Below are 60,948 nucleotides of genomic sequence, written 5' to 3' on the forward strand. Positions count from 1 at the left end.
TACTTTGTATGGTGTGAATTCACCATTTGTAAGACAGATATTAAATCCATAGATGAATCAAAATTACATAATCCCCAAGACTGGGAAAATATGACAAAAGGCAATATTAGAACCTGGACCTCATTTACAATGGAGATCATGGTGGACAGTAGAAGCTAGTGAAATAAAACAGAAAAATGGAGCCAGAGGCATCAATATTCCCCAAGATCAGTTGCTAGGTAAAGGTCTATATGCTGAGATACAGATGCAAGGATGTATATGATGAAAGAACCTTGGCAATATGTCACATAGCACCTTTAAGTGCTTAGGACAAGGTTGAAGAAACAAGAAAAAGACTTGAACAGTTCACTCAGATTATGCAAAGGGCCAAAAGAAACATTCATTGACCTTTTACAAAGATTTACCTCAGCTGTAAATAGAAGGGTATCAGAAGATAGGAAAGCACTGATTGGATCTTTGGCTTTCAAACATGCTAATGCTGAATGCAAAAAGGTGATCACGCCCTTAAAGGAAAGATCAGCACTGATAGATGAATGGATTAAAAATATGGCTGATAATTGGTCTCATTCATATGACGTAACTTTAATAGGAGAAGTAATCTCTAAATGTTTTGAGAAAATCCAAACTGTCAAATTCCTTAATTGTAATTGTGGTAAACAGGGTCATTTAAAAAGGAATTGTAGGCAGATCCAAGCTAACTCTGAAAGAAGTCCTAAGCTTTCTGGAGTATGCAAAAGATGTGGCAAAGGACAGCATTGGACTAATGAATGTAGATGAACAAGAAACAAGCAGGGTAACACCTTGTTGGATATGCCCAGTGGGACTTCTTGCAGGCCCCAATATCAAATTCAAATCAGCCATCTCAGGTCAGGGATGGAGAAACTCATCCACAGGACAACTAGCAACACTGCTCTGGAGATAGTCATTAAAAACCCAAATGTCGGCTGGGTGTGGTGGTGCACACACCTTTAATCCCAGCACTCAGGAGGCAGAGGGAGGTGGATCTCTGTGAGTTCGAGACCAGCCTGGTCTATAAGACGAGTCCAGGTCAGCAAGGGCTATTACACAGAGAAACCCTGTCTTGAAAGGAAAAATTAAAAATAACAACAACAAAACAAATATCAAAGTCAGAGCAACTTCAATAGATAAAACAAAAAACCCAGAAGGGACCAGAAAACAAGTATTTTGGCAAACTTCTATAGATGATCAGAGACCTAAACTAAAGGTCTTTATAAATAATGTTGGAACTGAAGGACCAATAGACAGTGGAGCAAATATAACAATTTCACCAAAACCTTAACCTCCAGATTCGCCTCTTCAGGAGGTACATATTCTATTTCAAGGGGATGTAACTTCATTCCAGGTAAAACAAAGTATGAAATGGTTTAGATATATACAAGGCCAGAAGGTCAAACAGGTAAATTAAGGCCATATGTGGCTGACATAACCTTAAATTTGTGGGGAAGAGATCTATTTCAACAATGGGAAGCACAGATTAGCATCCTTCCAACTTCAGGGACAAGCCATAAAATAGGAGTTGTTCCTGATGAAGGTAGGAAAATATGTTATTATTATGCCCAAGTTTTGAGAGACTCCCTGAACAGGCCACCCAAGAGCCAAGTCCAAATGCAATGGCAAGGAAGTCTATTGCAAATGCAGAGGAGTGGTCTCAAGTCTCAATTGAGAGGGCTTTTTATAAGTTTTTTAAAAAGAAATGGGTTTTACCGTGTATGATTAGATGACATTTTTGGAGGAAAGCTGCAAGCAGGGAGTTAAAAACCTTGGCCTTTCATGGTTGGGTAATAGGTGTAGGAGCAAGTTGGCCTATAGAAAAGATTGGTTGAAGCAGTCATGGGGGCGTTAGGAACTTAGTCCTGGCTTCTCCTAATTGGTTGTTGCTATGTGCCAGACCACCTGCTGGTCAGCTTGACCAGAAGAGAGTGTATTTGGACTTTCCCAAGGTGAGTTGATTGTGTTGCTAGGGAATATTTTTTTATTTAGACTAGTTTGTGGTTTTTCTGGAATCTGGGCTCAGCCCTTGGCTAGGTTTAATGGAGTTTCTTTTTCAAAATGGAGTTTATCTGGTCCTTTCAGTTATAAAAGAACAGTTGCAGACTGTACAAGTTGTCCATAAGCAGGACACAACAGAGGCTGACCCTCCAACTTTATATGATGGAGCCACTGCTGGCAGAACAGCAAAGGCCCTACCACTAAGGTTGTTGACTGACCACCCTGTTTGGGTAGGACAATGAATGGCCTATGACAAAAGAAAAATTGCAGACAGTAGAACAGCTAGTCTAAGAGCAGCTGGAGGCTCAGCATATAGAAGAGTCCACCAGCCCTTGGAGTTCTTCTATATTTGTCATTTTTTAAAAAGTATGTCAAATGGAGGATGTTGACGCCACTGAGAACACTTAATAAAATCATTCAGCTAATGGGTTTTTTACAGCCTGAAATCCCATCGCCTTAATTGTTACCTAAGGCATGGCCTATTACAGTGATTGATTTAAAAGATTGCCTTTTCACAATCCCTTTACATAAGCATGATAAGGAAAGCTTTGCTTTTTCTCAGTATCTACTTATAATAATAGTTGTCCAATAAAAAGTTATCACTGTAAGTTTTGACTTTTATGGGCATATCTGTACAAATTAAAGCTGACAATGCTCCATCATGTGTCTCTAGCAAAATGAAACATTTTTTTTTGCATATTACAAGTATGCCACACAATCCTACCAGACAAGCAATTATAGAGTGATTTAATCATACTTTAAAGGAAATGCAGAAAGTGGTAACAAAGACCTCCAGAGATAAATTACATTATTTGTTAACTTTAAATTTTTAAATGCTAATTAGCAAACAATGATAACTGTTGAGGGACATTGGATTGTATTGGAGGGGGGAGAGACTGCTAAACTAAGCCAGCCTGTTTATTTTAAATATATAACTTCAAAGCAAAAGGACCAGACACCAAGGAAGACAGACAAGTAGCCCAGATAATCCAACCTCAAAAATTGCCTCAGTAACTGTTTCCTTAAAAATCTGCATACAGAACAGCTTTTAAGTGACTAGCTAATATGGTCCAGCCTCAAAGACTGTTCTAGCCAGGACTTCAGTTAAGCCCTGCATTTTCTCCTCACACAAGAGCCTGGACAACAAATAATACAGCTAGCTTCCCTAGGACTTGGCCATTATCCAATATTTCTTATGTCCCCAAAAGAGAATATCACACCCAGACACAGGGAGAGAATGATGCCCCATTCCCCAAAAGCAGTGTGGGTGGTTTTTGGTCGTTCAGTGGGTGATGGGTATTTGTTGTTGATTAAGGGGTATTGTTTGCATGTTGTTAATGGTCTTGGTCAGGGAAAGGTTAGATTCAAGGATCTCTTATTCTCTTTCTTTTTCTTGCTTCCATCGTTCTTTCTCTCTTTTCTAGAGTTAAGGGGAAAGGGGGAAGAAAGGATGAAAAAGGGAGGATATAAGAATGATAGGATAAAAGGGTAGATTATTCAATCTACTTTTAGACTAGAGAGCATCTGCAAGTCAAAAATTTTACATAGGTATGGATCATTGTGTATTGATACAAATTTAAGGTTATTTTTGTTACAACATACTGTTTATATGTTTCAACACTTATATAAGGTATTATACCTATGCAATTTATTTTAAAGTGTAGTGTGAAGTTCTAGTCATTGAAAGGTACTATTATAAACTGTTTAGGATGATTAATAAATGCAAGTTAGTAGTCAACCAAATTTATGGTCATGTTAGGTACTAGTTTAATCACAGAAATAAGCTTTATTTAGCTTCATGCAGATGTTTTCAAAGTTAATCAGATAATAAATAGCTAGAAACAAGCAATAATATTTGCCTATTCAGATATACTATAGATAGATGGTCTTCAAAAACCTCAGATTGCCTACAGGATATGAAATTTAAAGATGTTTTTAGTAATAAAAGGCTTTTTTGACTGTGAGACAATGTCAGGTCCTGGCAGCATCCCCATTGTACTTCAAAGAAGACAAGGGACATTGAAGAACCTCTGTATGGAGTTTGCCTCAAATGTAGCAAGCTAGACACTGGTCAAGAAACTGCTATGGATTGAACCAGAAGTGATCATAATGAGTGAGTTAACCCAGAAGCAGAAAGAGTCAAATGGTGTATACTCACTTACATCTGCACACTAGCCCAAGGGGCATGCCCCATGAAAGTCTTCACTTAATAGGAAAGTGGGACAGAGGGGAGGACATTCTATTGGGACTCTAGATGAGAGAAGCATGGGAGAATGGGGAAATAGAAGGATCCAGAGGGTCCTGGAAAGTACAAGAAGAGCATTATGACAGGCAGATCTGGGCCCAGGGGTCCTGCTCAAACTATGGCACCAGCCAAGGACAATACATGCAGTAAACTTCGAACCCCTACCCAGATCTAGCCAATGGACAGGACATTCTCCACAGTTGAGTGGAGAGTGGGGACTGACTTTCACACGTACTCTGGGGTGCCCTATATTTGACCATGTCCCCTGGATGGGGAGCCCTGGTGGCACTCAGAGGAAGGATAGCAGGCTACCAAGAAGAGACTTGATACCCTATGAGCGTATAAAGGGGGAGGAGATCCCCCTCAGTCACAGTCATAGGGGAGGGGAGTAGGGGGGAAGCGGGAGGGAGGGAGGAATGGGAGGATACAAGGAATGGGCTAACAATTTAGATGTAATATGAATAAATTAATAAAATATTTTTTAAAAAGAAACTGCTATGGTCTCAACTGCTGACAGCATGCTGTCCAAGCTGTAGACAAGCAGGAGATGGAAGAAATCAACTGGAGAACTTTGCAGTGGCAAGGTAGGAAGGAAAATCCTTCAAAATTCCCTGCCCCAGAGAAAAGTCTGTCAGATATTCTGGGTCAGAAGGCCAAAGATGATGCTTCCGTGTTACAGAGAAAGCTTCAGTGACTGTCCAGGAAGCCAACTGTCTCATCTTTTCTATAGTTTTGGAAGATGCTTGGTCTGCATTTTCTGTCTACTCAGGTAATATTTATCCTTTTCAGGTCTCTGATGGGGTTGAAGACTAGATAGTTATGGTCTCACACTTAAGCTTACATTGTTTAGGATTTAATAAAAATGTTTTAAGATCTAAGAAGATAGTTATAGGTTGACAAATGCAAGTTATGATCGGAAATGATTTAAATACAAAACTCTGAACTCACCAAGATAGGATAGATAGTAGAATACTTCCTCGGAGGTTGCCAAATACATTGTGAATGTAATTCTTACCTGATAGTTTTTATGGTTGTTCTTGTTGTACATAGTTTATTAATATAAGAGAAATAGCCCTTTGTTGGAGTAAAAGGGAGAGATGCTGTAGGATGTTTTGTGCATTATATATTCAAACACTGATTTCTATACCCAGAGATCAGGTTGCAGTCTGAGCATTGACATTGGCATTATAATTGAAGCATCTCTGGTCTCAATGTTGTATAAATATTGTTCCTCATCATCGCTGGTTGCTAATAAAGATCTAAAAAGCCTATAGCTAATCAGGAGAGTTAAAAACAGGACTTTTGATCCCAGTGAGGGAGTCACTATGGAAGGTCACCATGAGGGAGTCACCGTGACAACACAGATGGAGCAGGACCAACCAGGAAGATGGGATGGCAGGTGATGGGACAGGTGGATGGAGAGTAGTCCAGACCAGTGTACATGAGCTAGAATAGCTCAATATCTGCCCTGCTATATAGTGCTTGAAGTTATTAATAAATATAATAGGTCTCCATATCATTATTTGGGAGCTAGAGCAGATATTAGAATAATCCCCTACTTTTAATTTTACAGAATTACTTATATGATTACTTACATGGTTTAAATATTGACTTTAGAACTCCTACACATGTCACATACATGTTTCCTCCATTTGAGTTTATCCTTTCACTTCATATATAGCATTTTGCTGTAACATTGTAATGTACTATAATCAGAATTTTCCTTTAAAGTTTCTGCCTTTGATAATATACTTACCAAAAATGTCATCCTTTTCACATATGTTCATATACACTTATTCTGGCATTTTTATAGAATTACTTGAATTTTTGAAATAATTACAAAAAGTTCAAGAATTGGTTTCAGAATATGATGCAATCCTCTGTCATAATTAACTAATTGGGATTATTAGATACTGCAATATCAGAAAACAGCTAAGAATGATGCTAACAGAAATACAATATGAGCCACAGGTATGATTTAAAAGTTTGTTATACTCACATTAAAAAAATAAAATGATGGGCTGGACAGCTGGCTCAGAGGTTAAGAGCAGTTGTTCTTCCAAAGTACCTGGTTTCAAGTACTACCATCTACATGGCAGCGCATATCTGTCTATAACTCCAGTTGCAGGGGATCTGACCATCTGGACACCAAGAGTGTATGTGGTGCACATACATGCATAAAGGCAAATTACTCATAAGCATAAAAATAACAAAATAGATAAATCTTATCAAAAAAGTAAAAAGATGCAAATGAAAGGATCACTTCAATATGTGACTGACATCAAATGTTAGTAATAAGTTCCATATCCTGCTTTTTGTTTCAAATCTTCAAAGTTTAAAACATGTTTTTGAAGTATACAAAGCCAATTATTTGATAATTTTTTATTATTTGGGAATTTCGTATATGCATAATATCTTGTTTTATTTTATAAATAGTTTTATTAAGACAAAAATTGGCGGTATGGTATAAAGTTTACATTTCAACAAAATTTTCACATATGTCTAACACATGCTTTAAAATTTTTACAAGGCAGCTCTAGATGTTGGTCTAGACAATATTAAAACCAGTGGCCCTTATGATTCAAGATAGTATTTTAGATATCAGGTAATTTGAAGAATTTGTAATCTTAAATGTACCATTACCCAAAAATGAAAGTTAATCTCCTGAGACCAGGGGTTATGATGTCATTCAACCTTTGAAATGACTCTGGAATTTGTGTTGTCAGTAACTGAACCCACCACGAGCAATTTCAGGGTTCAAACCTGAAGATGAAAAACAGAGTCTCCAAGAATTTCCACCCTATGAGCACAGGCCATCCTTTCCCATCTCCATATGCCCTCCCACAATACTTGGGCCAGTGACTTGAATGGACCAACTGATTTGTAATCTCATAATTAGAAAAAGGTCTTTTTCTCCTGTTTCAGGAATTAGCACCTCTAATGCAGAATGGTCTGCCTGTATATACTCTCCAATAAAATGTTCTCTCTTCATCCAGTTTCCATCTTCCAATGGCAGCTCTAGTAACTCAGGGAACTGAATTTGTCCTCTGTCGGCCACACTGAGCTAGACAGGGAAAGTTTTTGGCTGTAGGTTTCAGTATTCATCATTTTTTTTTAACAGTCGCTTGTAGTCCTTATTCATGGTGTCAATAAAAATTTTTGAAAGGACAGAATATTGTGGATATAAACCCAATTCTTTATTTAGCTGTTCTTTTTACTGTTTCATCATTTCCCCAATCAGGCCCCAAATTTTAACCAAAATTATTCTACCCATTTCCCTTCCTCCCTGCCCCAGCCCACCCACCCTCAATTAATATACTAGTAATAGCTAAAAACTACACCCATGCTAGGCTGTAAAACTGCAGTTAATACTTTTGGGAAGAAGGCTGTGGGTTGTGGAGATGTTTTCCTTTCCCTTATCTTTAGACTCAGAATCACCTTTGCGCTTGCCTCCCTCTGATTTGTCTGTCTCATGAGCTGTTTTCTGTCACTGGAGAAACTCAGCAATGAGGTCAGGGCAATCGAGGTTCTATTTTGGCTGCCGTGTGCCATCCTCATCTGAGAAACATTAGAAGATGTTCCACTTTGCCCATGACAACTTGACAACCAAGATCTTTTTCTACCACATATATCTCTTTCTCTCTTCTTCTAGTATCTTCTCTACTTTCATCTTTTTTCCCCATAGTATCTCTCAGCTTCCTGGTGTGTAGGGTGATGATGCTGGTATTAGTGCCCCCACTGCCAACCCACTCCAAAATATAAAGCCACATCAGGACTGAGCACATCCTCTTCCCCTGTGGCCTGGTGAGGCAGCCCTGTTAGGGGAAGTGATCAAATAGCAGATAACAGAGTCCATGTCAAAGACAGTCCCCCGCTCCCCTTATTAAGGGACTCACATGAAGCCTGAGCTGCCCATCAGCTACATCTGTGTAGGAGGCCTAGGTCCAGGCTAAGTATGGTCCTTGACTGGTGCTTCAGTCTCCACAAGCTCCTCTGGGCCCTGGTGAGTTGACTCTGTTGGTCTTCTTGTTGAGCTCCTGTTATCTCCAGGTCCTTCTGTCTTTCCTCCCACTTTTCCATAAGACTCCCTACACTTTGCCCAGTTTTGCTGTGAATCTCAGCATCTATTTCTATCTGCTGATGTGTGGAGCCTCCCAGAGGAAAGCTGTCTCCTGTCTGTAAGCATAACAGAATGTCATCAATAGTGTCAGGGGTTGGCTTGCTCCCATGGGGTGGGTCTCAGGTTGGGCCATGCATTGGTTGGACATTCCTTAAATCTCTATCTTTATCACTGCACATTTATCCCTGCACATCTTTGGAGGACCCAAAGGGGGATGCTTAATCCTCACTCAGAAGGGGAAATAGAATAGACAGTGGAAGAGGTTGAAAAGAGGGAACAAGGTAAGAGGAAGGGGCGCACAGAGAGAAATGAGGGTGGAGATCAGACCTGGGGAGAATGGGGATGGGAGAACAGAAGGCCTGCAGAGAAGAGAAACCAAGGATAGGGGGTTATATCTCTGTGAGCTACAACAGGGTGCCTTCTGTGAGAATATGGGGTAAATCTAGCTGAGACTCCTAATAGCAGGGGCCATGGAGACTGAAGAGGACACCCTCTAACTGACAGGACTCCTAGTGGAGGGAGGGAAACACCAACCCGCCCACAAAAACTTCAACCCAAAATTTACCCTGCCTACAAAATGTGCAGGCTTATTTTTCTTGATGTTCTTTTTTTTTTTTTTTTAGTTCTTTTATATTCTCGATAGTAACCCTCTGTCAGATGTATAATTGGTAAAGTTTTCCCCATTTTCAGGCTGCCATTTTGCTGAAATGAGGGTGTTCTTTGCTATACAGGAGCTTTTTAGTTTTATGAGGGCCTATTTAATTATTGGTTTTAATGACTGTGCTATCAGGATGCTGTTAGAAAGTAATTTCCTGCGTTATAAGTTCAAATGTTTTTCCTGTTTTCTCCTCTATCAGATTCAGTGTATCTGGTTTTATGTTGAGATATTTGATCCATTTAGAGGGGGAGTTTTTACAAGGTGATATGTATGAATCTGTTTGGATTCTTCTGCAGGCAGCCATTAAGTTTGACCAACACCATGTGTTGAAGATGCTGTCTCTTAGCCTCTTTGTCAAAAATCATGTGGGTGTAGTAGTATGGGCTCACATGTAAGTCCTCAATTTTTTTCTACTGATAGATGTGCCTTATGTATACACCCATACTGATGTTTCTATATTTTTATTGTATCTTGGAATCATTGATACATCCAGAAGAGTTTTTTTAACAACATATTTAAATTCTGAGTATCAGTAACCAGCTATGGCTCCCACTCACTAGCTATCAGTAGCACCCTCCCCCCAACTGTTGCAATAGATGTCACTAGATGTTGCCAAATGTACCCAGGGGAAGTGAGTAGACTATCCTCACATGAGAACCAAAGGCCTAGAAAAACTGAAAAAAATTAGAATGAATTTTAGGAACTTAGGAAAGAAATTTTTCATTTAGCTAGTATTCCTATGGTGACCAACCTGTGACAATAGTACTTACAATAATGAAAAAAAATCTATGGAGATTTGAGGTTCTAATGTTACAAGATAGACTGGGAAGGGAAGGGGGACACACAGGAGGAGAGAAAAAAGAGGAGGAAGGGAGGGGGATTATTTCAAGACATTGAAAATGTACCAGTGTTGTGTTATGTTATGGCACTAGGCAGACAGTGCCTGTGAGATCAGGTTACAGGGAGACCAATGTTGCTCCATCCTAGAGCTGCTTACGTTTAGTATCAGAAATGATGAGCAATAGATCTCAACCTTTGGATGAACTAGTGTCTTCAAATATCTCTCTTATTCACCAACAGTGAAGTCAGCCGAAGCCCGATTTATTTTTTTATATTTCCAAAGTATTTAGTTTTTTTTTTGTTGTTGTTGTTGTGGTGGTGGTGGTGGTTTGGTTTATTTGTTTGTTTTTCAAGTCAGGGTTTCTCTGCATAGGTCTGGCTGCCCTAGAACTCACTTAGTAAACCAGTCTGGCTTCAGTCTCATAGAGATCTGACTACCTCTGCCTCGTGAGTGATTAAATTAAAGGTGTGCGCCACTGAGCCCGGACTTAATTGGTTTTTAAAGAGTCATTTATTGTTATTTTTATGTTAGCAGGTGTTTTGCCTACTTGTATGTCATACAGTGCCTGTGGCGGCCAGAAGAGGGCATCAGATCCTCTGGAACTGGAATCACATATGATTGTGAGCTGCAATGTGAATTCTGGAAACCAAACCATGTCTTCAAGAAGAGCAGCAACTGCGCTTAACTCCTGAGCCATCTCTCTAGCCATATGTATATATTTTTTTATTAGGAAAAATTGTCAGGCACGGTGGTGCATGCCTTTAATCCCAGCATTCATGGAGGCAGAGGCCAGCCTGGTCTACGGAGTGAGTTCTACTACAGCCAAGGCTACTCATAGAAACCCTGTCTCAAAAAACAAAAACAAAAACTTAAAAATTAAGAGAAATCAAAATCATTGCAGAAATTTATTTTTGGAAGATAACAAACTTACAAAGTATATTAGAGAAGAACTCAATCAAGAGCATTTCTTAAGGTGTTAACTTAATCTCATCTACCTGTGTCTATACAGCATTGAGAATGCTGACCCAAGTCCCAGGCACTAGAGAATGCCAAATTATCCAAAAATACCCTATTAATTTCCCCCCTCTATTTCAGTTTCATTTTAAGTCGATTAACAAGAGTTAAGAACTGAAAGGTTTCTGGTTACCTCTTGGCAACCATTAAACTAACCAGGAGTTTGCTCACCCTGAGTGTTTGGATTTATGGAAGATTTATTCTAATTGGGTGAGCTGACTTTAGGATGGACAGTGAGTCAAGCCACTCACTATGTATACTAAGTACCCTACCGCAGGCAACAACCTCCATGTTTCCATCTATTGGTATAAGAGGAATTTTTCCAGGGGCTCTGGCAGACCTAGCTTGTAGATGGCTTGATGACATGCACGGCCCAAGCACTTCCGGACACACAGGCGGCAAAGCTGAGAAAGAGAAGGCGGACCTGAGAGAGAAAATGAAAACGGCATGAGCCTCACAGTGCAGTGGAAAAGGAGAGCTGGTTGCTGGAAGCTTAGTTCAATGGGATAGGCATTATCAAATGATGCTAAGTGCTACAAGCAGAGGATTCTGAGTTGCCCTTTTGTAGAGAAGGTCCCTTAAGTTGATCCTCCAAGAGTAACTGTATTATTGACCCATGAACTATCCACAGGCTAGGAAAGAAGTGTGGCTCCGTAGGGTGTGCATCTCCCTCATTATTGCTTGTGCTAATGGAGGTGATAGGCTGGAAGAAGTGAAAAGCACTGGGGTCTAGGACCGAGCTTCAGGACAGAGGGGCAACTGCAGAGGGGGTGTGAGTAGGAGGTGTGGCTTCTGTGGTCACACCGTTAGTGCTAGGAGCTGGACCAAGGGCCAAATAGTCCTCAGAGTTAACAACTATCTGCCTATATGGTAGTCCTGGCCCCACCTACCACCTGAAAGGGGGGCCCTCTGTTCTTGCAAGGGGTCCACCTCAATGGATATGTAAAGAAAGAACTATAATCGCTTTGATCTAGTTGTCCCCTGAATTTCAGTCTCATGGAATCTACTTATAAATGGACGTTTACATTATCCCATTATTTCCTTGCCTGCCCTTCAGCAAAGACTTCCTCAAGTGGATCTAATTAATTACTGGCTCACACAAACACTCATTGTACATAAAGCCTACTGTAACGGCATTATAAAAAGTATGAAAAAAAGCAGATTACATATGCAAGTAGCCAAATGACACTCAAAATTGATGTGGATAAGGAACATGTGATGGAGAGAGAGTCAGAGGGCCATTCACTCACCTTTAGTTAAAATGCTGGGAATTAAGAACAGAAAAGAGCCCCACCCGGGGCTCCTTAAATCTAGGGAAAGACTTACAACCGGGAACTAAGGAGCTAAGTTTCTGCAGAACATAGCAATGTGAATTGGCCAGTTTTCTTGGAGAAGCTCAAAAGCACTGCTTGTGTTTATGAAGCCTGAGGACAGAGGACCTTGCTAACAAGGAATGTAAGTAAACCCTAGGCCTGAAAACACTCCCAACTTGGGGTGGGGAGAGAAAAAGCCAAGAAAATGTACAAACTGTCACCAGCTTTGTTCTCAGCTAACAGTTGCAAAATGGACTTTCCAAACTAGTGTCTGGTAAGGAAGGCCACTATCCTTCCAGTGGTAATTCAAATTAAAGAGCATGTATCAATGCCCTAGACATCAGGACTAATACAGAGTAGTGCTAGTTAGAGTGTGAGAGCCGGCTAAAGAGACAGCATTTAGGACCCCGCTCAGACCACCTTGATCACAATCTCTAGTCTAGTAAGGTCCCCAGGTGATTTATTGGCACAGTAGGTTTTTTTAAAGCACTAATAGAAAATGTTTGCAAAACAATAAACTGAACATTTCATCGGGCCAGACTTGGGAGTCTTTCATGAAACACAAAAAGACCCCTTGCTGTGCACATTGTTTCAGGAGATTTGGATTCTAGTCTTGGAGCTTTAAGTAGTCTTGCTCTGGGGCCAAGCCACTTGCTTACCATCCTAGTGCTTCTTCTTAGTAGGTGCGCCACCCTCAGGAAGCCAGTTCCTCTGCGCTTCACTTTTCACATTCATAGCTGGCATGGCCTGAGTTTCTATAAACTTCTCAGTGCTTTTAAGAATTCACTGAGGTTAACCCTTGTTTCAAAGGAATCTCCATGGAAGCACTTGTAAAATGGAATCACGACAATTATCTTCACTACTCTTCAAAGGCTCAGAAAAGGGAATCTAGCACAGCCAAGACTACACAGGGAAACCCTGTCTCAAAAAACCAAAAATAAATAAATAAATAAAAATTCTCTCAATGTTTGGATGCAAAGGGTTCTCTTTTGACCATAGACAATGAAACACTGCAGCTCACTCTCCATCTCCAGCATCTATAGTTGCCTATAGTGGAAATTAGAGTGAGGGGATGAGGAATGCTAACCCCCTATTCCCTGATCTGGAGAAGAAGCAAACATTACCATTTGACCAGCTTTCTGAAATTTATCCTGTCCTCCCAACAGTCCCAACTCAAATACAATCAGATGTTACTTACCCAAACTAGGTAAGTTCTGATGAACAATGCATCATCAACATTGTGTGTGAACACCATAGACTGTATTTACACACACTAAGATGGCCACCATGCTACTTGGTGATTTGATCTTGTGGGACCAAAAGCTGTATACTTGGCCATTATTGATGGCCCATATGCAACACATGGCTGTATGTCCAATTTGCCCACAGACTGCCTCACAATGTTACAAAGATGAATTTTGATTGATTCAAGCATGTGCTTTTTCTATGATAAACATGGCTGTTGAATTGTTTCTGGGTGAAAACAAAATTCTCTGATTATTTTCTTGTCATGGAAAATAAAGTGCAACAATAAATACAGTGTGTAAAAAATAATCTAAGGAGACACTACAATGAATTCAGGACTTGACCCTTGCCACAAAACCATGCCCAATTAAAAGGAAAAAGCAGGGGTAGGAATAGTCTAGAGGTGAGACGGTAGTATGTTTAGGGAACAAAATACCCGGCCCTTCTTACCTTCATGGAGCAAGAGTGCCTGCTCCACACTACTTTTGGGAGCAGCAAGATCAAGGGCACTTTTGCCCTGAAAGTTTCTGAGTTTCAGGTTAGCCCCGTACTCAGTGAGCAGATTGATGACCTCCACGCTGGACTGCCTCGCTGCAGCATGCAGTGGAGTGTCCAGCCACCGGCCATGGTCAACACTGGCTCCTTAATAAAGCAGATGGTCACAATAAACACTGAGTGTGAATGTAGGACTCAGTGAGCTGTGTATATAAAGTCATCTTTAACACCCTGGTGTATTTAACCAGTCTTTGAGAGTGTGTGAATAAATAAATAAATAAATAAATAAAAATTCTCTCAATGTTTGGATGCAAAGGGTTCTCTTTTGACCATAGACAATGAAACACTGCAGCTCACTCTCCATCTCCAGCCTTGAACTTCAGCAAAGCCTTTGTGTGAAGACTAATCCAAGATAATTCAGTGAGAAAGTGAAGTTAGGTGCTTTCACACACACACACACACACGCACGCACGCACACACACACACACACACACACACACACACACACACACACACACACACACACCACAAAGATATTGTAACACACAAAACAAAATATTTGAAGTTCCTGTTACATGATTATTTGGGGGCTTTGGGCCAACTACAGGGAGAAATTTATTTAGCATTTATATTATTGGCGACTCAAAAAAGATTTCCAAAATCAACATAAAATAGCAAATTATAGAGTAAAATAAATAATAAATAACATCTTGGAGGTTGAATTTCTCAATGAAAGGTTCTTAGTATAGTTTAATTATTTACATCAGTAGCTAAGTGTCTTAAATCATGAAGCAAATGATAGTTTTGAAGTGTTTTACTTTTCCCTGGAATGGTAGTTTCTGTATTTGACACTCTCAAGTGGAAAATGGCTGCCTTAACAGGAGACAGGTAAAGCAGTCTGCTGCAAATGGCCACCACATTCCATACTTAGCTTTCCCTTTGGAGAAGCTTTTTGTGTGTGTGATTTTCAGCTCATGTATCCTGAGTGAAACCTAATGACTGCAAAGGAAACTGAAATCTAGCCCTCAGACCATCAGTAGCCTGTATTCCCTTGGCCTTGCATGTGACTCAAAGAGAACCTATATTTCTTCCTGTTACAAGCTGAAGTATTTGTGGCAGACATATTGCCACCACCAAAGACAAACATATTAGCTACAAAAGAACATCAACGGAAGCAGAACAGAGAGATAAAGATTTGCTTCTCTAGATGAGTTCTGCATCTAGCTTTCAAGCATCCAATACAATTATAATGTTTTCTAACCTGATAAGAATGCTATCTTTGGGCTGGAAAGATGGCTCAGAAGTTAAGGGCACTGACTGCTCCTCTAAAGGTCCGGAGTTCAATTCCCAGCAACCACATGATGGCTCACAACCATCTATAATGTGATCTGATGCCCTCTTCTGGCATGGAGGTATATGTGCAGCCAGAGCACTGTATAAGTAATACTAAATAAATAAAGAGAGAGAGAGAGAGAGAGAGAGAGAGAGAGAGAGAGAGAGAGAGAGAGAGAGAGAAAGAGAAAGAATGCTATCTTTAGAGCTATTTTTTAAAAAGTGGGGCAGTGCTGATGCACATCTTTAAGCCCAGACTTGGGAGGCAGAGGCAGGCAGATCTCTGTGAGTTCAAAGTCAACCCGGTCTATAGAGTGAGTTTCAACACAGCCAGGGCTACACAGAGAAACCCTGTCTAGAATAAAAACCAAAAGCCAAGCCAAGCCAAACAAGAACAAAAACAAAAAGCCTAGCAGGTTCATCTTATTAAAAATGTTTTAATAATTACCTAGTTCCAGAAGCTTCTTCACACAGTCAACTCTTTGGTAGGTACAGGCCACATACAGGGGAGTCCCCAGCTGAGGAACCTCTTGCTCAATGTTAACGTTATTCGCCAGTAGAATCTCCATGCACTCTCTGTGACCTGGTGGAATATAAGATAACCTCACTCACAGAGGAACATGCTGAATATGCACAGAATTACATGACTGCTTTCAAGAATGGGCTTTTGAAATAACAGAGATTGGTGGGCTGAAGAGATGGCTCACGGATTAAAACTCTTGCTGCTGCTCTTCCAGAGGACCTGGATTCAATTCCCAGCACTGCATGGTGCTCACAACGGTTTGTAACTCTAATCTCAGAGACTTGATGCCTTCTTCCAGCCTCTAACGGCATCACATGCGTGTGGCACACAGACACACACAGGCAAAATACCCATATGCACAAAATAAATCGCTAAATAATTTTTAAAAGAAGTAATAGATTTTTCCCTGTATTAGAAGAAAAACACTTTGTTTTGGAAATCATAAATAGAAATCTGCAAAAATAAAACCATGAAAATGCTTCCGCCAGGGAAACTTTTTTTTTTCAGTCCCGGAGACAACTACAGTGAAACTCAGGTTCTATGAAGCTTGAGCTCAGTTTCTCGCATCAAATGGTGGCTACAAGAAACAGAGGGATAAATGACCCCTAGTATTACCAGTGCTCCAACCAAAGCTCAGTCTTAGTCCCGCCCCGTTACTAATCACCAATTCTCTTCTTCACCCACACCTATAAAAGAGAACCGGACACTTTATCTGCTTACACTGGAAGACACACATGAGAATGAATCCAAAGCTTCAAGTACAGAATATATCCAAAATTACTTAGAAATTTCACTAGCTAGAGAGAACTCCATAAGCAGTCATTCTCTCTGGACACTTTGCTCAATGACTAGGTAAACATAAATTTGCAGTTTATCAATGAACTCTTCATGAAGGAATTCTTCTGCGGTACTGATAAAAGTTTGATAATAGTTTTAAATGTTTTCTCAAAAGTTTTGTCAGTGGCCGGCCATGGTGGTGCATGCCTGTAATCCCAGCACTCGGGGAGGCAGAGGCAGGCAGATCTCTGTAAGTTTGAGGCCAGTCTGGTCTACAAAGCGAGTCCAGGACGGCCAATTCTACACAGAGAAACCCTCTCTCGAAACTGCCCCCCAGAAATGTTATCAGTGAGGTTGGAAGGATGGCTCAGTGGTTAAGTTCACCAGCTAATCTTGTAGAGGGGGAAGGTTCTGTTCCCAGCACCCATATGATAGGTCACAACAGCTTATAACTCCAGTGCCAGGGGATCTGGTACTGCTGAGACCACTGCATGCACATAATGCACATATATACATGCAGGCAAAAACACAAACATGCATGCACACACGCACACACACACAAGCTGTTATCACTAATTTAACTAGCCTTTTCTTTAGAGATAACATAATCAGAGACAACTTTATTTCTGAATAATTCTTATCTCTTTAATTTTTTGGCAGAACAGAAACTGAGCCTAGTTTGAGTTAAACTTAAATAGCTTCAAGAAGTTTCAATCATAAGTATACAAACCCAGATGTGGTGGCACATGCCTGGAGGTGAAAACATCTGGACCAACAAGAGACCATTCTTTCATGCAAACTGCAATCCACTCAGCACTGTTTTGCATACCCTGGAGTGATGTACTTACCTCTCTTCACTGCTTCGTGGATAGGTGAAGCCAGGTAGACCTCAAGCTGGGCTTTGGCTCCAAATTCCAACAGCACATTGACACATGCAGCACTGCCACTGCAGCAAGCATTGAAGAGGGGTGTGGCCCCATGAACTGTCACTCCATTGACCTAATGTTGGGCAAAGCAAAACTCACAAGATTTACTCACTCATTGTAACCAAGTGCATGTTCCCGTGTGTATGTCTGGATAAATTCCTTCATGCTGGTGAAGGACTAAGGGCCTTGCATACCTTTATGAAATTTTAAAAACTCATGACATCATTGATAGATAAAGTGAGTTATTGTATATGAAATACTTTTAAAAATTGCCTTCTTACTGGATTTCCTAGCATTCTTCCTCAGTTCATGTCAGCAAACATTTACTTAGTGCTTTACTAGATGCCAGTGTTGGTGGGAGTGAGATATATATGTGTTGATGGGGATTAGAAAATGGAATCAGATTCTCTAGAACTGGAGTTACACAGATGGTGGTAAACCACCATGTGGGTGCTAAGAATCAAACCCAGGTCCTCTGGAAGAGCAGCCAGTGCTCTTAAATGCTTTCCAGCCCCCAGTTGCCAATGCTTTGAAAGCAAAGGTAAGACAATTGCCTCTGCTTAAGTAAGTGAATTTTTATCAAAAAAGAAAAATACATACATAAAGCTACTTTGGATGAAATCATAAATTCGTCAGATCAGTATGGTAGAAAGACAAAAGCAAACATAGATCCAAGACGTTGGAAATGAAAGTCAGTTGGATTTTATGATGAGTTGGATAGGGTTTTGGCAGACTAAAAGTGATTCCCAGGCTGGGCCTAGGAGACAAGAAAGAAACTTTATCCAGTTTCTAAAAGTGGAACTCAAAATAAGAAGCCAGTGTAGAAGGAAGGATATGACACACACATTTCATGTATACTGAGTTTGAGGTACTGAAGGGCCAGCCAGTTATGAGGGCTATCTTCTGGCTGGCCTGCTTTCTCCTACTGCTTTCCCCCTCCTAACAGAAATGTGAAGTGATTTGATGGAGCACTTATCAGCTATTTGTAAAAACCATCAAAAACAAGAGACCTTTCTCCCCCACAAACATAGTTATAAAAAGGAGAAATATATACCTTTTCCTATAAACCATCAGCTTAGAGTTTGAAAGAAAATGGTTTACATAGTCTCACCAGCATCATTCATTACCCATGGCACTAAAGCGGTACCCTAAAGATGCACCACCTGGCCAAAATGTGGGAAGGACCATGGAGGCACTGGAAAACTGTGTTACTAAGAAGACTTTCATACTCAGTTCTACACATAGAAATTCAACTTAGATGTTTAAAAAAAAAAAAAAAACATTACTGGGGGATGGAGAGATGGCTCAATGGTTAAGAGCTCTGACTGTTCTAAAGGAACCAGGTTCCATTCCCAGCATCCACATGGCACCTCACAACTCTCTGTAACTCCAAGATCCAACAACCTCACACAGACATACATGCAGACGAAACACCACTGCACATAAGATAAAATAAATAAGTTATTCAAAAAACCATTACTAAGCACCGAATGATCTTATAGCTCATAAAACAAAAGGTACAAGGAGGAGGTCAGACAAAAGAATTGGTAACAAAACATTATCTCGGAACTAAATACAGTGTCACTGAGATGTTCAGAAGCTATGATATTCTGAATATTCTCTACAAAGTTAAAGTGTATGCTAAAAATAAAGTTTAAGCTATGATTTGTGTGGTAAGTGCTGTCAACTTGGCAGAAGTTAATCTCATCTAGAAGATGGACCTCCAGACACACCTGTGGAGGATTTTTAAATGTATTTTATTTTTATTTATTTGATTTTCTTTTTTAATATATTTTATTAATTTATTCATATTACATCTCAATTGTTATCCCATCCCTTGTATCCTCCCATTCCTCCCTCCCTCCCATTTTCCCCTTATTCCCCTCCTCTATGACTGTGACTGAGGGGGACCTCCTCCCCCTGTATATGCTCATAGGGTATCAAGTCTCTTCTTGGTAGCCTGCTATCCTTCCTCTGAGTGGCACCAGGCCTCCCCGTCCAGGGGATGTTGTCAAATATGGGGCACCAGAGTTCGTGTGAAAGTCAAACCCCACTCTCCACTCATCTGTGAAGAATGTCCTGTCTGGGGACCAAATATGGATGCAGGCATCCACAGTGGCCGGTAAGGGGTATCAAACCCCTGGAGTTGGAAGTTCCAGGTAGCAATAAGCTGTTCAGTGTGGGCACTGAGAATCAAACTCAGGTCTTCTGGTTAACCACTGAACCATCTCTATAGCCACAGAATTATCTTGATTACATTCTTTGAAGTGGAAAGACTTGTCCACCATGGGTGGAACCATTCCCTTGATAGAGGATCCTCGGCTGCAAAGAGTGGAGAAAGTAATCTAAGCACTAATATGCAATGCATTCATTGCTCTCTTCTTCCGCCTTCAGCAGTGGCGAGCTGCTTCAAACTCCTGACACTGCAACTTCCCTGCCAGCCATTATGGACTGTAACCTGGAACTGTGAGAAAAATAAACCCTTTCTCTTTTATTAGGTTGCTATATCATGGTGTTTTATCATAACAATAGGCAAGAAGCTAAAACACTTCATAATGTGTCTTATACTCAAAACTCATTTACAGCCAGGTGTCATGGCACACCTTTAATCCCAGCACTCTGGAGGCAGAGGCAAATGGATCTCTGTGAGTTCAAGGCCAGCCTGCTCTACAAATGGAGGCTAGGACAGCTAGGACTGTTACACAGAGAAATTCTGTCTTGAAAAACCAAGAACAAAACCAAAACTCATTTACTTTGAAAATGTACAACTAAAATGATGGTTGACTTACAGTAGGGAATTTAGTGCCTTTTGTTGTTCTTATTTATGTTTTACAACAAAATGGTTTCTTAATGAATATCTCTGAATCACATACAGTTTACATAGGCAGAAAAGAGAAGAATAATCAAAATGGGGGAATACAGATATGAATAGAACCAGACTTTCCCATTGCTCAATAAGTAAACACTCTGGAAGGTAATGTCTCCTTAGCCAATGGGGCAGACAAAGCCAACTGGGTGGAGGCAGTACTCACATGTGCACCATTTTCCAGCAAGGCCTTAGCACAGGCCACATGACCCCCAAGGCATGCCTCATGGAGAGAAGAGACCCGATTAATCGTCACAAGATTCACATTGATACCCTGCAGTTTGGAGAAAAGAAAGCTAAATGCTGCGTCCATCATGGCAAAACAAGCAACACTGTTTAACCTGTTTCTGTTTTAGACATCCTAGTGGAGGCAGTGATATTAGCACTGTAGAGAATAGAGCAGAAGCCATGGCCATGGGATTCTAAACACAGCACTAGGGGCGGGAGAGATGGTCGAGCATTTAAGAATGAGCACGTGGTTGGCGCACGCCTTTAATCCCTGCACTCGGGAGGTAGAAGCAGGAGGATCTCTGTGAGTTTGAAGCCAGCCTGGTCTACAATGTGAATCCAGGACAGATAAGGCTACATAGAGAAACCCTGTCTCAAACCCCCTTCCCCCAAAAAGGAAAGAAAAAATAAAAAAGAAAGAGTGAGCACAGGTCTTGCAGAGAACCCAACTGTGGTTCCCAACACGGAGATCAGGCTGATTACAACTGTCTGTAACTCCAGCTCCTGGGAGAGCTGATATCTTTGCTCTCCTAGGACACCATACATACACACTGAGAGAAAGGGGGAGGGGAGAGAGGGGAAGAGAGGGAGAGATAGAGAGAATAAATAAATATTTAGACACAGCAAGGAGCCTCAGAGTCAGTTGTTCTGCACCAGGCAATGTGCTAGGACATGGGTCTTTGAAATGTATGGCCTGAGCCTCTCTTCTCTAAGAGTCTACTCAGGAGGAAGAAACGTTTAAAGAAAAAAAAAAAAAAAAAAAGCAGGAGAGAGGATAATGTTATGTTACAGGAACCATGTTGAAATTTAATCTGGAAACATGGAGTATCCAAAAGTCTGCTTTAGGGAATGCCTTTAATTCCAGCACTTGGGAAGCAGAGGTAGGCTTGATATCTTGGCCTACAGAGTGAGTTCCAGAAGATCCAGGATTACCTAGAAAAACCCTGTCTAAAAATATTAAATAAGCCAGGCAGTGGTGGTGCATACCTTTAATCCCAGTACTTGGGAGGCAGAGACAGGCAGATATCTGTGAGTTCAAGCCTGGTCTACAAAGTGAGTTCCAGGACAGCCAAGGCTACACAGAGAAACTGTGTCTCCAAACAATAAACAAGTAAAGAAGTATTTATTAAGGTAGTATTAAGAAAAATTTTGACCCACCCCACCAGAGAGGTCTGACCAGTCACTATTCCCTGACCAGTCACTGCTCTGCTGTGCTTGCAGACAGGATCCTAGCGTAACTGTCTTCTGAAAGGCTTCATTCAGCAGTTGATGGAAACAGAGGCAGAGACCCACAGCCAAACATTAGGCAGGGCTCTGGGAGCCTTGTGGAAGAAGGGAAAAGGATTGAGGGAGCTGGAAGGGATCAAGGACACTACAAGAATACCTATAGAATCAGCTAACCTGGGCTCATGGGGACTCACAGAGACTGAGCCACCAACCAAAGAGCTTGCATGGATGAGAACTAGGCCCCCTGCACATATGTAGCAGATGTGCAGCATGGTCATCATGTGGGTCCCCTAACAATAGGAGTAGGGGCTGTCTCTGACTCTGTTGCTTGCCTCTGGGTCATTTTCCCCTAGCTGGGCTGCCTCGTCACTCCCTGGTGGGGGAGGATTGCTGCTATGACTTGAGATGCCAGAGTGGATTGGTACCAATTGGGGGCCTCTCCTTCTCTAGTAGAAAGGAAAAGGGGGAATGGGAGAGGGAGGGGACTGAGTCGGGATGTAACATGATTAAATAAATAAATAGAGGGGAAAAGAAAAGGAAGTTTAAGAACAGGGCTTCAAAAGCCCTACATATCTCCCAATTAGAAATTGTCTTCTTTTTTCTTTATCTTCTCCATATATGATTTCCTTTTAAGAAATGAATACTTGATATTCAGTGATGGTAGAAAAGTGGAAAGGAAAAGCAAATGAAGAAACGGGAACAAAAATGGAAAAGATAACAACTTTAAATAGCCAGTCCACGAGGTGGCAGCATTGTACCAGAAAAACACCTACAGTTCAAAACTCAGGGTCGCGGCAGTGAAGCGACACTGAGCAGGCCTGAAAGACCATAATGCTGCTGCAGGCTTGGCCCTTTAATACAGTTCCTCATGTTGTGGTGACCTCCATTAATAAAATTATTTCTGTTGTTACTTCATAATTCTAATTTTGCTGCTGTTATGAATTCAAAATAATCTGATATGCAGAACATCTGATATGCAACCCTTGTGAAAGGGTCATTCGACGTTCCCAAAGGGGTCATTACCCAAACAAAGGTTGAGAACCACTGACCTAAATTGGACTCTCCAAATTGTGCATGAGAGAATGGACATGAAGAAAATTCAAATCATATATAAGGCTTAAAAGTATCCAGCTGTCAGTGGCAGTACGAAAACCAAGAAGGTCCTGAATTAATGCTGTATTTGCATTTCCTTAGGGTGAGTTAATGTTTACTCATATTTCACTCATGACCTAAATGTAAACAAGCATTTTAAAAGTAGAATATATGGGCCAGTAAGATAGCTCAGTGGGTAAAAATGACTTTCCACACACACTATAAATAAATACATATATGAATAAATAAATTTTTCTTTTAAAAAGTAGAGTATACGTGGCTGGAGAAATGGCTCAGTGGTTAAAACACGTGCTGCTCTTCTAGAGGACCAGAGTTCGGTTCCCAGCACCCACATCAGGTGGCACACAGGTGCCTGGTAACTCCAGCTTCAAGGCTTCCAATGCATCCTTCTGCATTCCAAGGGCACTAGTACATACGTGGGGCACACAGACACACTCACACTCATAAATAAAACTAATAAAAATAAGCCAGGCATGGTGGCACTCACCTTTAATCCCAGCACTCAGGAGGCAGAGGCAGGCAGATCTCTGTGAGTTTGAGGCCAGCCTGGTCTACAGAGTAAGCTCCAGGATAGCCAAGACTACATGGAGAAATCGTGTCTCAAAAAACCAAAATAATAATAACAATACCAACAATAATAATAACAACAACAACAACAATAATAATAATAAACCTTAAACAATAGTAGACTATTTTTGACTAGTGCAAAAAGCAAAGAAACGGGACTGTAACAAAAAGTTAGATTCTTCTATGCAAATGCCCCCACACACTTAATCACACACTAAAATAACATGTTTTTAGAGTAGAGGTGATATCATAAAAGGCATAACGGGACCTGCTGGTGCATGACTGTAACCCTAGTACTTGGGAGGTGGAGACAGGAAGACTGAGTTTAAGGCCAGTCTCTACTACTAATTTTGAGACCCATCCAGATAACGTGAGGCTCTGTCTCAAAGAGCAAAGAAACAAGCAAAAAGGCAATAGAATCAGATGAAAATTAAAGTGCTTAAAAATAAACAAGACAGTCAGTGGTGGCACACGCCTGTAATCTCAGCACTCAGGGACGCAAGGCAGGCAGATCTCTATGAGTTTGAGGCCAGCCTGGTCTACAGAATGAGTTCCGGGACAGCCAAGGCTACACAGAGAAACCTTGTCTCAAAAAAGCAAACCAAAACAAACAAGAGCTCTTTGTGGTAGAACAACTGCTTAGTAAGTGTAAGACCTGGAGTCCCATAATCAGCACCTAAGAAAAGTCCCTGTGCTGAGGAAGTAAGTCCGTGGTAAAGAATTGCCAAGTATGGCCGGGCGTGGTGGTGCACGCCTTTAATCCCAGCACTTGGGAGGCAGAGGCAGGCGGATCGCTGTGAGTTCGAGGCCAGCCTGGTCTACAAAGTGAGTCCAGGACAGCCAAGGCTACACAGAGAGACCCTGTCTCAAAAAAACCAAAAAAAAAAAAAAAAAAAAAAAAAAAAGAATTGCCAAGCATATGTGACACCCTGGGTTCAGTCCGAAACACAACTCAATGGAAAAATAAATTTAATAGTGATAAGATGAAATACAATGCCCACCATTGCTAACAGTTCTGCTTTCCTTTCACCTCTAGTTGCATTTTTATAATATTTTTGAAGTGCTGGAGATCAAATGGAGAGCCTTGTTGATGGTATTTTCTTTTAATGGCACAATTATGACACTGGGGATTTATCTGAACTGCTGAAGTGCTTGCCTAGCTTGTATGAAACCCAGGTTTAATCCTCAGCCCAGCATAAATTGGGTGTGGTACATGCTTTTAATTCAGAGCCTTAGAGGTGCAAACAGGAAGATTAGAATTTCAGGTCATTTTGTGTTCCAGTTAGCAAGCTGGAGACTAGCCTGGGATATGTGAAACTCGGTATCAAAACCAAGGAGCCTGTAAGATGGCTCAGCAGGTAAGGGAAATTGTCCAGGTAAGGGAAATTGTCTTCAAACCTGATGGCCTGAGTAGATCCCCAGTACCCACGTGGTAGAAGAGAGCAACTCCCAGAAAGCTGTCTGCTAAATAAATGCTCACCATAGCATGCCCCCTCCACTCCTATAGATACACACATAAATAAATAAAGATTTTGACAAAGAAATTTAAAGCAAAACCAAACAAAAATAATAATTATTTTAAAAAGGAAGGAGACACGAACCAAAAACAAAACAAAACAAAAAAAATTACTATCTCAGCTCTTTAAATTCCAAGGAGGAAGAAATTTTAAAATGGTTACGTGATACAGAAGGCACGGGAAAGAAAGCACACTGATTCACTTCCTCTGTTCATAGGTAGAGTCCAAAGCAAATACAGCAAATTGAAGGGTATACTTTCATTTATTTCATAATCTTTCCTCAGATGTTTATTCAACATGCAGGAGATACAGTCACCAATACAAATGCAGCATTGTTAAAAGCTAAGACTTACTAACTCTTCCCTGAGGCCTAAGATTTATCTGATTAGTAACCCATTTGAGAGCCTAGTCTTCACATGTGCATGATTGCAGTGGGTGGCCTCTCAGACGGTACCCAGTGATTACCAGATCCTAATACTGCCTCACCTGGTTAATGCTTTCTCTTTGAATATGAGCAGTACCTACATCAAATGAATGCAGTGTGGTGGGAAGAGAAATGGTGTCACTTTAAAGACTAGGCTTAAAAGGAAAAAAGAACAACAAAAAAAAAAAATGGTGAAGGCTCTGACAGGCTGTCTCAGCACTGAAGAACACTGGCTGTTCTTCTAGAGGACCCAGGGTTCAGTTCCCAGCACCCACAAGGCAGAAAACAGCTGTAACTCCGATGCCCTCTTCTGACTTCTGAGGGCACCGCATGTACATGGCCCACAGGCTGTACATGCAGGTGATACATTTATACACTTAAAATTAAAGGTTTTAATGTGACTTCCCTCTTAGGCACCCTCTCTGGAGAAAGTCAGCTGCTATCTCTTAACATCGTCCTGCGGGCAAGCCCAAGTGATTTTGTGTGAAAAGAGAGCTCTCTCCACCTCACCATGAGTCATGGCATGACCTATCTGCCACTTCACTGACGGGAAGCTACACCCTGAGCTTTTAGGAACTTCAAGAACCCACGTGTTTGTTGCTGATTGGAGTCACCAGGCTTTGAGGTGATTCACAGCACACTAATATCCTACAAACGCAATCTCATGACTGAGGTCACTTACGCACACCAGAAGAGCATGAGGTGAGTTAGCATATTAATTTGGGGATCCCCTTCATCGTCCCGTAGAAGGAAACTTCCTGTAGGGGAAAGGAAGACCCCCAAAGGGAAAGGTGGAGAACTGGACAGAAAACGAAGCAGCTCCTAGAGAAAGCAGAGGCAAGAGGAAAAAAAGGGGGGGGGGCAGGAAAGGACGCAAGATGGAGATGCCTGAAATGGCAGTGCTGGGACCTGAGCACAGCTGGGACCAAAACTGATACAGACTAAATCTCGAGTAGCGCAACAGCACAGAGGACAGAGGCTTTGATTTACTTACTTGTGCAATTAAGGTTTTAAGTGCCAGTAAACGGCCCTGGGCCGCAGCCTCGTGGAGTGGGGATCGATCGGCCCAGCAATCTGAAACAGAAATCAAGCTCCGGGTCAAGGTCAGCAGACTTCTTCCTGCAGCTGTTGAAGCTTCCCACCCACTGCAGGGCTGGAGGGAAGAGAAGAAACCCTACCAGTACCATGCATCAGGACTTGTCGGACACTGGGAACTGGGCACAGTGGCTCACGCTGCCTTTCCATGGGCAGTTTTAATAAGGAAGACATTCTTTTTTCTTTTTTCTTTCAAATAAACAAAGCCAACGGTTTGGCCCTGATAATTCTAGATCAAACGAAGAACTAAATAGGCCAATCAGTTTTTTGCATTTTGTTTTTGTTTTTGTTTTTTTGTTTCCCATAGTTACATCTCACCTCCATTCATACCCCAAAATCCAAAGCTTGTGTACTACAAAGTAAACCCAAAGAAATATGAGAAAAGAGGGCAGGAATATGGCTCAGTAGACAGCATTTAGCTAGCATGTGCAAAGCCCTAAGTGTGTGTGCGGGGGGGGGGTGGGGTGGGGGGAGAGAATATTTTCCTGAATTGCTGAGGTAATTTTATGATTCTTTGGATAATAATATCTGCATATTTTAATGTAAAATGTCCCTTTCAGTTGGTATGATCCACAAAGTTACCCTAGGGAGCTGTGCACATGGGGCCAACAGAGTCAGGCTGTCTCAGCTCAACTTGTAGTACATTCTGCCAGAAGTATTTAAACCTCGATTTTCTTATCTGTAAGCCAGTGATAGAGTAATCTACCACTTGGCAGGGCTCTCAGGAGGCCAATCAAGTATATCCACAGAGTCAGGTGCTCAAGGCCATTTTTGATCGATTACTAAGTAGACATTGGAGGGCAGCTCTCTAAGGGACAGCCTCCAAGCTGTTTTACGAATGTATTTTTTTTCTTCTGTAATTGTTTCTCTGCCACTAAGACTGATCAGCTTCAGTAGGCATTTGAGAAGTAACTACATATGAAAGACACCAAAGGACAGGCGTTGGTTTTGGAAGCAGACTTGCTCCAGTCTTCACAGTTTGTGTATTTTTAAAAGTGTGGCTATCCTTTTTCTATAATGAATAGAATGCGGTGTGCACTTTGGCTTTCTTTAAAGCAAACAGTCCTTCTAAGTGATCCCAATGGTGGCCAGAGTTCAGGTTTCTGTGGCCACAAACTTGGTAAACACTCACTCACACACACACACACACACACACACACACACACACACACACACACACACACACAATCCCACCAGAAATGGAAGAGCTCAAGGAAACTGCTCTTTTGCAATGGATGAGACTAGAAGCTGGAAGCATTGCAATAAGCCTCTTATAAACATTAGAACCCAGTGCATCGGCTCTATTCCTTTGGTTACAGAAATGAGAACTGTTACAGTGTACTGTCCATGATTGGAGTGCTAGGGGGTTACACCGATCCTGGAGCAATTGGTATGAAAATGTGATTTTCAAAATATTAGACATAAAACTAAATTTAGATGGACAGTGTAGTTGTGCTCTGAGAATATCCAAACCAGGGCTCTTTCAAGAAATAGCTGACCCCAGGCCACAGGGGAGAGAGAGAGAGAGAGAGAGAGAGAGAGAGAGAGAGAGAGAGAGAGAGAGAGAGAGAGAGAGAGAGAGAGAGAGAGAGAGAGAGAGCCTCTAACATCTTCTAGAAAGGAAGGACAGAAAAAAGATGACTCAAAGGGGCTTCTTCTAGTCAAATATGGGGCACTTTGCACATCAAAATAAGCAAGGACAATAAGAAGATACATGCTATCAAAGCAGGAACCTGTAAGTCCTTACTGATATAAATAATGCATCAACACAGATAATGTGCTTCTTCCTAAAAGACACTAACTGAAAAAAATGTAGAAATAACAGGATCAGGCTCAAATTATCATTATACAATTATAAAGGGACTATACATAATTTGATACTAGAAAAGATGTAGAAACAATCTTGACCAGCACAGAAAAACATAAGCATTGATAAAAAACGAATTGGCACCATGTGCCATCTGATTGGATGCAATGAGCTACAACATAGGCCATCAGAGGACACACACTGTGAAGAATACCCTATTATCCTCCCCATGCTATCCATGCCCCCAAAGCATACTCTGCTTCTTAGGGGCAAAGCACACAGCAGCTCATACTGAGGGGCATTATATAAAGGAATTGGCCTGGGGCCACTTGCAGGAGACATGGAGGAACTCTTCCAGACTGAAGAGGTATGTGGGAGGCAAGACTCACTATCTGAAAGTTCTCTTTGACCTTGAGTGGAACTCTTTTGTTTGAAAAAGATGTTACTGGAACAGTTAGCTAAACATAAATGGGGGCTTTGGCAGAGCAATGGGAATTCTTTGTACTGATCTTGCAGCTCTTGGGCTAAAATTAGTTCCTGAAAACAATTTTTAACCAAAAGAAAAATAAATACATAAAAATTGGTTGTCGTCTCATAGTCCTGCTATGAATGTGAAATGCTTTTAAAATAAAGAAAAAACACAAAAGCATTTAATATAAACAAACATATGTTGTATTTATATATCTTCATTTATTTCTGAGTTGGGTCAAAGCTGTTGAGTGGTACAGTTTACTTAAAAGGGAAGTGCTTCTCACTGTACCACTCCCTCCCCCTTTGGGGTTCCCAAGGAACAATTAAAAATTTTGGGAAAGAATGGGACTTTTGTAAGATTAAAGGTGTGAGAGGAGTAGCCAAGCTGGGGAGAAGTATATAAGGGTGAATTGGCATCACGTTGGTTCTTGGGGACAACCAAATTAAAACATTCAAACAAGCTTTCGCAAGAGCAAGTAGAGCCCAAAGCACTCCACACCAATAAAACAGAAGAAAAGCAGCAATGGACATAAAAAGAAGGATGAGCTTTTCAGTCAAATTACCCAAGAGCTTTTACTTGTTTTACATATAGTTTATATCATGTGGACCTTGCTCTGAAGCCACCATGTCAATGAAAAGTGAATTCCGAGACCTAGCTCATTCAGCATTCTTTTCTGTGTCCATGTTTTCATGTCCTGAACACTGCAGCATCTCACACCATGTCTGAATATAAATACTAGCTACAAGGCAATTGATGAAATGGTTAAGTTAGAGAAAAAACCAAGCTGGTGAGCAGTTTTTCTTAACTCCTTGAACGTCTCTTTGCGTATCATCTCTAGTTTCCCTCCCATACATCTCCATCCAAGGCCTTGGCCAGTGTGCTTCAGACATCTTGGAAGTGAGCACAGACGCTCGGGGTTCCGGATGGTCTCTACCCACATTAGCAGCTCAGCAGCCTGAGCAACGGCAGCAGCAAGTCTTCAGTGTGGCTTCGGCATTCTGCTCTTCTAACAGTATGCGGGTCAGCCCCAGGTGCCTGAAGAACTACAGATTAAGTATTTCTACTCTGAAGATCAAAATCCGGAATACTTCAAAAATTTCAAATTTGTCGAGTACCAATACAACACTACCACGCATAGAACATTCCATCCCAAGAACCTCAGATTCATGTGCCCAAGTTATTTAAAATATCACAACATTTCATGAATGGATTTAGTATTTAAGCTAAGGTTCCCTCGCTGAAGATAGCAAATATTCTGAACTCTGGGAGAAAAAAAAAAAAAAGAAACAAAATCTCAAATCTAAAATTCCTGGCTCCAAGCATTTCATGTAAGGGAGACATGGCCTGTAGAGGTTAACCTGTTCAAACATAAGAACAAGATTTAAGCAGCCACTTCCTCCTAATTCCTAAAACTGGCCTCTGTGCAGTCTCTGATCTCCTTCCCCAGGTAAAGCAAGAGCCTTAAGAACATCCTTTAGCCAACTCCAGACTTTTTAGTAACTTTCCATTGTTTATCAGTCCCATTAGACCCAAATCCTAGATGGTATTTGGACAAATCACACAAGCCCACTGGTCATGAAGGCAGCTCTAAAGACGCCTGCACTGTGGGGTTCTGTGTCTGCCAAGGAGAGAAGGAAAGCGCACTCACCTTGGGTGTTAGGAGTCAAAAGCAAACTGAGGAGGAATGGGGGCTGACGGGAACTGGGCATGGTAGGAGCCATAGTGAGTGTAGTCTCGCACGCTTGGGTGCTGGCGCTGCTTGTGTTCATTAAGCCCTTGTATACTTCTCTGTACTCAGGTCTCTAAAATGACTCCACCCCTCCTAAGCTTGCACCGCCTCGCATCCCTCCACAGTTCCTGGCTTCTCCCCACTCCCAGCACAGAGCATGGCTCTCTCTGGTCCACCAAGCAGCTAGTTGTCCAAGGACAGCATGTTCTTCACAGGCGTCCCACCTCCTCCTTCCAGGTGCCAGTTTCTCTGGTGCCTTTGAAGATGAAAAGAAACAGGGGCGACAGGACAAATGATTCCCACTCGCCTGGAAGAGACAGCCAGTCCCACTCACTGAGCCTCAGCATGTCACGGAATGAGCTAGCACTCACAGTACTCCCACCCACACTGTTGAAACAATTAGGACACCAAGATAGACTTTTAAAAGATTGGACTTGGTGCACTTTGGCCAAACTGGAGGAAAGAAATAAACAAACCTTCCTCATTTAAAAAAAAAAAAGAACTTCCCTGTAGCCATCTTACAACTTACAGAGAGGACAAAAGCTGGGAAACATGAACACTTAACTGTAAGAGTGGGATGCTATCTCCTCCTGGGAGATGACAGCACAATCACTGCTGGAAGTCCCTCATTGTGGAATTTCTTGAGGGAAAGGGGACTTTCAGTGGCGTGACCTCTGTTGTTAAACACTGCAGATTTTCTGTGGGCATGTGAACCCTGCACCATCCGGGCTGCTCCTCAGTTGCTTGCTTACCTTTTGCCAGGGCCCATCTCTTCTAGAATCTCCTCATCAATGTAGTTGTGGATGCCTCACAACTCTCACCCATGATTCTGAGGTCACCTGGGTAAGCCTATAGTGCCATCCTGCCACTGCACGAAGATAGAGGGCAGAGTGGTTGCCTTGGGTTTTGTCCTCACTTCATCTCTTTTTTGCAACTCCTTCACCATGCCCCACCCCGAGGTTGTATAGCACAATAGGACAATTCACTCTGGCATCTGCCTAAGCAGGTTCTTAGCTCTTATTTCAGGCACCCCTTATCTGCCCCTTACCTAAAGCCTCACAAGCTCCATGAGATGCGGAGGGGTTGCATTATTCATAAGAACACCCTGAAATGAGTGACAACTGTTTTGCAGCCTCATGGCTAGTAAGTATGAGAAATAAAACCAAAAAGCAGGCATAGGGACTTCCAAAAGACCTTGATCTGGTTTTGAGATCTATTGGTTTCTTAATTCTGCCTATCCTGATGCTACATTCATTTGTATTGGGCCACTTCGGCATCAGGTTATCCTGCTAAGAATGTGAAATAGGTGCCAGGGAAACAGGAAGCTAAGTTGGGAAAGTGCTGACCTAGCATCCAGAAAGCCCCAGGTTTGCTCTCTGACACTATATAAACCGGGGGGGGGGGGGTGTTGGTGGAGGATTTGGGGCATGGAGCATGCCATACTCCAGAGAAGGAAGCTTAAGGATCAGAAGTTCAAAGTCATCTTTGGCTATATAGAGAGTTTGAATACAGCCTCAGACTGAGACTGTCTCAGGAAAAATAGATTGAGTTGGGCATTGTAGTGTACACCTGTCATCTCAGCACTCAGGAGGCAGGGATCCCTGTGAGTTCGAAGCCAGCTTGGTGTCCCTAATAAGTTCCAGGACAGCCAGAGCTTCATAGGGAGACTCCGTGAAAAATGTGCAATAAATTTGCTGTATTCCCAACTGGAAACCAAATCACTCTCCAGGAAGTAACCTTTCCTGTCTCACTGATGACCATCCCCCTTAAAAACGACCTGGAAGGGTTTTTATACAACTATGCTCCTGAAACTGCCACAATGAAAGTCCCCTTGTTTTTCTTCTCCCATCACAGTATCTCATAGCCCTCTTGGTGGGCAAATAGGGGCAAATTGTAAGAAACTAAGGATTAAAGGTTTTCGCAGATTCTGGATTTGTCCATTGCTTTCTGTTAAATATGTAACCAGCTTACCAAGTGCAGGAATACTTAAATAGGACTCTCTCCCTCCGAGGGCACTCTATTTTTACTTCCTTGGAACCCTGCCTGGGTCACAGGGCCACAAATATATTATGAAGATAGTTTACAAACATGTTCACTCCTGATGTGGCACATGGAAAAACGTTCAAGTACTTTTTCACATCTTCCTTCACATCTTCTTTCAAATTTTGATTTGTATCTTTGGTTCTCAGATGCTTTGAACACATTTCATCACAACCCCAGACATTATCACATTACTAACAAAATCCATTCAGATGGAATTCAAAATAAGATCCAATAATTCTTTTATATTTTTTTCAAGGATGTTTACCTTGTCAAATTTCAACAAGAATGTGAGATGATTCTAGAAGACTGCCTGTTTACAGTCTTTGACTCACATGAAGTGCAATCCTTGTTCATGGTTTGAAATCATAGAAAGCAATATCTGTGCCATTTACCAAAGAGAACAAAAGTCATAAATGTCGTTTCTGAATCAAAATAATGGTAAAAACTTAGAATTAATGAGATTTTAAGAAAATGGAGTTCATATATAATGAAAATTATAAATAGTATATAATATATAAATAATTATAAAATTATGAGAATTCTGAGATACCTAAATGTTATAATATAATAAAGTTAAATGAATATTCACCAGAACACCCAGTTCTGATCAGAACATAAAGTTTGGTCAATGATCTGTGTTATGAAGGCTCCTTTGAACCCATTAGGGGCAGGAGAGCTGAGCTGCAGGTGACATGAGGAGGCAGAACATCTGCCAGGGAACTCGTTGTCCCTACCTGGACGGCAGGCACCTGGGGACATATTAACCACGTAGGGGAAAATTAGGTCAAGGTTCAAGGAAATAAAGAGGAAAATAAATAAGGCAAAAGGCTAGGTAGGTATTGGGACCAAAAAAAAAAAAAAAGAAAAAAAGGAACAAAAGCAAGAATACTGAAAGTGGAATGGACAGGAGGCAGACAGAGGGATGGCTCCCTAGTAAAAGTCAATCTTTTTGGAACAACAAAATAACTTTGAATGTAGCATTTGGATGAACTAATGTTTTAGCCTTCTCTTAAAGTTATTACTTTTCTTCTTTGTGAGAGAAGATTCTATTCTTCCACAAGCTCATATCTGCAACTGTAAAATGCCCCAGCTTTTAAATCCCCCATCCAATTTTATGTCTATGCCTTTGGCAGCAAACATGGCCAGAATTCAGGTTAAGCAATTTCTCCTTTTTATCTGTGTTTTCATTTGGTACAAATTTGTTGGTCTACTAGAAGAACTGAGCAATTGTGCCTTGAGATGAGAGACTTTCTAAGTCAATTCACTAACCTGCTGAGGAACCATCATGGATTTTTCCAACAAACCTTTGTCTGACAAATGAGCTGCAAAGATGATTTCTGCTTTGAGAATAACACCATCACAAAATCTTCTCTATCTGCTTTTTTTATTTGTCTTGTTTTGTTTTGTTTTTCTGAGATAGGGACTTACTAGGTGGCCATGGCTATCCTCGAACTATCTATATAGTGTCTTCCAACTGACCTCCAACTCACAGAAATCCACCTGCCTCTGCCTCCCAAGTACGACAAGTAAAAGTGTGCACCACTACTCCTGCCTCACAAAGTCTTGCTCCTGCTTTATATATGTAACTATAAACAGTGTCAGAAGAAAAAATAACTGCTAGAATCATGCAAGTAAACAAACAAAAACTGCCATACTGTTTGGGGCATAGAACTACCAGTTTGTTATAAAAATACATTTCGAATCTGAATGTATTATCATACATGTGAGATGTATAAGGACACACATACACACATATAAATAGACAAAGACATATACCTATTTGTGAAATAAATAATCTAGGCTTACATGAACTCCTTTCTCTCATCACCACCTGTTTTTAACAGTATCTGAAAATGGGCACTGTCCAGGAGTTTGAACAAGAAAGTGAATGAGTCTCTTAAGGAGATGTAAAATTTGGTTCCAAATTAAAAACCAAAGCATGCTTACACTGGGTCTGAGTACTCTAACACCCTTAGAAGTACATTTTACTTAGGACTACGAAGACAGAAGTCATGCACAGGAACAACTGGAGGAAAACTTTTATATACTGTCAGTACTATCCTTGTTAGATTTTATGTAACTTAAAGCACAAAGATGTCATATCTAAGAGAATATTAAATGCTAGAAAGTCCTTGTACAAACTGATAAGTCAAAACTATTTCTCTAGACCACACTTAATTTGAAACTAAAAAGAAGCACCAATCTTTTCACACCGAGATTACATACCTCCCTGAAATGTGTGACAAATATAATCCCCAAAAGAAATCTCTTTCCACAGTCCAGGCCTTCGGACACCTCCATCACCAGCTAGCTGAAGCATTTGGATGCTTTGTCTTTACAGCTCTTATTTCTGTATATAAGACCACTGAAGGCTAGCCTTTTCCGAGTTGTGTAGTGCATTGAAATCACAAAGCATGTCTATTTTGAAAGAGAAGCCTGGATGCAAATTGAAACAGATACCAACTAAAGCATGATGCAATCCAGGAACCCCTGTGCACACTAAAAATACATAGGGCAACTCTGCAGTTTTGTGAATAAATCCTCCTCTTCCTCATTGCCGTCCTCCTCCTCCATGAAGGGGCCATCCTAGCAGCAAGGGCAAAATGTCTGCTTCAGTTACTACTACACTATCTCACTACAGTTAGTGCGAATGGTTTCTTGAAAGGGATGAAGACTAGCCTCTACAAAGTATGAGACTTTCAGATATTTTATGTTTTAGCAAAAATCTTAGCAATTTCATATTGTGCTAATAACATTCATTTGGGGTGCTTTCTGTGGTGCCACTGATGTACAATGGACTTAGTAAAGTTTTTCTCTGATAAATGGTCAATCAATTCAATATGCATGCACACAGCAGGCCACACTGCTTTTCAATCAAATTGATGGATCATTGAATTTCCCAAGGAAATATGATCTTATTACAATGTTCTTTCTTGTTAGTTGGGCTGAAAGTGTTGAAGAAAAATAATGCTATATAAGAGCTCTTTTGGTTAGTCGAAAGCCTCTCAAGACAGCCTCTAAAGCCCACTGTTCTGTTCACTTTTGAGATAAAATTGTGACTAGATCCAGCCACTTCCAAGAAAATAAAGCTGAAGATCCTTCACAGATTGGTGCAGCCAACATCACTTGCTAGTCAAGTGAAAGGTCCATTTAAAAACTACCCATTCAGCACAAAAGTACAAGGAAATCTTACCTTCTAGAAACACTATTCCTATGAATTTTCAAGGAGGAACTTTTGAGGTGCTAGGAATAAATTGAAGTATTTTTTACCTGATAGTCCACCATAGATCTCTTCGGCTATCCTAGCTGCCTCTTTTCTGTTTCCTTTCACGATATAGAAATGGGTTAGGAGAGCCAAGAAAACTTTAATTAAAAGCTTGAAGAAAAAAAATGTTGCAAACATTGTAAGAAAAACGTTTTTAAAGCCATAGAAAGCCGGACCATCTTCCATTTTGGCTTCTTCTCGGCATACGTTCCTAGGGCTGCAAATTTTTACTGAGCTATAATTGGCATCATATGACATCTATTTTAAACCTCCTAGCACTCAGTGCTCCTGCTTCCAAGAACTCTGTAGGTTCTAATCTAACTCTGATGTGGTGACGAAGTATGTTGATATCCATGGCAATATTAAACAACCTCCTTCTAATAAGAAACACCCGGCGCTGGCCTGGAGCCATGGCTCAGCAGCTAAGAGGACTGGATTTGACTCCCAGCACATGACAGCCCAAGACCATCTGTAACTACAGATCCAATGCTCTCTTCTGGCCTCTGTAGGCACAGGGAATGCACATGGCACACATATATACATGGGGTAAAGCACCCCTACATGTAAGATAAATAGTAAATAAAAATTAAAAAAAAATACTTGGTATTTATGACGTACATTGGATTTGGTCAAAACACATTAGCTGCATGTACAGAAGTCTCAAAAACAAAATTAAGGAATTCTTGTCCTAACCTCATTTCCATTTTCCTTCTAAACCCTTATTTTTGGTATAATATGCTGGAAAATAGGATTGGAAAGATGAAAGGAACCTCTACATTGCTACAGTACCAAAGTAAGCAATTCCTTTGGTTCATACAACAAAGTGGGAATACAGTGTTCATCAGTACACACCAACACTGTGTTCATCACAGTACTGTTGCTGGAGGTATTTCCATTTGCTTTTCACGTGGACATTGAAAAAGGATTAAGCCCAATTGTAAACTCTGACTAGTCAAAAAATAAAGACAAAACCAAACAAAAGCAAAAACCTAAAATAATCTTGGCTTCAAGGTAATACTGAATAGAAGGCCTACCTCACATGCTTCTAATGAAAGTTTGAATGTGACTGAAGTGCTCAGATGATTCTGGTGACAGGTAACAAGGTGACACCTGTGACCAGCTCCCTTAGCAAAGTTCTTTCTCGATCATTTATTTGTTTGAAGTTTCAGTGAAGATGACAACTCCTTCTGAAGGGTGTGGCCTATCCTTGATAATAGAGTATGATAACAAAATGGATGCAGGTGACGTCACCATAGAGTCTATGAATCAGTCTCTTCCTTACCTGAGTGGTGTTTCTCTTATCAGCTGGCCAATACAAGTAAAGCTGATTTGTTTTTAATTTCCCTCACTAGTATTTTTCTTTTATTCTTATTTATATGTATTCTTTCCAAATTGATAAAAATCTACCCAAAGTGTCTAAGTCAAGGTTCTCTAGTGGAAAAGAGCTTGGAGAATGAATCTATATATAGAAAGGGGATTTATTGGAATGCCTGATAGACTGTGGTCCAGCTAGTCCAACAATGCCTGTCTACCAATGAAAGGCCTAAGAATCTAGTAGTTGTTCAGTCCACAAAATTGGATGTTTCAGCTAGTCTTCAGTGTATGCCAGAAGTCTGAAAACATAGGCTCTAGTGCCAGTGAAGGAATTGACTTGCTAGCAAGAGCAGAAGCAAGCAAGCGAAGAGAGCAAGTTTCCTTCTTCCATGTCCTTTATGTAGGCTGCCAGCAGAAGGTGTGGCCCAGATTATAGGTGAATCCTTGGTCCACTGTTCTGGGCAGGCACGATGGCACACACCTGTATTGCCAGCATTCTGGGAGGCAGAGGCAGGCGGATCTCTGTGAGTTCGAGGCCAGCCTGGCCTATAAAGTACCAGGACAGCCAGGGATACACAGAAAACCTGTCTCAAACAAAACAAAACAAACAAACAAACAAAAAACAAAACAAACAAGAAGAAGGTCTATTCACTAGAAATGATTTAAGAAAAAAAAATCCTTAACACGTGCCCAGCTTTATGGGCCTTAGTTAATTCCAGATGTAGTAGAGCTGACACCCAAGAATAGCCCATCAACATTCCATTGCCAACGTGGGAGGGGCTCAGGAGGATAAACACCTCCCTGAGGAAACATTGGCAGGCAAAGGTTGCTGGGGGAGGGATACCATTTTGTTCAGTGGTGTAGCCATTGATAGGTTGTCTGTGCTCCAATACATAACCTCCCACCAACACACCCACATTCTTTTTTGAAATTGTAATTTACTTACATTACATGCATCTTCCTCTTTCTCCCCTCCCTCTTTCACCCTCTTCCCCTCCCAGAAGGGGGCCTTCTTCCCTACCATAGGACCACAGCCCATCAGATCTCGGTTCAGAATAGGCTGCTTCCCTTTCTTCTGTGTGCTGGGCCTCCCCACCAAGGGAAAGTGGTCAAATCGTGGGCACCAGAGTTCACGTCAGAGGCAGTCCCCAATCTCCTCACCCACATTCTTACAAACAAGTCTAGTTCAATTCAGAGGGTGACACACAAATAAAAGACAAAATGAGGGAGACTTGGCAAGAAGGCTTTCAGTGGGAAAGGAGAGAAATGCAGAGGGAAGTGAGGGGCATAAAAATAACTAAATACATTATTTACAAACAGTCAAATAAACATTTAAAAAATGGAGAGATGGCTCAGCGGATAAGAGCACTGACTACTGCTCCAGAGGACCGGGATTCAAATCCAGGCACCCACATGACAACTTACAATTGTCTATAACTCTAAGATCTGACATGCAGGCAAAACAACAATGAACATAAAATGAAAACACATTTTTGAAATTCCCCTGAATTCTATCCATCAAAGATTTCATGATATAATAAAATAGTCTAGTCTCAGCTTTTACAAGTGGATGCGTGTCGAATGACAGCAGATGGTGTCAGCCTCTGCTGACATGCACACAAATATGAACTCACACCCACCCAACCAACCAACCCCAATCCAGCCACAGGAGAATCTTCTCATTTTAGATTAAGCCATCTGGGAGCTGGAGAGATGGCTCAAAAGTTAAGCTCACTGGCTGCTCTTGTGCTGGAGCTGGGTTCAGTTACCAGAACCCACATGGTGGCTCTAAACCATACATAACTCCAGTTCCAGATCAAAGACCCTCTTCTGGTCTCCCTGGCCACTGTGTATGAAAGTGTTGCATAGACACACGTGCACGCAAAACAGTGATATACACAAACTCTTAAAAGTACTTTAAAAAAACAAAGCATCTTCCTTTGTAAAACAAACCTGAACATGAATGAAAATAGCTGCTTCCAAAAAGCAGGGCATGCTAAGCTCTGTAAGTAAAGTGAAAAATAAAACCTCTCTTAAAACAGCTGGCAACATACAAAGTATAATTACGTAGTTCACACACACACAATAGTGTGTGGATGTATTCATTTGCCTTCTGTGATAACTGACAGAGAAAAACAAGGGCTTATTGGAACCAGGAAACAAAGGTACAATTGAACTTGCTATTTCAAGAATACAAAAGAGCATATATTCTAGAAATAAAAGATGACAGAGTGATGCATCAGACAAAGGACACTTCCTGTTTTACCAATAGACCAAGCAACACATTAGATCCACCCAGAAAATGGGGAGGGGGACTGTTCCACAATCAACATCCTGTATACAAAATAAGACAAATGGAGAAAACCATTAAAACATTATTCTCATCTTTATTATTTGACATGAGCATGTTTTAACAGACAGGTTTCATGTGTGTGACTGCAACATCAGAAGCAATACAGTGTCTTTTCAACAAATGCTTCATCCATGCTAATTTCACTTTCAAATAATTATGTGTAGCAGCGTGGAACAGTGTTTCCTTCTACATACTGACCAGTGCGGCATTGAAAGCTATAAGTAAGGTATCCAGGGAGCCTGAAAATGGTTTCTTTTAGACAAATAAGTTTATTTTCACTTGTTCAAAAAAGGAAAACAATTTTAATTTATAAATTACACCTTTACACACAAGAGCAAATTAATTTTCAATTCTATTGTCATCTTAAAGAACAACTGAAGTATTCAATGATAATTTTGACAAAAATTATTAGAAGCAAATATGAAAGAAGAAAGTAATGTAGAATGAATAAAGTCAGTATTACACATTGTGCCTACCCTGAATATTGGCACCAGTATCTGTACACCTGTCTTAGTGCATAAAGATTCAAATAAGACTCAGCGGTTTGGACCAGGTCATTTTTCTCCAATAAAAGCCCTAACTTCAGTATTTTTAAAAATTACTCCCTAGCATTTGTCTTTCCACAAAAACCAAACACAAATATATCTTTTTATGTCAGTGGCAACCAAGTAATAGGCATGTTAAGATACTCTTTTAAAAAGTTTTGCAAATGACGTCCTTTTAAAAAATCCTGTGCAGAGTTACAATACTGACAAAATTGAACACCCACAAGTGCTTTGCTGCTTTGATTTTAGTCCTTTTCCTACAAAAACCCATGCAAAAGAGTTCAAAGGCTTAATAATACATAACATGTATAATTTGGGATTTAAAAACTCATGGCTCTGTATAACCGTGATTACGATTGAGAAATTCCACCCACAAAGAGACTGCATGCTCTGACAATTTTCAGACTTGATATGCTATAAACAAACCATTTTGGTGGGAAGCCTTTCCACACACTGGCAATACTTATCAGAGATCAGCTAGACCACAGTGACAGGGAGGGACTTCCAGAGAGAGGACAGGATAGCAGCTGGTTTTGAGATGGCACACCTCTTATGTTCTGCTCAGAAGCCACAAAGGCATTTAAGGGGAGCTAAAATGTACACTACAGAAGGGGATTGGCCCACACTAGCATCAACAGTGGTATCGGTCAGTCCATAGAACTTAAAAAGCAACATCTCTTCTCTCTCTCTCTCTCTCTCTCTCTCTCTCTCTCTCTCTCTCTCTCTCTCTCTCTCTCTCTCACACACACACACACACACAAGGTCTCTTCCTAGGAGAATGCATAAAACAGATTCAGAGAGGTACTTGGGAGTATGCCAGCGATGATTTCCTGACATTCAGTAGCTTGAGCATTTTTGGCATGTTTGCTGTTTTACCACTTCTTGTTAACTAGTCCTTAGTCTCGAGAACCATCTAGTTTAACTTTCATATGTAGCAGGTGTTCAAACATGCTGGCAACCAAAGAACTGGTCTTGCTCAAAAAAATCAGGTTACATGTAACCCTTGAGTGGACCTAGTAAGTGTCTCAGAGCAATACTTCAATGTCCAATGAAGGACACATGACCTTGACTGAAAAGGGTTCTCTTAATTGTTGTACCTCCCTAAAGAAACCTTGTAAACGTCTGGTAAATGTGAATTAATGGTATAACGTTAAAAACTGGCCAAAAAAGATACAGAGACATTTGGCCTTTCAGCACCCAAGGCTCCCAAAATAGAATGTTAAAACATCTCTGTTAGAGGGATCTCAGTAATCTGAAAAATGTCATACCTGAGTGGCTAACTCATTATCCCCTAAATTTTAAAGAAGTGCAAGGAGTTTCCACACTCAGGAATTGCATAAGTGTTTATCTTTTTTCAAAAAAAAAAAAGTGAATGATACAGAGGTAGCATAATTTACTAAACCAACTTGAAAACCCAAAACTAAAGAGCAAAATTATTTTCAAATGCTAACAGGACTATTCCAAGTGTGTATGACTTGTTACCTTGGGCTTGCTTCTACCTGCTTTTAGATACGGTATCATTTTCATCTCTGTTCTTATTGGGAGGACATTGATGAGTCCAGGCTCCCCTTGGCCCAGTAGCATCTATTGCAACATCAATGATAGAGTCTGGAGTCATCCATTGCAGGAAAATGAGGAAGAGATAGCTAAACACAGCCAGCAAAGCAAAAATGTAGCCTGTCACTGGGCCACAATGAGAGATGAGCCTGTTCAATCTCTTATGCATTGGCAACACAGTTTCCTTCGATACTCGCTCATACACCTGGAAGAGAGAAGGTGACAATGAGCACTCTGAGCCATCATATGCCTGTAACAAAGAGTGACCCATGACCCACACTGACCCAGGAGCATCTGGCAAACAGGTATAGACAGAAATAACCATGCTTGCTCTTCTTTAGCACAGTCCTTACCATTGACTTAATTCTGGGCTAAACACTGAGTGACACAGAGACTAAGTAACAGTCAGCTGACTGACTACTGCAATAGCAAAGTCCTAGAAGGCCAGAAGAGTTTTTTTTTGTAGACACACTATTGAGTTGGGCCTAGCAGACAACACACACACACACACACACACACACACACACACACACACACACACACACACACACACAAGCACAGCTCGATACTGCTTATGCACAATGACACCACAGAGACACAGTCTGCTTCTGTACTGCAAGTAAATCAGGAAGCAGACAAAAGCAGGGAGGAGACAGAGTAGACACTGAGCAGCAGAGCAGGTAAAAACACTGGTAGGGTAAACAAAGTGGATTGTGCTTAGAATGGGGAGTTGAAATACTGCTGATCCCACATCCTGGAAACATCAGACATGCAAACTGGCTCCCTGTGAACTCGAGAATGTCACATGGTCCGCGCAAGTTCTTCTGGAGGTCAGTGGCCTTCAAAAGGCATGGCATATGTTAATTTAGTTCTTCAACCCTGGGGACAGTTAAGTACAAGCATTTTAATCAGAATGTTGTGTAGCCTGAAGCTGGCGGACTGTGACTGGGAAAAAAAAAAAAAGGATGCTTGAAGCCAAAACTCTAACTTTTTTTTCCAGACAGAGTTTCATGTAGCCCAGGCTGGCCTCAAACTCACTAGGTACCTGGGGATGGCCTCAAACTGCTCATTTTGTCACCCACCTCCAGAGTCCTGGAATTACAGGTGTGTGCCAGCACATTCAACTTTCCAATTTACTTTTCAATTACCTTTCTACATAACCCAGTCAAACAAGGAGTTGAAAAGAATCAAAATGTCAGCCGGGCGTGGTGGCGCACGCCTTTAATCCCAGCACTCGGGAGGCAGAAGCAGGCGGATCGCTGTGAGTTCAAGGCCAGCCTGGTCTACAAAGTGAGTCCAGGATGGCCAAGGCTACACAGAGAAACCCTGTCTCGAAAAACCAAAAAAAAAAAAAAAAAAAGAATCAAAATGTCCCTGAGTTAAAAGACAAAATAACCTGTTTGTTCATCTTTACGTGAGGCCAATTAATTTATTATCTTAAGTAATAAATAATTTACAATTATGAAGAGAACATGACTATTATAAATGAGGATTTACTTTTTTCCGTTTGGCTTTTTGAGATAGGGTAGCTCAGAACTAGCCTGGAACTCACTGTACAGCCCAGGTTGGCCTGGAACTCAGGGTCATCCTATTGCCTCACTCTTCCAAGTGCAAAGCACCATGCCTGGCTGGAATCTTTTTTTCTTTCTTTCTTTCTTTCTTTCTTTCTTTCTTTCTTTCTTTCCTTCCTTCCTTCCTTGCTTCTTTCTGCAAATGTGTACTATAAATTTGCAGAGAAAAACACATAAAATGCTTTACTACCTCAAGGAATAACTACAAGAAAAAGCATTATTATAAAAAATGCTAATTAGCTCCTTCAATGCGGGCTGCTTACCAACAACAGCTCAGACATTGGAGGTTTGTAAGACACAAAAGTCAAATCAGAATTTACAGCGCTATGATCCTACAGCAGGGTGGAGTCCCAGATCACCGAAAAAACCTGTCTGGCCAAATATTCCTGCCAACCATAATCCAAACTGCATTTCAGTTGCACCACGAACAAGTCAAAACGTAGGAGTGGCTGGGGAGGTAAAGGGACAATAGCATGGGGTATATAGTCTCAAGATGCTACCCACATAATTCCAACATGTACCCCCACAGAAAACTGATACCCAGTCCAACTCCCAGGGGAAAAAGGTGGCTATTTTCCTAAGTTGATATGAATCTTCAGTCAAAGTTATATCTGTTTCCAATATTTCTTCTATCAATGAAACATATATATGTCCATTTTTAGAAAGAGATCTCACATATGAGAACTTGTATCTCAAACCAAGCAAGATTTTCCAGGCTGGAAACTCACTGTGCCACCATATTTATCACCAACAGCTTAAAACCCGGATCTAAACTATGACCCTCTCTCTCCATGCTCTGCTTCACTGTCTTTCTGGTATAGGATTTCTACATACTAAAAAGAGTGAGTTCTCTCCTTCAGCTTGGCATGTGGTAACACGAGGAACAAGGAAGGAGATACAAGGAAGACCTAACAGATGAAAGTTACCCGAGTAGAATGAATGTTACCCGAGGCCAGAATCAAGAAGCATTTCCCACAGTCTTCCTCTCTAAGTGGCCAATCAGCCCTGTATGTGACCCTGTGGAAATTCCCCGTGGCTGCTTCATTCTGCTTGACCATTTGTTCTTATTTTCACATATATTTTGAACTCTAACAAAGTGTCAATCAACCTAAAGGTATGAACATTCTTTCTGGCAGAATACCAGTCATTATTAGGAAAGACGCTACTCGAAAGTTTTCTGAATTCAACATTCACAACTTAGAGAGGCCCTGCAATGAGCTACCCTTTTGCTACCCGCCCTTATGTGCTATAGAATTAGAAACAGCCCCAACACAATGATTTTAGCTCTTTTTGCTTCTAACTGCTATGACTTCTAGAAACTTTCGTAACTTCTTTAGAAAGAGTTTAATGAGACTAGACTGCTGTTATTATTTTCAGAGTCCAAGGGCATTGATTTATGTAGAAAAGTAGCCCGGCATGTGTATCCAACCTGATGTATAAATAATTACTCTTTTTCCTTTGGAAGGTCTCAGACACTTAAACCAAAACACATAAGGAATGCTTGTATGCAAGAGAAAGCAAACTACATGCAAAATATCAAGGAATTTGAGCAACTTTTTTTTTTTGGTCATGTGACATACTTTTTCAGTCCTCTCTGCCACATTCCGCCAGGTGTAGAAAGTCTTTACTATATTGTGGATGTTTTCTGGAGCTGGCAATGTCCCCGACTTCACTTGGAAAATAGCTTTTTCCAGGCCTTCACACAGAGACTTTACTGAAGGCTCACATAAAATAATAAGATTTTCCGGAAGAACTTCAGGAATCCCACCAACCTTTGTGCTGACGACCTTAAAAAAAGCAGAGAGAGCACATGACCCACTGTGATCATCTCTCAGGGAAAGCAAAAAGACCACACCAAAAACATATGAAGTTGCCATACACTGCAAGCACAGAATGCCACGAGAGCCCTTAAAGTGTTTTACCTGCAAACCACAGCTGGCAGCTTCCACGATTGCCATGCAGAAGGCTTCAGTGAGGGAGGTGTTAAGAAAAATGTGTCCTTGAACTAAGACATTTCTAACATCCTTGTGTTCTAAAGCTCCCAAAAGTTGAACCCTAAGTTTTGCAATGAAAGAGGGAGAAAGAAGGGGATTAAAAAAAAAAAAAAAGTCATGCCACAAAATAAATGTAACTTCTGAGCCAAGTCTGTTATTTATATTGTTGCTATCGAGAGTGTTTTCCACCTCAAAAGATTAGATAGGGCCAGACTCCAGTCAGGGTAATAGAAACAACTTCAGAAAGCTATTGTGTTACAGCTGATGTGACGCAATTTCAACTTCTCTGAAACTAGTTTGTGTTCAATGAATTTTTTGTTGTTGTTGTTTTTTGAGACAGGGTCTCACTGTGTGGCCTTGGCTGTCCCAGACTCACTTTGTAGACCAGGCTGGCCTCGAACTCACAGCGATCCACCTGCCTCTGCCTCCCAAGTGCTGGGATTAAAGGCCTGAGCCACCACTGCCTGGCTTGTGTTCAATGAATATTACATTAATTTTTTGTTTTGTTTCAAGATAGGGTCTCACTACATAGCTCTGGCTGTCCTGGAATTCACCCTGTAGTCAGGCTGGCCTCCGAACTCAGAAATCGTCTGCCTCTGCCTCCCAAATTCTGGGATTAAAGGCGTGCATTGCCACACCTGGCTAATAAACACATTAATAACACATTCATAATTAAACGTTAAAAAAGTGTTCTTTCTAAATGGGAAAGTAAGCCTCTTCAAATGAGCACTTCGCATATACACATATTGTGTGTTGAAGACATTATGGAGGGAAAGCGATGTCCGATTCTGTATGTGCACAGCAACTTACATGACTGGATCACAACATTTAAATCACAGCATAAGATGACTTGGGAACCTGCAACCATTTCCAAACAAAGCCCTCCCTCCATCCTCATATCTCTCATCATGCCTCCACCAACTGCTCCCAAGTCAACGTTCAACTAATGGACCAAAGTTGTGTCTTCTATAAGCTTTACTTGATATACACTCACAAAACCATGCCTTCTATCTGCACGCCTCTTATAAGCAGAAGCGGGAACACACCTAAGTCAGGCATGTAGTCAAATGCCAACATAAACAACTGCCATTTGCCCACCCACAGTGACTTGGAAGCCACTAATACCTGTCATGTAGTTGGTATCTTTCCCGTACTTCTTCCAAAATGATTCTCTTTGGTCCCTCTCCTCCAATTAGGAAATGTAATTCTTGGTATTTCTGACAGAGTTCAGGTATTATGCCACTAAGCAAATCAGTCCCTGAAATTATAAAGTGGAACATTGGAAATATTAATATTTAGCATTAAACAAAAACCCTCAAGAGTCCCTGGAGAATCCACTTGTCTTAAGTATCAACTACTGCTAGCCAGAGGCGGGGAATTACTTACCAACTGCCATTGGTTTCCAAGCACAATACTTGAAGACACAGGTTCTGACATGCACTGCTATGGCCACAGACCCCAATCATGAACAATCCTGTTTCAACTCTGTATCTTTTAGGCCATTCACTTGCTCATACTGCCTACTTTGAAAAAGTGTATTTAATTAAGATAAAGTTTCTGTTAGCTTTCTCCAGAGCACAGAGACACCTAGAAATCTAGCTCTCACCCTAGCTCTTTTCTTAGTTTTTAAAAGCAGTCCACCCTCTCATCATGGCCTAGTAAATGCCGACACAGATATACCTAAAGTCCAAGGTCTCCAGCTATAAAAACCAACAGGTCTATGATTCCACTTCCTGCAACAGGAAGGGGCTAAGCAACAGTCTACTTACTGCCTTCACTTTGTTCAAAGTGCAGTTTGCACAGAGATTTACGGCTCTTCACAATGAACACCAGGAAATGAAGGTAGCAGGACCCTGACTGTACAGCCCATAGACCTAAGGGTATATCTTGCTTTTGTTTTCAGAAAAGAAAATGGTCTTCATATAATATGTAAGCATAATCTCAGGGGACAGACATAAAGCAATACAGCGAGCCAAACCATACTGGTCTAAAGAGTAGCTATTTAAAAACCACAGCAATGCTGACACTATTTGGGAATTTAGTTCATCAACAACATGAAATAATCTATTGAGCTGAATTTATTCCATTAAAGACTGCAAACACATATATTTGCATATGCACACAAATGACATTTTCCCTATCAATCTTCCTCAAAATAGGCAGATCAATTATAAAAGCACAGTGGGAGAACAGAGGTTTGGGGGGCTTTCCTTTCTTCTTAGTAGATTACAAACCCACATCTTCTTTCATTTTGCGTGAATTGAATGTGGCTAATGACAAATCTCCTTAGGTTTTCATCCAGTATTCTTTTCATCCAGGTACAGATGGTGGATGTGGTTTTAGGTCACTGCCCAACCACAGTCCCCTGCAAATGCTTGAGCATTTCACCACTGCAGCACCTCAGTTTGCACTTTCAGAATGGCTGTCCCCTGAGTCTTTGAAGTGATCATTAGGGATACAAAGAAGTAAATTTCATAAAGTCTACCTATACTCCAGATAAAGGAACTCCCTCTAGTCTTTACTTTGAGATACTGAATATATAGACAAAAAACATCCTATCCGTTCTGTGTATCTGACTTCTTTTAGGATTTTTCCTGCTCGAAGCTTCTGTTAAGATAAACCATAACAACATCATTGCTTCCACAGATTCTTTCCTTAATAGGAAAATTAGCTTTGGCTATTGTGAGCTTCTGAAGCTGCCCATATCTCTGGAAGATGCTCTGAACTTAGCCACTTTGTGCAGTCATTAACAGATTTTCCAAATGATTATATATACCAAAACTATATTCAGACACAGGTTTTCTACACGAGGAGGCTGCTTAGCCGAATAACCAGGAAATGCCTTAGTGCCACTTCGAGTTTAGCTCCCTACAATCTCTTTCTTTTCCTCATTTTAAAGAAAATATTGGGGCTGGGCATGGTGGCGCATGCCTTTAATCCTGGCACTGTGGAATTCGAGGCTACCTGGGTCTACAAGGCAAGTCCAGGACAGCCAAGGCTACATAGAGAAACCCTGACTCAAAAACGAAAACAAGAAAACAGAAAAAAAAAAGAGAGAGAGAATATTAGGTGTCAATTTTTCATACAAAAAAAGGAGCAATCATCACAGCTGCTGACAGTGACAACTACGTTTACTGAACTCTTAATTCATTCACAATCTAGTTCAGATGCACTGGGTCATTTAATCATGACAAAAACCGTATATGAAACGAAGCCAGTCAGTACCATCAATGCTATATTGTATATTCTACCAATAAAGCAATTTTTTCCTTTCTCGCTATAAAACAAATAAGTAAAACCCAACAAGCTTCCTGTAGCTAGATTCTAAGAAGGCTCTAACACAAAACTTCACACACACAGACTATGGATCATATTCACATAAACCAGAGAAAAACTACCTCTGGGTCAAATCGACTTGATAACACACAGCCTAACCACATTTTAAGGGATGCTCAGATCTGTTCCAGGATAACCATGGTGAGACTGAGGGTAGGAACACAAGACCTTAACTCAAGAGCTGAACTCTTGTTTGTGATCTGTTACTGTTGTTACCTTGGGCGAGTTACTTACCCTCTCTCAGACTGTTTCTTTGTCTGTTACCTGCAGATAACATCTACCCTACAGTTGTTGGGGCAAGTGAGGTACTGTACCATGCAAAGGCTTTATGAACTGCAGAATACAAATGTTGTCATTACTACAGTAAGCAGCTGGGGGTGCCTGCACACACCAAGAACGGTGGGAAACCCTGACTAGATAGAAGGAAAAGGCCCAGAAGCCAGCCTTTCTCCACAAAAGCTGGACAAGAAGAACATGGCTTCATCCTCTTAATCTACTTCAGTGGGCAGACACACAGGGATCTCTGAGTTCGAGGCCAGCCTGGTCTACAGACGGAATTTGAGGACAGCCAAGGCTACACAGAGAAACCCTATCTCTGTGTAAAGGCCATAACTTTGACTCCACTAGTAGCTAGCTGATAGTTAAAACACCACATTAATGAGATAAATAGTATGTGTAACCTTTGTATGCATAACTATGCTGACCTTCAATCACACATGCCACCATACTTTCTCATCTAGCTCACCAAAGTAAGCTATTTAATTAAAAAAAAAATTGGGCAAAAATTTAAAGTTATGATAAATAGATCATGCAGCAGGGGTTCAGAATACAGAATTCTACTCACATAATCTTGATTAAATAGGAAGAAATTATTTCCTTCACCCCAAAAATGTAATTGAGTCCAAGTTTTCTAATCAACCTCCACTTAAGAGGGTTGTTCAGAGACATCAAAACCTTCTCCTATACTGGCCAGTGCGGACTCCCAAATATATAGCCACATGGCAGAGCATAGCCTGCTGGCATTTCTCCATAAATTCATCTTATGTCCATTTTCCTTATGACTTTATTGAATAATTTAATTAAAATATAAGCTGATGACATGTTTCTACAAAAGCTAAATAGTTTGAAAAGTGCCGATGAATGGCTGCAAGAGAAAAAACTTGTCAGATGAGAAGTGACCTAAACTGGAGAGTAAAACTGAAAGCAAGGCCTGGCATGGTGGCACACACCTTTAAGGCAGGCAGATCTCTGTGAGTTCAAGACCAGCCTGGTCTACAAAGCGAGTCCAGGACAGCCAAGGCTACACAGAGAAATACTGTCTCGAAAAACAAAAACAAGCAAACAAAAAACCTGAAAGCAAGTTAAAAATCCAGCACATTAGTTGGGCACAGAGGCACATGCCTGTAATCCCAGTACTCTGAGAGGTAGAGGCAGGCTGTGAGTTCGAGGCCAGCCTGGTCTACAAAATGACTTCCAGGACAGCTAGGGCTATTACACAGAGAAAAATCTGTCTCGAAAAATAAAAACAAAATCAAAAACAAACAAACAACCTGAAAGCAAATTAAAAATCCAGCACATTAGCCAAGTGCAGTATAACATGCCTGTAATCCCAGCACTCGAGAGGCAGTGGCAGGAGGATCATTCTGAGTTTGAAGCCAGCCTGGTCTACAAAGTGAGTCCAGGACAGCCAGGGGTATACACACACACACACACACACACACACACACACACACACCACCACCACCACCACCACCACCAACAACAACAACAACAGCAAAAAATCCAACACATTGTTTCAAACACTTTAGCCACCCCTTTAAAGGAGACCCAGACTGGTAACAGTATGCTTGCTCTGTGAAGGCAATTGTTGGAAGTGATGCAGCCATAATTAGTGAGTCAATCCCTTACGTCCTACAGTTCTAAACCAAGCTCCTTACAATTCAGCATGTGCTCAAATGTTGGAGATTCAAATAGTTAAGGGGAAGTATGTAGTATTTGTTACTGCCCCCGCCCTCAAATTTATGAGATTTCTCATTATGGGACAGCTTTTCAACCAGCATCTGGGAGGCCATTTCTATGTTAATAAGCAGGTTGTTTCAAATGTGCAACAAACACAAATGCTATGTTAGTGCCACAGAAATTTGAAAACGAGCAACAAGAACAAAATACTCTGGAGGGATAACAGCAGATGGGGTGGAATATAATCTATGCAAAGATGCTTTTAAGAGCCACCTCTGAACCTTTACAAAGTTCCTGTTCTGACCTAAGGAAATAAAAAACTGACCCAGAGCTACTGAGCAACCTGTCCAAGATGGGCCATGAGCCTTTGATGCTGGGCCATCTACTCCCTTCTTCATCACTTGACTGATGATATTAATGCCTTGCAGAATAGATGAAAGCAGCAAGCCACAGGGCAGCCATATGTCCAAAAGGCCCGTTGATCCTGAACATGTACAGACGTACAAAGAACAAGAAGTTACCAATGAAAATAGTTACTAGGGCCATCTCTGAATAAGATAATCACAAATGTGCTATGTGAAGTTTGAAAACATCTGCAATGAGAACCCATTACTTCTGTAATGCCAAAAAGGCAACTCAACACTCTATTCTGACTACCTGCTCAGAGATCTCTTAAGTTTTACCAAGATCTGATTCAAGGACATCTGGCCAATGCTTTCTCTTGTTCAGGAACCATTACAACATTGAAGGTTGGGGCAGCATTCAAAGCCACTCTAAACATTTCTCTTCTTAGATGTATAAACTGATAGCTGACCTTCCCTTGCAATAGCTACAAGTCATTATAAAGCCACTGTACAGAATGAAAAGGCAGGCGATCATCACAAACAGGTATTGAACACTTTCCCACAAGGAATATTAAAAAAAAAGTCGTCAATGCAAATAAAGCTACTATGTCATTACCTTTTCTGTATACAAGTCTGCTGACAACAACAATAGTTATTACACTATCATGCCTCCTAAATGGTTCTGGAGTGAAGTCAGTAGGATCTACAGCGTTAGGAATGACGGACACTATTTCAGGATTCAGTGCTGCTCTTAGTACAGTGTTTTCCTTACTAGTGTAAGAGACACAAATGATGTGGTTTGTGTCACAAAGAGACACAGTTAGAAGCTTGTTTGTAAGCACCGAGCTGACATCAGCAAATCCAAAAAGGGAATGGTCCGTGAAGACTGTCTGAAGCCCCATTGTCTTGGCGTGGAAGAGAGCATCATGGGCCATGGCAGAAAAAGAACTGTGGGAATGGATTATCGTAACTCTCTCCCGAACAAATATGTACCTGAGCAATGGCAGACTGTGAAACAGAGTTGTGGCTGTAGATTGGTTGTACATGACTCTCAGAGGCAAATAATAAACTTTGAGGCCATTGGTGAGATAACGGATGCCTTTTCGATTTCCATAAGCATGGGTAATAATAATAACCTTGTGCCCCCTCTCAATGAGGCACTGAGAGAGCTGGTAAATGTGGCTTTCCACACCTCCCATGTTCGGGTAGAAAAAGTCAGACACCATGCATATATTATGGGTGCAAGTCCTATTGGTGGTAAGACTTCGAGGGCTAAACCAGGAAGGCGTCACAGAGGGAGGCTGGCCATGTCCACCTCCTCCTCTATTGGCCATGCTGAGGTGGTTCAGGCATCAGTTCTCAAAGCAAGCCAGTTATGAAATGTGTCTTCCATCACCTGAAACAGAAAAACAGGACATCAGTTCAAAGATTCATCCTATTTCCTATTCCAAAACCTGTTAGGAATAGTTTTAAGGCTGAGATTTTTGTTGTTGTTTTTGTTTCTTTGTTTGGTTTTGGTTTTTTGGTGGGTTTTTTTTAAATGTTTTTTGTTTTTTTGTTTTGTTTTGTTTTTTGTTTGTTTGTTTTATTTTGTTTTGGTTTTTTTGTTTTGGTTTTCTGAGACAGAGTTTCTCTCTGTAAGGTTGTCCTGGAACTCTCTTTTTAGACCAGGCTGGCCTCAAACTCAAATCAATCTGCCTACCTCTGCCTCCAAAGTGCTGGGATTACAGGTGTGTGCTACCACATCTGGTGAGGCATTTTTTAAAAAGCTTTCTCTTTAGAAATAAAAGCAAAACATGTTATAAATGTATTCATTTGACAACATTTACTTGTTAGTATGGTGATGTGTCATATGACAAAACTGATATTCTGCAATGTGTTCACTGAGCCACAAAACTGGTACATTTTAAATGTTTGTTAGTACAGAATGGTTTGCCATAAAAACAAACCAACTCTTTCCAATAATTAAAGATATACCCATATATTTCCCCTCTCTTCATCACTTTATCATTTATTAAATCACTATACATCTAACACTACACAGACCTAGAGTTTTCTATATGCTACCAGTCTAGTTGACAAACCTAAACAAGGTATCAGTTATATAGTATAAATGCAAAGTCTAAGGCTTAAAGAAGTTAGAGGGAGCACAACGTGGCAGGCCATTTCATTACTGATCATCTCTCCCAACAAATTTTTAGGCCAAGTTTTAGCTATGTAGCTCATGCTGATCTTGAACTCATACTCCCAACATCTGCCTCCTGAGGGCTGGGATTACAGGCATGTGCCATCACACCTAGGAATCTCCCTTGCACGTGGCCTATTTAAGCTACAGGACATGGTAGAAGTGACATGCAAATCTTTGACCTCAGCCTATGAGAGGTCTGATGGCTTTCACTTCTGTAGCTACTGCATTAAATCATACGGCTACTGGGCGTGAAGGATATGGAAGAGTCAATGAGAGAAAAATGGAGAGGGGTAGGGACCCAGGCATCTCTACATTCTTACCTGTGTGAGTCTCTAGCCAGACTACTAGCTAAAGGCAGCCTCCCATAGCAACCCCGGAAAAGACTCATAAAAGTACCACCAGCTAAGTCCAGCAGATTCCAGAGTCATGAAAAATCGCAAAAACAGCTGTTGTGTTTATAGCGATGCCTTTTGTTCTGGTTTTTGAGGCGGAAAAGTATACTAAACCAGGCTAGGATCTGAATCTCATTATATTGGCACACCGTCTATTTTTTATAAACTAAATTTTACAGGAACGTGACTTGCCCATTCATTTGTGTGAATGGCCACTTCTGTGCTACAATAGCAGAGTGGCTTCAAAAGAGATCATATGACCTGCAGAGCCTAAAATGTTTACCATCTGGCTCTTCACAGAAAACGTGCTGATTGCTGTTGCACAGCTTAGCTAGTTATCAAGTTCATCCTGGAAGGTTCTGCTTTGCACTTTCCATTAAAATATACCTGGAGCTAGAACTTTCTTTTTTAAGAATAACCTCTTCAAGTGTTACCTGGAGCTCATGCTGCAGCCAATCCAGCTTCTCCTTCCTTATTCAAAGATGCTGATACTCAAACTGCTCCCTTCTCTTTTCTGAACCTTTCTTTTAGTTATGTAGGCCTTTCCTCCATGACTGCCCTCCTTTCAGTGCAGACTCTGAAAAGAAACATAGAACTGGACATGGGCTGTATGTGTGGACTCTTTCCCACACCTAAGGTAGGAAGTGTTTCCCTTAGGAGTCCCCTAAAGCTATATGATACGATATGTTCGTTCAACATTCAGTTCTATCGATGCTTAGAGCTCAACGAAGAATTGTCATCCTAAATTCTGAAGTTTCAGGTCTCACCTGCAAACTATGCGTGTTGATTTTCTGCAACAAATTCATCTACACGTATAATATAGTATTTCAGAAACAAAATTGGGAGGCAGGGAAGAAACACGTACTTGGGAGGCAGAGAGTTGAGGGTTCCAGGACAGGTAAGACTGGGATACATGGGGGACCCTGTCACATTAGCTAGGAAAAAGAAGAAAAGAGAAGATGAAACTTACAACCAATCAATAAATAAGTGATGAGAGCAAGAAAATATCAAGCTTACAAAAGGAAAGGAAAGCCTCAAGTTAACACTCTTAAGTGGCTAATGCTGCTCTCCTATCACATGTCATCTAAACCTGGATCTTACTCCTATTTAGTTTTAAGAAGGGAATTATAAGGACAACAGAAACAAGGAACCAAATGTAATATTTCAAAGTCCATAACTGGCCCCCAAGGTTCTGAGTCTGCTTGCCATTAGGATAACACTCCTAAAATCTTTATTGCGTAAAAGTACAATATATTGCATATTCACTGAATCTTAGCTTCTATGGATGAAGAGAGGCTGTAAAATCGGGTGAATTCTCCCTTGAGCATTACAGGTTGAGTAAACGTGTGCAAGGTCCCTACCCAAGCCACGTAAATGACAAAGTCAAGAAGAGCTCAAAATTTTCAGTTATGGCCAGTGAGCTAGCTTCCTTAGTGGTAGAAGCTCCCGAGAAGTCTTAGAGGGGGATCAGATCGGACGGAGCTGAGAAATCAAGAGAATCGTACTTTAATCCATTCCCAGGGCAATGCACCCTCTTGACTCCTTGAGGTGGTCCGGGTGCATTAGAGGCAAAAAGTGGGTCAGCCCGGTCCATCAGCCACCCCTCCAGGATCAGGCAACTTCTGGCCAGACTCAGAAGGAGTCGGAACAACGTCCTGAGGTTCCAATCCCTTAGCTCTACTAAACTCAGCCTAGGAACCAGCTCCAGCCCTCAATTCACCCTCAACCTATTCAACTACGGAGAGCATCGGAATCGACTTCCGGGCCTCAGGCAGCGTGGGTTTCACCTTCTCCACAGCCTGCCATGCACCTAGGAGAAGCGCACAACCTGTCAAGAAGGGACCTAGAGCATTGGAAAGGACAGCCAAGACACGTACTTACCCTCCAGTCCCATGGCCGCCTCTGTCCGGACCTCCCGCGGCTGTAAGCAGAATTCCGCCCCGTTGCTCCAAAGCACCAATCAGAAGCGTCCGCGACCCGAGTGCCGCGCCCCCATGACAGCCAATCACACAGAGGTTCTGAATTTACGTAAAAGAGAGACGCCCAGTCAATCTCAACTCTCTAGCGCGAAACTGTTACGTCAGCGAGCGTCGGAGCACGTCTCCTAAGAGTTACGGAAGATCGCTGGAAGCACACGTACACTGGTTACCCAGTTACGGCATCACTTCTCAAGAAGCCTGTTCTCTCCCCACCTCCTGATTATCGAGAGACTTGGAGGGGACGAGGAGAGGGCACGGCGGGAGGCGGGGAAAGTAGCGTCAGGGTGTTTTATAGTTGATACTGCCCCAGACCCAGCCACGTTCTTTTTTTTTTTTTAAATCATTCTGGCAGGGTTGCTAAATGCAATAAATAAAAATACACAGCTTTAAAAAAATCACAAGTCAAAACGAAATTATGAAATTTGAATTTCAGACCTACATATCTATGCATATCCCCAAAATTGAGGACGTTCCTTTTAAAAGTTCAGATTTTGTATTTTGTCTTACAATTCTGCGGTCCGGGGCGGGTGGGCGGGGGAGGGGGAGTGGTGCGGATCTTAGCTATAACCTGAAACGGTCCCACTCAAGCTGTTTCAGTCCTCAGCCAAAAGTGTTTTGAGGTCTGGAGCCAGATCATGCTATAGTGGCCCTTCGTCAAGAAGTCAGAATTCTATGAATTGCTGGTACTTGCAGTTCCCCAGCACTGCCATTCCTGCACTTTCTAGAATAAATTATTTTCTGAGCAACATCACTATCACCGTGAAACTTGTGCTAAAGTTAACGCTATTTTCTAAAAGCCAAAAGAAAATTGTAGCAGAGTTAAGTGATAAATATGGGGATAAATGTGGGAATGGCCTCAAAACATCCTTTTAGAGCAGCCTGTGGCTTGGAGCCTCTTGCATGTTAGACATTTACATCACAGTTCATAACAGTAGCAAACTTGCAACAGCTATAAAGTAGCAACGAAAATAATGTTATGGTTGGGGGTCACCACAATGTGAGGGACTGTATTTAAAGGTCACAGCATTTGAAAACCACTGTTTTAGAGAATGTTCTTGGAAGCCACTAACATTTGACTAAGATGTTGTTGTGCAGTATTTTCTGGTGATACGTAAAGCATGAAGGCAGCCAGTACCAGTTGTACTATCAAATGGGCTAAAAAAGAAAAGATGTAAAATAAATGTAGGTATCATCTTCCTTTAAAATGTAGTTCTTTGCAAATTCAAATGTAAATAAGCTTCCTTAGATACTTTGAGAGTGGGAAGGATCACACATGTATTGAAAGCTTGCTATATGTATGTACACAAAGAAAATTTGGTGTGAAGCTGCCTGTAAGAAAGGGAATTGCTAAGTGTATTATTTCTTATATTGAAAAATGCTGAGAGTTTCAAGGGAAAGAGCATGTCTATCTACCAGCATTTATGAAACAACAAGTAGAGGGTGCTCATACAAGTTTAGAGTATGAATCTTTCCAGAAAAAAAGTGAATGAAGATGCTGATAGTTCAGTAGATGTTTTTGTGTAATTATACAAGAAGTAGATCGAGAAGAGATGTAGCCAGAATGCTGACATTGTTAGTAAGAAGAAAATGTACTTGACGCTTACCCAGATTTCCCGCAAATATGACATTTTTTCAATAATTATTTTGTGACTCTTTTCCTTGTTCTGTTTCAAATAGAAAAATCAGATATAACATAAATGAGAAAGGCATGTGTTTTGCTGTATGTGTGTATTTTTTAAAGAACCAAACATACAGAATCAAAATTGCGAACTGTTCATCAAGACTAAAAGCTACATAGACCCTGGACATTGTAAGTTGCAGCAGTAAAACCTGGACCAGGCGTTAACTCCTGGAGATGCAGGCACCATCCATGTGCGGCTAGGGACAGGACCCAGCCTTGAACTAGAATTTTACATTGGTGACCTTCAAGAAATGACATGTTAATTGATAACCTTTATGTAGCTCCCTCCCACACTGCGTCTAGGTTTTGATCATGTGGCTTGCTTCACCAATGGTACCCTCAGGAAATGAAATGTAGCAAATGCTTCATAAATGTTTATGAAGTGGGCCATGCCCTGTTGGAACTTTTCTCTTGAAAGCTAATGGCTATTTTTGTGAAAAAGGCCAGACAAGGTGTTTAATGAGAACAGCCATATGGAGAAAGAATGAGCAGAGTGAGACTTATGTTGAGCACTTCAGCCTTAGGTCAGTTCTACTTTGATGCAATGACTTGAGCCTGTACTATGTGGAACAATGTAACTACCTAGCCAATCCTGATCAACCAATACAATCAGGAGAAATAATAACCCTGAGACAGTCATTGTTGACAAGATAGAAATTTTTAGTAGTTTGTCACACAACAACAGATAACCTGCCTGAATCTCATTTCCCCCACTAGATAATGGGTATTGAAAAACTCTGTTGCAACAGTTGATGTCTGTCTGGAGATGGAACCTTACTAACAGAGTTGAGCTACTTACAATGTGATCTTCAGTGTGCCATTGTCACTGCTAATGTAGTCTCTATCTCACGGAGGTTCTATCATGGAGGTGAGAAAAACGCATGCTATCTCTCAGGGAAATCCCAAAACATGACAATAGATATAATACTAAGAAAGACAACACCGAAATGTAGCAAGGGAAATTGATTTTACTCCAAGTGCAATTAAAAATAATAGATAAATATGGGGAAAGTCCAAATAAAAGCTTTTTAAAAGTATGTCAAAATGAAACAAACATTAGCTGATATAGTAAATAACCAATTAGAAAATGCCAACAAGTTTAATCTTTTTAACACGTGGAGCTGGAGAGGGATGTAGTTCAGCAGTACTGTGCCTGCCTAGCACGCCCAAGGACTTGTCTTTGATCCCCAGCACCACAAGCAAAACAAAACACCACACTTTATTATCCTGATAAAGTTAAAGCTAAATATCATTAAAACAAAACCATGAGCCAAAGCAATATTTTCCAAATGTTGTGGTCATTTTATAACAGCAATGAGAAATGTAACAAATACAGAACATTAGGACTTAGAATTGGGCCCATTACTACTGTAAATTTGATCATGGAATGTGGGGCCTGGAGAGTTGGCTCAGCAGTTAAGAGCACTGGTTACTCTTCTAGAGGACCTGGATTCAATTCCCAGAACCCACATGGCAACTCACAACTGAATGTAACCCCAGTTCCAGGCAATCTGACACCCTAACACTGATATACATGCAGGCAAAACACCAGTGTATGTTAAAAAAGAAAAAAAAAAGAAAAGCTCTAGAGTGCTGTAAGCAGAGTCTAATGGAACATTCTGGTGGTAGCTTGCAAGATCAAAGTTCTGAGAGAAACACAGGCCCTGGAGGACTGGCTTAAAGAGTTTCCAATAGAAGGAAGACTCTTATCAAGAACTGATCCAGAAGGAATCCTAAGGCAGGACAGAAAGACAGGAAAGCTTATGGGAACATGAGAAGGAAAAGGAGCTGGAGTTTGCCTGAAGCCTTTCACCATCCTGGCATCAAGAGTTCCGGCACAGCTGGGTGTGGTGGCACACACCTTTAGATCCCAGCACTGGGGAGGCCAAGGCAAAGGCTGGCAGATCTCTGCAAGCTGGAGGCCGGCCTGCATAGCAAATTCCAGGCCAGTCAGAACTACACATTGAGACCATAAATGGCCTGGCAGAAATGAAGATATTCTAAGAGACACTGAGTCTCTCAGTTGACTATCAGATTGTTGAAATAATGAACCAAAAAAAAAAAGTGGAAATTTCCCCAGAAATATCAAGCTAAGAGAAGCAAATTGAGCTAGCCAGAGGGGTAAATTGTCTCCAAGAAAGAGCTTTCACACTGCAACTTTATCAGACCATTTTTCAGGACAAGATTGAAATCCAAATGATGATGGGTCTGGTTGCCAAGAGCAGACCTTGACCAGGACTGCTTAGATGTAGATATCCTTGGCCCTTTATTTAAGCTTTGATCAGGACCCAGATGAACTTGAGAAGTTTGCTGGACCCCTTTGTCCCTCTTTCTGATGTGGCCACATCTCCTTTTTTTAACTTTCCACTTTTATTGTTGTTGTTTTTCAAGACAGGGTCTCTCTGTATAGCCTTGGCTGTCCTGGAACTCACTTTGTATACCAGACTGGACTCAAATTCACAGAGATGTGCCTGATTTTACCTCCTGAGTCCTGGTATTAAAGGCATGTGCCAACATTCCCAGCTAATATTTTGGTGCTTTTAATTGGCTTACTGAGGACAAATGGCCAGGCCTGGGATGGGCATAGGTTATGACCTGTAAGTTTGATAACAAGACCCTGTCTTAAAATTAAAAGAGAACCCTAGCACAATTAAGATCTGATATGAAGATTACTGACACAGAGATAATATTCCTTTCCTATACAGATATTACAGATATTATGTGTTCAAACAGCAAATATATATATCAAGCTTAAAGCCTGCATGTATATGACCTTGAGGGAGGTCTCATTCCTTTCCTTTGACATTTTCTGGGTCTCTCAAATAAGACTACTAATCTTGTGTGCAATAAAGATGCAGTTCTGCATCCCTCTCATCTACAGCTTTACCTTATTCTTCTAACGCTTCCCAGGCCATTTCAGAACCACCCTGTGATCTCATTCAGGTTCCTTAGAAACCCTTTGAAATTATTAGTTTCAAAACCACCCAAATCCTATATGTGACTATGAGTAAAGACAATGGACTGTGAGTTTCTCAGAGAAGCCCACACCCATGTTCTTGGGTGTGTCTTACTTTCTTCCTTCTTTTAACCCTAATTGCTGGACAGGCCATTAAAACGTCCTTTAAGAAACTCCAGCTCGACTTCATGCTGTTTCACCCTAAAACTCTTTTCTGTGTCATAGTCAAGGAACGTGTTTTGCCTGAGCCAAGGTCCCTAAAAGATGAGCGGGAAACTTCTTAGGCTGCTGCATGTGACAGCACAGAGCTGTGTCTCTGTCCTGTCACCCACTGCTGTAACTTTCTGTTCTGTTTTGGATAAGAGTTTGGCTGCATTCTGCCCATATTCAGAGAACTCCAGTAAGGCTGAATTCTAAAGCAATGGACTAATCTCTATCGTGGAGGAGAGAGAGCTCAAGACAGGACAGGACTAAGACTGTGGCATGTCTACTGCTCTTACCCAAATCCACAGGGAGAGAGAGCAACAAGTAGAAGTGCAGGGAAATGTCCAATTGGACAAGGAGAGATGCTGAGAAAGCACCTGTAATTGTTAAAGATATCCGTGATATTAAAGAGAAGTCTCCTGCTCTGCATCTAACAGCAGGGGTCTCATATCAGATAGCTTGCATATCAGATATTTACATTATGATTCATAACCATAGAAAATGACAGTTATGAACTGATTTTATGGTTGAGGGTCACTACAACATGAGGAGCTGTATTAAAGGGTCCTAGCATTAGGAAGAGTGGGAACCACTGGTCTAAAGTGAGAATGCCACTGAGGAGGTTCCCTTGCCCAAAACAAGCATCAAGGGAAGAGTTTTCCCAGGGTTAACACAGAAAGGCCACTGCCAACTGTGATTTGCAGGGACCAGCCTATATATCAA

The 60,948-nt window shown here is 41.1% G+C and overlaps 2 protein-coding genes across 10 annotated transcripts; both read right to left on the minus strand.

Moving 5' to 3' along the window:
- Positions 1-10,837: 10,837 nt before the first annotated feature.
- Positions 10,838-36,209, minus strand: Asb11 (ankyrin repeat and SOCS box containing 11). 3 transcript variants are annotated; one of them, XM_051141673.1, is made up of 7 exons: positions 35,858-36,209; positions 26,436-26,515; positions 20,532-20,639; positions 17,422-17,572; positions 15,722-15,856; positions 13,897-14,088; positions 10,838-11,312 (listed from the first exon to the last, which is right to left on the minus strand). In XM_051141673.1, the coding sequence occupies exons 1-7, from the start codon at positions 36,108-36,110 to the stop codon at positions 11,188-11,190; spliced, it is 1,044 nt and encodes a 347-aa protein (XP_050997630.1). In that variant the 5' UTR covers positions 36,111-36,209; the 3' UTR covers positions 10,838-11,187. The 3 variants fall into 3 exon arrangements, with proteins under 3 accessions (XP_050997630.1, XP_050997631.1, XP_050997632.1); XM_051141674.1 differs by lacking the exon at positions 35,858-36,209 and adding an exon at positions 34,814-35,072; XM_051141675.1 differs by lacking the exon at positions 13,897-14,088 and having other exon boundaries at positions 35,858-36,206.
- A 4,596-nt stretch (positions 36,210-40,805) lies between these two features.
- Piga (phosphatidylinositol glycan anchor biosynthesis class A) lies at positions 40,806-55,343 on the minus strand. Of its 7 annotated transcripts, XM_051141232.1 has the most exons (8): positions 55,287-55,323; positions 54,271-54,340; positions 53,840-53,982; positions 51,442-52,221; positions 46,312-46,444; positions 45,115-45,247; positions 44,773-44,979; positions 40,806-41,826 (listed from the first exon to the last, which is right to left on the minus strand). In XM_051141232.1, exons 4-8 carry the CDS (start codon positions 52,157-52,159, stop codon positions 41,560-41,562), a joined length of 1,458 nt encoding a protein of 485 aa, XP_050997189.1. In that variant the 5' UTR covers positions 52,160-52,221; positions 53,840-53,982; positions 54,271-54,340; positions 55,287-55,323; the 3' UTR covers positions 40,806-41,559. The 7 variants fall into 7 exon arrangements, with proteins under 7 accessions (XP_050997189.1, XP_050997190.1, XP_050997188.1 ...); XM_051141233.1 differs by lacking the exon at positions 54,271-54,340 and having other exon boundaries at positions 55,287-55,343; XM_051141231.1 differs by lacking the exon at positions 55,287-55,323 and having other exon boundaries at positions 54,271-54,520.
- Between the last annotated feature and the right edge of the window lie 5,605 nt (positions 55,344-60,948).

This window comes from Acomys russatus, chromosome X, assembly GCF_903995435.1.
Source record: "Acomys russatus chromosome X, mAcoRus1.1, whole genome shotgun sequence".
Taxonomy (NCBI): Eukaryota; Metazoa; Chordata; class Mammalia; order Rodentia; family Muridae; genus Acomys; species Acomys russatus.

Bases quoted from the DNA above. Each gene is read 5' to 3' on its own strand.
- Piga (XM_051141233.1), bottom strand. From the start codon at position 52,159: ATGGCCAATAGAGGAGGAGGTGGACATGGCCAGCCTCCCTCTGTGACG. The intron at 45,248-46,311 runs GTATTAGTGGCT...TGCAAAACTTAG, and splicing joins AGATACCAACTACATGACAG to GGTTCAACTTTTGGGAGCTT. The intron at 41,827-44,772 runs GTATGTCACATG...TCTCTCTTCCAG, and splicing joins TGGCAGAGAGGACTGAAAAA to GTGTATGAGCGAGTATCGAA.
- Asb11 (XM_051141673.1), bottom strand. From the start codon at position 36,110: ATGTCATATGATGCCAATTATAGCTCAGTAAAAATTTGCAGCCCTAGG. The intron at 26,516-35,857 runs GTAAAAAATACT...TTTCTGTTTCAG, and splicing joins GATCTATGGTGGACTATCAG to ATTGCTGGGCCGATCGATCC. The intron at 17,573-20,531 runs GTGAGTACTGCC...GCCCAACATTAG, and splicing joins TGCTGGAAAATGGTGCACAT to GTCAATGGAGTGACAGTTCA.